The sequence below is a fragment of the Benincasa hispida genome, chromosome 9 (genome assembly GCF_009727055.1).
Source record: "Benincasa hispida cultivar B227 chromosome 9, ASM972705v1, whole genome shotgun sequence".
NCBI classification, from domain to species: Eukaryota; Viridiplantae; Streptophyta; class Magnoliopsida; order Cucurbitales; family Cucurbitaceae; genus Benincasa; species Benincasa hispida.
Window position 1 is genome coordinate 62025191 of NC_052357.1, and position 56819 is coordinate 62082009.

Consider the following 56819-nt stretch of genomic DNA (forward strand, 5'->3'; position numbering starts at 1 on the left):
TTTAAGCTGTTTAGGTTTGGTTTGAAGCAGTTCGAGCAGTCCGAAAGTGGTTTTGAAACTGTTACTGGCTGTTTTGTAATAATTAGGCTTTTGTTTGCTTGTTTATGCCAAAACTAAAACCATATCAGTTTGTGTTTAATTATTTATGCATTTGATGTATGTTATAATTAAATAAATCTTGTATGAGCATACAGTATGTCATGGAGATTTAAAATCCCACCATAGGAAGCATGCATATAAAGTATTTTATAAAATGTTATAATATATAGTATGCATGTTAGGGTTTCTTTTATTTAATATAATTGTTATATTAAATATTGAATCCCTTTGATGTATGTTTTGGATATTTAGCATGTCTAAAATTTTGTAAGCTGTTAATAAAATTGTGTTAGACGTTTAAAATCCATAACAAAGAACAGGTGCATGCTCACGTAGGTTAACCACTCGTTTTAATAGTTAAAATAGATTGTTAAACTTGTAGAACTTGAGTTATAAACTCAACCGATATATAATCTTGTCTAAGGCTAGGGGTATTTAAGTTGACGGACTACGGAACACCTCTTACTTGGGATTATGGCTGAATTATTGAGCGTTGTTACCGGTTTTATGAGCATACGTGAGCGATGTGAGGTAATAAAATGGTTTATCACATAGACATCGTGGGTTTAAATCCATTTATAAGTATTATACTTGGATAAACCACATAGACTTAGGGTAATTTTTTTAGCCGAAATCAACCTAAATTTACTCGATCAATAGAACACTTCAGTGGGAGTTTAATAACTTCTATATGATAAAGTTATTAGATCACTTCAGTGGGAGATTAATAACATATATGATACGTTATTTTTAGCTCTCACATCCCTAAGAGTTCACAATCTAGATTAAAGCAGTACTTCGTGTCACCCTGGGAGTGACCTCCATACGGAAAATATTTTTTAATATAAATCTAGATTTCGGTGAATAAAGGGAAGTGGTTCAAACATAAATCAATCATATGATATATAGATTTCAACTGCCACGTCTCCACATAGTTTACACTGTGAGATTCATATGACGCTTCATGTCACCCTGGGAGTGACCTCCATACCAAAAGTGTTTGTATGAGTCAATAACAAGGCAAACGGGGGAAGTTGTTTATAGTAAGTGGGTGAAGGATACATGTTAACATATCCTACGGTCTCTTCCGTTAGTTTAGACCGTGAGATTCCTAAGTTGCACCTGCTGGTTTGCTTTAAGCAGCCCTTTGCTAGTCGTTTAACAACGGCTATCCCCACGGAAGGTTGTGTAGGATTGTATCAATACTAGCCGAAGCACAAGGATCATCTAAACACTCAAATTCACTAATTTTGGCAAAATATAAAGCATGTTTTGCAGAAACAAGTGGGTTTCAAGACATACCTCTTGTAGAACTTCTTCAAAGCTTCTTCACCAGATGTATCTTCTCCAAATCTTGTTGTAGACCACCTCAAGATCTTCCCCATATTCTCTTGGTGCTCTAGATTGAGTTGTGGGAGTCAAAACAAGCTTGAATCAAGGGATGAAGGAGAAAAGCTCACTGCAGCAACCTTGTTGAAGAACCCTTTCTTCAACCCGAATTTTCTCTAAAATTCTCTATAGATAGCATGTCCGATTTTCACTTCAATTTTTTCATTATATTGCAGATCAACATGCAAAGAAAAGAGTGGCATGAGTTGCAGCTCATGCTTGGAGAAGACAAAGCTAAAGTAAATACTTCTTGTGTGAGCTACTTCAAAGATGGATAATGGAAAATCATCATTTTCCATTTAAGTGTTTTGTTTTCTTTTCCTTTTTCAATTTTATCTCAAAAATAAAAATTTGATTTTATTAAATCTATTTCGATTTTAAAAATGAAAAATGTAATTAATTTCATAAATTAATTATTAAATAAAACTTAATTATTTTAATATCAAATATTAAATTAATTTTAACACATATCCATCTTTATCTATTTAAATCATATTTAAATATACAAATTCTCCTATTCCATTTAAATCTCAAATTAAACAGGTAATTATATCTCATATAATTACTAATTTCCTTAATTCTAATTTGAACGATTCAAATTAACTTATCAAGCTATTCTAGGGCTAGTCCGTTACGAGCTAGTAGGGGGACCTCACAGACCTACAGATCATAGGCTCCAACGATCCGAGATTAATTGGCTAAACTCATTAGACCAAATTATCTCCATTCGTTAACTAATGGGTCACTCCACTAAAGCCCATAGTTGCACTCCCCTCATTGTAGATATATATGTCCACATGATTTAACCATAATTAGCAAGTCGACCCTTCAAAGGTTGTTCGTAATAACGACTGGGTCAAATATCTGTTTTACCCCGCGAGATTACGTCTTATTTCTCAAGTCTCTACTAATCCTCTAATGAAAAACTGGTTTGTGATCCAATCACTAAACCAAACTCTCTCAGCCAAGTGAGAGGGTGGGGCCCCTTGTTCAAGACCTGAATTCAGTACTTGAGAGAACAACATTTCTTCTATCCTTTAATCGGGTAGGCGACAACTCCATCTTGCACCCTATTTCCTCAGCTATCTATCTGGTCTTATCCCTGAAATGGGAATCTTATTGAGCCGGCACTGTTGAGCCAACCCTAACTATGTAAATCTAAGGGTAATCCCGAATAAACAGGAGTTCATAGTTAGCTCAAGATTAAGATCGAGTTACCTAGGTCATCTAGGACAAATAGTTAGTCTTAAATCGTAAAAAGCGTTATAAAGTAAGAGTGACTTATTTCTTGGTCCTGATCTTAGGCAAACTCATTGCATAGAACGCCCCCACTCCTCATGTCATAACATATACGAATTAGGATCACATCGTATGTAGCACTTTACAACTCTTTGTAACAACTACAGAGTAGGCCGCATTCAATGGTATTACTAGAATAAAGTACCCAACCTCATTCATGTACCATACATCATTTTGACTATTTACTCAAACCCGATTCACTCTTATGTATCCACATAAAGTTCAAGTACTCATACAATAGTCATGAGTCTTAGTTTATTGGATTTAGACTTTCATACAATTTATGAGATTAATAACAAGTATATTGATAATAGAAAATGTGTATTATTTTACAAACTGCAAGTTTTTAGGACATAAAATCCAACAACACTCCTACTTGGACTAAAACTCCTGTGGATCATTATATACAGATAGATACAATGTTAAGTTCACATGGAGAGAATCAAATGTACAAATACAATAAACTAGGGCATCATAATACCCATCAATTCTCTCATTTTCCCTAGTGATACAAAACTCATAGACCTAGTCCTACTAGGTGACCTTCGAACACTTTAGTTGAGAGGGTCTTCGTAAAACGATTAGCTAAATTGTCTTGGGAAGCAATCTAGGTGACGATAACATCTCCTCGGTGTACAATCTCCCTGATGAGATGGTACTTTTGTTCAATATGCTTTCCCCTTTTATGGCTTCGTGGTTCCTTTAAATTTGCAACTACTTTACTGTTGTCACAACAGATAGTGACAGGTAGGTGCATATTAGGAACAACTTCTAGATCTGTAAGAACTTTCTGAGCTATACTGCTTCTTTTGTTGCTTCACTTGCAGCAAGATACTCAGTTTCTATTGTGGAGTCCGCAATAAAATTCTGTTTGATGCTCCTCCACAAAATTGCTCCTCCATTCAGAGTAAATACTGACCTTGAAGTTGATTTCCTCAAATCAATATCGGTCTGAAAGTCAGAATCAGTATATCCAATAAGGATCAGATCCTTAGGACCATACACAAGCATATAATCTCTCGTCCTACGAAGATACTTGAGAATGTTTTTAACAGCAATCCAATGGTCATGACTAGGATTGGACCAAAATCTGCTGACAATTCCTACGGCATAGCATATATCGAGATGAGTACACAGCATTGCATACATCAAACTCTCAACTGTAGATGCATATGAAATCGATTCATCTCCTCAACTTCTTGAGGTGTCTTAGGACTCTGTTCCTTAGACAAGTGAATTCCATGAGTGAAAGGTAAAGATCCTTTCTTAGAATTTTGCATTTTATACCTAGACAACATCTTGTCTATATAAAATGCTTAAGATAATACCAATGTTCTGTTCTTGCGATTCTGAACTATTTAGATAGAACATACTGTGCTTCTCCCAAATCTTTCATTTGAAATTGTGAAGCCAACCATCTCTTAACATCAACTAGATATTCTACCTCATTCCCAAATATTTCATTTGTTGACGATTTTCTTGTATATACAGGGTTCGTCAACATTTTGTTCAAAGCCATAAGATTTGATCATAGCGTCAAATCTCATATTCCAGGATCTAGAAGCTTGTTTTAATCCATAAATGGATCGATTAAGCTTGGAAACTTTTTGCTCTTGACCCTGCCATATAAACTCTTCTAATTGATACATATAGATACTCTCTTTAAGATAACCATTCAGAAAAGTTGTCTTGACATCCATTTTTCATATTTCATAATCATAAAATGTGGCTATGGACAAGAGTATTCTAATAGACTTTATCATGGTAACTAGAGAGAAGGTTTCTTCAAAATCTAACCCTTCACTTTGGGTAAACCCTTTTTCCATAAGTCTAGCTTTGTAGGTTTGTACCTTACCAGCTTGGTCTCGTTTTCTCTTGTAGATCCACATGTAATCGATGGGTTTTACCCCTTCTGGTTGATCTACAAGATCCCAAACTGAATTAAAATACATAAATTCTATTTCAAGGTCCATGGTTTTAATCCATTGGTCTTTGTCCATATCGTTCATTGTTTGATGAAAAGACAATGGATCCTCTAAACCATCATCTGGTATGATGATTTGAGTTTCAGTTAAACCCATGTATCGGTCAGGCTAGTGCACAACCCTCCCACTATGTCAAGGCATTCTCAACTTTTGAGAAGGATGTGAAGTATCAGTTTCATCAACAACTCTTGTTGACGGACCTACTCTATCAACAACTTTTGTTGAAGGACCTGCTCGATCAACAACTCTTGTTCATACATTTGTCGGTTCTCTAGACATTTCTTCTATTACTAGCTTACAATGAGGTTGATGGTTCTTTATATAATCTTCCTCCAGGAAGGTTGCATTGGTCGATACAAACACTTTATCTTCTTGAGGATCATAAAAGAGACCACCTCTTGTTTCCTTTGGGTAGCCTATAAATAGACACACTTTTGAACAGTGTTCTAAATTTTTAGGATTTTTCACCAACACATGTGCTAGACAACCCTAAATCCTGAAGTAATATAGATTTCCTCTACGTCCTCTCTAGAGCTCGTAAGGTGTTTCAGAAACCCTTTTCGAGGGAACCATGTTCAAAACATACACCGCAGTCCTAATGCATGTCCCTTAAAAGAATTTGGTAACTGAGTGTAACTCATCATGGAACGAACCATATCCAATAAGGTCCTATTTCTTCTCTCTGCCACACCGTTCTGCTGAGGTGTGCTAGGGACTATGAGTTGAGACTGAATTCCATGTTCTATCAAATAGTTCTGGAATTCTATGTCTATATACTCACCACCTCGATCCGATCGAAGTGTTTTAATCTTTTTACCTAATTGGTTTTCAACCTCAGCCATATACTTTTTGAACTTTTCAAAAGTTTCAGACTTTTGGTGCATTAGGTAAACATGCCCATACCTGAAATAATCATCTATAAAACTGATGAAATATTTATACCCTCCTCTTGCTCTAACATTTGGAGGCCCACAAAGGTCTGAGTGAATCAGCTTTACGGTTTCTTTGGCTTTAAGACCTTTTCCAGAAAAGGATCTTTTTGTCATTTTACCCTCAAGACAAGATTCACTTGGTGGTAATGAACTATATTCCAACTTATTTAGATGACTGTTCCTAACCAAACTCTCACTTCTATTGAGTTTTATGTGACCCAGACTCAAGTGCCAAAGACAGGCATTTGGAGAAATCTTCCTCTTCTTATGAGTCCCAGTAGTTTTAAACATCTCTATGTTCAACACAGCTTTGATCTCAGTTGGTTTTAATATGTACAAGTTATTTTCTAATTTTGCAAAGCAAATTTGTTTATTTCCCATTTTGATGAACACTTCACCATTTTCGAAATAAATTTTATAATTTTGTTCTAGCAAACAGGAGACAGATATTAGATTCCTTTTCATAGAAGGAATATAATATACATTTTTTAAATAAATGTACTTATCTCCTATAAATAACTTTATATCTCCCACTGCTTTGGCTGAAACAATCTCCCTGGTCCCTACCTTAAACATTATTTCACCTTCTGTCAACTGTCTCCAAGAACTTGTTTCCTGTGAGATAGTACATACATGATTAGCAGCACTTGAATCAATTATCTAGATTTTATCATTTTCCACTAAACATGCTTCGATAACAAGTAAATCATATTTATCTTATTGTTCAAATTTCGCATTCTCATCTACATAATTCATAATTTTAGATGAGCTAGAAGATAGAGGACAATCCTCTGTTAAAACTCTGTTGGTGTAATCAACCGCTAGTAGTTTGTTTGTTGATTTGATTTTACTATTAATAATATCGAAAGTGAGTATTCTAGAATTCAACATGCTGATAAAATTCAAATAAATTCTAATTAGCAAATTGTAACTAAATCCAAAATCAAATTTTTAGCAAAAAGTAATAATGTACCTATAACCATTATTTATTTACAACGATATTTTACTGAGTCAGAAGATGTGCTACCGTGGGCCAGTCAGATACTCCTTCACTAAAACAAATAATTTTGACCAAACACTATCCCCAAAATAACTCTTATTCCTATAGTCGTTTAGTTATCGTTTTTGGTCAAGATCTTTACTAACAACTTAGTAATTCTTGTAAGTGTGACCCGCCATTTTCAGATCATATAGAACGGTATGAACTTTCCTCCAAAATAGAAGACAATATCCAAGACGAAACTATAAAACCCTATTCATTTTACTGAAGCCTGGGTTGTTCCACATCCTATGTTACAACCCTCCGTGGGGATAGCTGTCACTAACGACTAGCAAAGGGTCGCTTAAAGCTAACCAGCAGGCGCAACATAGGAATCTCACAGTTCAAACTATGGGAGGAGACCGTAGGATATATTGACACATATTCTTTACCCACTTACTATGAACTACTTCCTCCGTTTACCTTGATATTGACTCATACAAAACACTCTTCGTAGGGAAGCCACTTCCAGGGTGACACTAAGCGTCATATGAATCTCATGGTGTAAACTATATAGAGACGTGACAGTTGAAATCTATTTATCGTATAATAGACTTATGTTTGAACAACTTCCTCTTATTCACCGAAATCTAGATTTAGGCTAAAAATAGTTCCATAGGGAGGTCACTTCCAAGGTGACACGAAGTGCTTAAATCTGGATTGTGAACTCTTAGAGACGTGAGAGCTAAAAATAACATATCATATATCTTATTAATCTCCCACTGAAGTTTTCTAATAACTCTATCATATAGAAGTTATTAAACTGCCACTAAAGTGTTCTATTTTGGGTAGATTTATACTTAGGTTCTTTTCGGCTAATAAAACAACCCTAAGTCTATATGGTTTATCTAAGTATAACTCTTATAATTGGATTTTAACCTACGATGTCTAGGTGATAAACCATTTTATTACCTCACATTACTCACGTATGCTCATAAAATCGGTTAACAATGCTCAATAATTTGGCCATAATCCCCAGGTAGGAGGTGTTCCACCGTCAACTTAAGTACCCCCAGCCTTAGACAGGATTATATACCGGTTGAGTTTGTAACCTAGGTTTTATAAGTTTTAACAATTAAAATAGGTGGTCAACCTACGTGAGCATGCAGCTGTTGTTTATGGATTTTAAATGTCTAGCCCAAGATTTATTTAAATCTAAATGGTGGGATTTTAAATCTAAATGGCATACTATATGCACATACAAGATTTATTTAATTATAACATACATCAAATGTATAAATAATTAAACACAGACTGATATGGTTTTCAGTTTTGGCAGAAAACAAGCAAACAAAACCTAATTATTACAAAACAATTTCTGAACCGCTCTAAAACAAACTCAAGTAGCTTGAACCGGACCCGAACCGTCTGAACCGGGCCAGCCAAGAACCTGAACCAGACCAGACCACAAGAGAACCGATTGAATCGGTAGCCCTTGCACATGTTCAACATCTCACTGAGTCTCATCATTTAGCAATGACGACCATCGTCTTGTATTTTGTCTGATCGTTTAGTAAATGTTTGATCATTTAGAAAAGCTACACGATCGTATAGTATTTTCCTTCTATCGTATAGTGTCATCGTCTAGTGCCGAAGGAAGCTACACGATCATTTAGTGTCTCACACTATCGAGCAGGTCCATCATTTAACACAGACAATTAACTACACGATCTCTTAGCTCCATCATCTAACACATAAATTCAATTGTTTATCATAAATTCAATCGTCTAACATGGACAAGGAAAACGATCGTTTAATGCCATCGTATAGCATTCAACGCATCGCCCAGTTGCCGCACAAAGGTATGCGATCACATAATGCTATCACATAGCAACTTGACACATCGCTTAGCTGCTGCATAGAGGTAAACGATCACTAGTGCTATCGCATAGCAACTCAATGCATCGTTTAGCTCCCGATCAAAGATAAACGATCATAGTAAGTGATCGCTCAGGGCTATCGTATAGCTCTTCATCGCATCGCTTAGTTCTATCGTATAGAACCAAACGATCACTTAACACCATCGTCTAGCGCTTCATGTCATCGTTTAGTATCCACCGTAGCTAAACAATCGCCTAGCTCCATCGTATAAAACATCACCGCATCGTTCAGCATCGTAGGTAAGCAATTTGTTTAGTTTTATCACATAAGAACTTCAACGCATCGCTTAACACTTCTTCTACATGATCGCTTAGCTCCGCTTCTAAACGATTCTCAACGCTATCGCATAACACTTCATCGCATCACTTAGCGCACATCGTTGCTAAACGATCGCATAGTACCATCATATAGTAAATTCAATATATCGTTTAGTTCCCACACCAAAACTAAACGATCGCTTAATGCTATCATATGGCAAATTAAACGCATCGTTTAGCTTCTGCAGGTACACAATCATCTAGCGCAAGACCTCTACGATCAACGCTCAAAGCTACACGATCGCTTAGCTTTTCTTCACATCATCTAACGTATGAAGCTAAATGATCATTTAGCTACTGAAGCTCAACAACGATAAGAACAAAGGCTGATTTTCTGGAACTGCAACTCAGCCTCTTCACTTGTTTTTTTGATTTACAGCTTAATTTCAACTCTAATGACTCCAAATAAATTATAAACTCTTGTGAACACATTAAAGCTCATCAAGCAAGAGCCAATTACAAATTTAGATTATAAATTAAAGAGAATTAAACAGTCAAAACTCAGAAAACCATATCAGTGCACCAGTTTCATATTTCTCATATAAAACACCCACCAAACAAAAATTAAACCAAATTGAATGCTTATTTGATGCTCTGATACCAATCATGGGATCGTATCAACAGAGTGAAAGCACAAGGATTATCTAAGCACTCAAATTCACTAATTTTGGAAAAATATAAAGCATGCTTCTGCAAAAAAAAATAGGTTTCAAGACATACCTCTTGTAGAACTTCTTCAAAGCTCCTTCTCCAGCTGCTATCTTCTCCATATCTTGTTGCAGACCACCTCAAGATCTTCCCCACTATTCTCTTGGTGCTCTAGATTGAGTTGTATGACTCAAAACAAGCTTGAATTAAGGGATGAAGGAGAAAAGCTCACTGTAGCAACCTTGTTGAAGAACCCTTTCTTCAACCCGAATTTTCTCTAAAATTCTCTATGGATTGCATGCCTAATTTTCACTCCAATCTCTTCATTATATTGCAGATTACGTCTTATTCCTCAAGTCCCTACTGATCCTCTAAGAACAACTGGTTTGTGATCCAATCTTAAACCAAACTCTCTCAGCCCAGTGAGAGGGTAGAGCCCTTTGTTCAAGACCTAAATCCAGTACTTGATAGAATAACCTTTCTCCTATCCCTAAATCGGATAGGTGTGAACTCCGTCTTGCACCCTATGTCCCCAACTATCTATCCGGTCTTACCACTGAAATGGGAGTCTTATTGAGTCGTCGCTATTGAGCCAACCCTCAACTATGCAAATCTAAGGGCAATCTCGAATAAACAGGAGTTCATAGTTAGCTCAGGATTAAGATCGATTACCTAGGTCATCTAGGTGATCTAGTCAGTCTTAAACAGTAAACAGCGTTATAAAGTAAGAGTGACTTATTTCTTGGTCCTGATCTTATGCAAACTCATTGCATAGAACGCCCCCACTCCTCATGTCATAACATGTACGAATTAGGATCACATCGTATGTAGTATTTTACAACTCTTTTTAACAACTACAGAATAGGCCGAATCCAATGGTGTTACAAGAATAAGGTACCCAACCTAATTCATGTACCATAGATCATTTTGACTATTTACTCGAACCCGATCCACTCTTATGTCTCCACATAAAGTTCAAGTACTCATACAATAGCCATAGGTCTTAGTTTATTGGATTTAGTCTTTCATACAATTTTTAAGATCAATAACATGTATATTGATAATAGAAAATGTTTATTATTCAAACTACGAGTTTTTAGGACATAAAACCCAACAATACTCCCACTTGGACTAAAACTCCAGTGGATCAATATATACAAATATAAACAATGTTTAGTTTACATGGAGAGAATAAAATGTACAAATATAATAAATAGGGCATCAATATACCCATCAATTCTCCTGCTTACCCTAGTGATACAAAACTCGTAGACCTAGTCCTACTAGGTGACTCTCGAACACTTTAGCTGAGAGGCCTTCGTAAATGGATCAGCTATGTTTCTTTTGCTAATTCGCTTACAGTTATATACTCAGCTTCCATTGTGGAATCTGCAATACAACTCTGTTTGATGCTTCTCCACACAACTGCTCCTCCGTTCAAAGTGAATATGGACCCCGAAGTTGATTTCCTCGAATCAATATCGGTCTGAAAGTCAGAATCAGTGTATCCAATAAGGATCAGATCCTTAGGACCATACATGAGCATATAATCTCTCATTCTCCGAAGATACTTAAAGAATGTTTTTAACAGAAGTCCAATGGTCATGACCAGGATTGGGTTGAAATCTGCTGACAATTCCTATGGCATAGCATATATCAGGACGAGTTCCCGCTCCCGCTCCCACTTATTATGAACACTCTCTCCATCCACCTTGATATTGACCTACCCAAACACCATTTGTTAGGGGGACACACCAAAGGTGCCTCGAGGCCGAGGGTAGATCTCACGGTGTGGACTATTTAGGAGATATGTGAAAGGTTTAAGTAAAGCATCTGATGCCCCAGTAACCTCCCACTGAATGTTCTACCTTGGGGTTCATTAACCTAGACAATCGGCTACTAATTTTAGTCTAAGTCGTCTTTTTAAAACTCTGCCCATAAACAACATTTGTCTATGAAATATGAACAAGTTCAAGTAGTCACATTTAAACACTTTAATGGACTGTCCTTAACTTGCATGCATGCATCAAATCTATCTAATTCACCTTTCAAGGTAAGTTCCCAGGTAGGGGTGTTACGTTTCCCTCAACTTAAATACCTCAGCCTAGACAGAACCCACCTTAGACAAAAGGTCCCTTATAGATAGATTTGCTACACTTTAACCTTTTATTAGTCAATGTAATCTTATTAAACTGATGAAAAAGATTAAAGCCTTAGGGTTGCTAATCATATTAGAACTGTGATCTTAGGTCTATGTGATCCAAGTTTTAAACATTTTAAAACCATGAATTAAACATAAGTGAGCATGCATGTCTTTCTTATTTCTTTTAGATCTAATTTCTCTTTAACAGTTAAAAAGAAATAACTAAAAAACCATTGCGTACAACAAAGTGTTTATAATATTTATAAAGTAACCTATGTGTCATGCTTCATGCAATATCTGATCATTACTATACATAACTTTTATATAATGCATAATAACCAAGCAAACATGCCATCATTCACCCTTATACTACAACAATTATAATATAAAGATGATGCATGTTAATGCTTTTTCTGCATGCATAAATATAACTCTTATATTATATGATGCATGAGCATGCTCTTACAAAATTAAATCGTGCTTCTCTAAATTATAACAATTACAATAAAGAGATGATGCATGACCAACGCATAACCTAAGGTGGGATTTACTATATGTGCATACCATATGACATATAAAAACATACATCGCATGTAATAAATTAAGGATTAATGGAACGAGATGTGCCTTTACAAAAAATCGAAAGGAAATAACCCTATCTATTACATTTTTCATCGAGCAAACCGGTTCACAGGAGAACCGGGTCTTGAACCGCCAGGAGGACTCCATTGTGCAGTAAACACCGAAGGTAGATGATGGCCCAGCGCGCACTAAATGATAGACGCAAAAACTAAACGATCGCGTAGACGACGACGAGGCTACGAAGCCTGATCATCTAGACGATCGCATAATGCGGCAACAGGTAAACGATTTACCTTGCATTCCTAAGCAATCGTTTAGTCAGTTACTAAGAGATAAAGCTTGCTGAGCTAAACAATCGTCTAGTGTGCGCACGCGTTAAACGATATGTCAGCATCCTCTCGTCTACACGATCTGATACTTGGCGATCGCTTACCCATCGTCTACACGACACGATCAACCCTTAATCATCTCTTTCCTCGAAGAACTACAATCCTTGCTCCGATCTTCTTCACAAACGACTCAAGACTTAAATAGACTTTGAATTACAGACTTGATAACGATTATTAATGCTCAAAAAACGCAGGGGCCTTTACAAACAACCGAAAATGTAAAAGAATTAAATCAAACCGAGGCTAACATCCATGAAAACATCCATTAATCCTCACATCCACATCAATTTAACGATTAAACAGAGCCGACATGCACCCACCAAGAATGTATATGTAATTCGTTGCAACAATGAAATTAGAATATCAGAACCTAGCTCTAATATCAATTGAAGGAACTCTTAACAAAGAGCATCCATGAGCGCATTCGGATCTTTTCGATTTCATCGTGACCGAAATACAACACATACATTCTAACATATAGTTATGCAAATTCACACTAATTAAAGGCATGCTTTTAACAATAAAATATAAGGGAAAGAGTTCTCATACCAGTTGAAGACCCTCTTCAAGCTTTAAACTCAGATGCAGTGGAAGAACCTCCACCCGTACTCTATCACCCAGTAAACAAGTTGGCTATAGCAGCACGATCGCCTACACGAATGTAAGCAACACGAATAGTCATGAACGAGTGAACAGTAACGGGGACGACACCACCACATGGAGCCCTTGGTATTCACGGAGTGAAAATCCAAAATGTGGTCTTTGGTGAATTTGGTAGAGGTTGGAGAAAGAAAAATCGTGTAGACGATAAGCAAGTGGGAGAGAAAAGGAGCTATCTTATAGCTATGTGTTTATCATTTAGAAAAAGTTACACGATCATGTAGGTTTTACTAAGCGATCATTTAGTAAATGGAAGACGATCGTTTAGAAAACGTGGCACACTATGCGATCGTTTAGGAAAGCTAAGTGATTGTTTAGGGACGAACATACGATCAGTCTCTTATACACATCTAGATGTGTATAAGAGACAGGTCGTGTAGGTTTTACTAAGCGATCATTTAGTAAATGGAAGACGATCGTTTAGAAAACGTGGCACACTATGCGATCGTTTAGGAAAGCTAAGTGATTGTTTAGGGACGAACATACGATCATTTAGGCGCTGATGTGCGATCGTTTAAGCGATGAGCGACTATCGTATAGGCTCTCAAACTATGCAATCGTAACGTTTTCACATTGATTGCCAATTTTTTCGAACTACTGCAAAATGAAAAAAAATCATTTTATTCTTTAGTTACCATAATCGAATGCGGCTACTCCCACTAACGCACGACCGAGAGAAGTTTTAGGCCATTTATCATATAATTGACCAATTTAATAATTAATGAATATAATCATATTATATCCTTACCCTATAGTTTGATATCACATATCTACTATAGTGATTTTTTCTCCATTTGATATAAATCCTATTTATATCTAATTTCCTCCAAAATAATGTATCTCATACATTTAGTCAATTAGATCATATATAATCAACCAGATCATTATATCATATATAATCGAACTCCCTCTTGTCAATTTGAACATTTTAGACTGAACCAAACACTGATTCTCAACTTTATCCAAGCTACCCAGGGGACCTAATGGACCTGTGGCTCGAAGCTCCAATGGTCTGTGAATAGCTGACTAAACTCTTTAGCCATGAGATCCACCATCTGTTAACTGTCAAGCATTCCACTAAAGACCAACAGTTGAACTCTTCTTACCATAGATATATTTTTGTGTCCATCGGATATAACCAATCATGAGTACAATGACCCTTCACAGATGCTCGTAAGTACAGCTGGGTCAATTTACCATTTTGCCCCTGTAGTTACATCTCACTCTTTAAGTACCATTAATTCCTCTAATGAACAATACAACATAGTCCCACTATGTGTGAACAACTCTCGGACCAAGAGAAGGTGTGTGGTGCCACATCATTCAAGCCCTGAAATCAGCCCTTAAGGGAGTTATCTATCTAATTATACCTACTTCAGGAAAGGAGTGAATTCCATCTTGTGTAGATGAGTTCCCAACTCCCAAATAAGACGAATCCCCAAAATAGTAGGTTTGAATCGACGACCTGGCCACTCGCACCCATACAAATCAAAGGACTGCCCTTAATGGCAGGAGTTCCTAACTCACTCGGGATTGAGGTCATGTTACTTATGGTCATCTTAGTGAAGTAAAGTCTCTGTCATGAACGGTGTTATATAACGAGACATTAACACTTCGTGGTTAGGTCTTATACAAACTCTTTGTATAGGACACCCCCGTTCGCATGTCCCCTACATGAATGATTAGGATCAGACCATCTGGACAAGTCACAACACTTGTGACCATTCCACAAAGAGGGTCGCATCCGTAGCATTACCAGGATAAGGTTTCCCTCTTATATCCATATACTACAGACCATTTTTGGTTATCACTCAAGACATGATCCACTTGTATGTCACAACATACATGCTTAAGTTACATACAGATAACCAGGGATTTTATGTGTATTGGTTTGTGGTAAAGCAAATAAAACATGCAACTGAGCAAAAACAAGATGTGAAGTAAATATCATATATTATACAACACAAGCGTTCGAACAAACTATTTACAAACTACAGGATACAAGACTTTAGGGCATCAACTCCAACAGCCACAGCTTCTCTTGGAATAGAGGACTAAGTCATAGTAGGACTATGAATTATGTTCATTAGAGGGATCAGTGGTACTTAAGAAATTAGATGTAACTACAGGGCATAATGTTAAATTGGCTCAGCTGTACTTACGAGCGACTGTGAAGGGTTATCACACTATTGATTGGTTGATATGGACACAAAATATATCTATAATGAAAAGATGCAGTGGTCGATCTTTAGTGGAGTGATCGGTAGTTAACGGATGGTGATCTCGTGATAAAGAGTTTAGTCAGTTATTCACGTACCGTTGGAACTTCAAGTTACAGGTCCATAAGGTCCCCTTGGTAGCTCAATGCATACAATTGGAGAATCAGTTCTTAGGGTTGATTTGAAATATTCAAATTGACAAGAGGAAATTCGATTATATATGATATAATCGGTGTGATGTATGAGATACATCAAGTGGAGGATTAATGTAAATATGATTTACATTAAGTACCATAAGAAAAAAAAATAAGAAAGAACTATGGTTTATATGTTTCATGAGATGAAATATTAAAACTATAGATTATAAATATAATATGGTAAGTTGGTTATCATATTTATTTATAAAAAATATTGATTATTTGATAATTATCTCTTTTTCTCTAATAACCAATTAAGTGGGAGGTTATTGGTGGTTTTATGATAACCGTGAGATAGAAGGAAAAATGTTTTCCTAAAATTAGAAGTTACTTGATTCGGAAAGAAACTCACGGCAAGGCTATCAAGTGAAAGTGTTTCACTAAGCGATAGCATTAGAGAGATTAAACAATGGTGGAGTGTCACCATACATAGTTTACTCAGCTAGTTATAGTTGAACGATCGTATGGCATTGGCTATACGATAGGTTGCCCTCTTCTACACGATTGAGCACTTCATCTATATGGTAGACTGTGTCATCTCCCACTTGCTCAATCGTTAAAAAAAAAATGTTGTTCCTCCTTTCACTTCCTCTAACCAAGTCTTACAGAGCCTACAACTCCAGGATTCCCACACCAAGAATACCAAAGTAACCATTGTGGTGGTGTCCTCACTCAACTCAATTGATATCGAGGATTTAGAGGCTGTTCGTTGGGATCATATTCGTTGTTGATCGTGTTGTGTTGTGGTTGTTGTGTTCGAGCGTTCGTGTATTGCTATCTTGGAAGCTTAGAGATCGATCGAGGGAGTTTGAAGGATGAGTCTTCAAAGGTATATATATATTTTATCCCTTAATCTCATCTTAAAGAATGCTGTAATTTTGTATTGTGCATGACCTGTTAATTTCTGTTTCTTGTACTGTAATTATGTATGTTCAATATCTAATGGAATTTAGAACGATCATTCCACTGCTCATGGAAATCCTCATGTCTGATTTCCTTCAATTAGTATCAGAGCTAGGTTATTATGATATTCCAAATTTCACCTCGTTTTGAACTACTTTTAAAGTCGTGGTGGGTTTTCTCATTGCATTTAAGTGTTAAATGATTTTGTGGATGGATGTTGATGAATGTTTATGGGATTAATTACCTATGTTTAAAGCTTTCTTTTTTATTACAAAGTGTTAATTTGTAAGGGCCCCTGTGTATTTTAGCAGAATTAACAAGCAATCGAGTCACGATTGTGGGTACAAGTTGCCCCACATTCAGCAGTTTAAAGATCGACAGAGGCATCAAATTGATACTGGCTCCAAGGTCACACAAGGCTTGCCCGATGTACAGTCCTCCTATGGAGCAGGGTATAGTAAAGCTCCCAGGATCGCTTATCTTCGGTGGAATTATTGATTTTGAACTTTGTGTTAACACCACCGTGGCAAACTTACCAGCTCCCCTCTTCTTGGTTACCATATCCTTCAGAAACATTGCGTAGGCAGACATTTCCTCAATCGCTTCACTGAATGGAATATTAATGTGTAATTGCTTTAACATAGACAAGAAACGTTGGTACTGTACCTCTTCGTTCTTTTTCTTTCTTAGTCTCTGTAGGAAAGGTGGTAACTGCACTTTCACGGTCCCCGTCACAATTGGCTTTGAGGTTGACGCAACCTCTGGCTCTATTGCTTCTTTTCCTCCTTCTTCTTCTTGTGTTACCGCAGTTTCAGGTTCTGCCGCAATGGGAGCAGTCCGACTAAGCTCCTTCTTTTCTCCCTCCACATTTTTCCCACTTCGCAATGTCATAACCTGACATTGCTCCTTACCTAATCCCCCCGGGTTGCGTGGGAGTTCTGTGGAACTCGGCAGAGCCCCTTGTGGTCTGTTTTTCATCTCATTTGCAATCTGGCTCATCTGTAATTTTAGATTGCGGATGAACGTAGCCTAACTTTGAAGCACAGTTTGAGTTTTTCTCTATGTACTGCTTCAATAGGCTCTCCAAGAAGGATGATTGCGATGGTTGTGAGCTACTTGCTTGATTGCTTGTCTGACCGTTGTTGCGTGGGAAGAATCCTGGTGGCCCTTCTTTCTGCGCCACAGATTGGAAATTCTGTTGTTGATTCTTCCAAGAAAAATTTGGGTGGTTTCTCCACCCGGGGTTGTAGGTATTCGAAAAGGGATTATTTTTTACAAAGTAAACGGACTGTGGATTTTGCGGGCATTCTTCCATCACGTGCCCATCACCGCAAGTCGCACATTTTGCGGTGTTTTGACTAATTGCGTTGATTTGCCCATTTTGCAGTGTTGGGCTGCTGATCAAAATTCCCTGAAATAAGTTCATCATTGCGGTCATCTGACTTTGTCGTGAAGAAATAGCACCATTACTTGCATCATTGTCTTTGAGTCTCAATCTCTCGTCACTCTCTCTCCAATCCTCGTGGTTCTTAGAGATGCGATCCAAGACATTCTTCGCCTCGTCATACGTCTTATCAAGCAGACCACCAGCGGCTGCCGCATTGGCAATGGTCTGCGAAGTGGGATTCAAACCATGATAAAAGATTTACATCTGAAGGCAATCTAGCAAACCATTGTATGAAAAATCCCTGACCAACCTCTTAAACCTCGCCCAGGAATCGTTGAGCGATTCATCCATGCCTTGTTTAAAATTTGTGATGTGTTTCCTTTCTGGTGTTCTCAGTAGGTGGAAAATATTTCTTCGTAAACTTCTCCACGACATGTTCCCATGAAGTGATCTTTCCCGGCTCAAGGGAATACGCTCATTTCCTTGTCTGATCACAAAGAGAAAATAGGAATAAAGTTAGTCGAACTTCTTCGACAGAGATGTTCGGGAACACAAAAGTATTGTAGATTTCGATAAAGCTACAGAGGTGGGCATGCGGGTCTATACCACGTCGGCCTCCGAATTGTCCTGCAGTCTGGATCATCTGCAGCATCACTAGTTTTATTTCGAATCTACTTCCATCGAGGGCAGGCCTCATTATTCCTGGAAAGAAATCATAGAGGTGTGGCGATGCATATTCCCTAATGGTTCTATTGCGATCGTTAGCCAGAAGGATTGGATTCGCCATGACATTGTTTTCGTTTGGTGCTCCATTTCCAGGCCGCTCCGCCATCTTTTCTTATCTGATTGTAGTTGTTGTTGACGGTCTCTTAATCTCTGTCTAAACGTCTTCTCAATCTCTGGGTTGTAATTCGCTAGAGATTGAGAGTCTGCAAAGAAATCAGAAAAATTACCGTTAGCACACTATTTTACCGAAGTCCCCAGCAACGGTGCCAAAAACTTGGTGCGTTATGTTATGAAGTGAAATTATGAATGATATGCGATGGTGAAATTGCATTGAGCGCTCAAGTTTCCTCAGCGGAATCTAAGTGTAAACTCCACTGAGTTTCCTGGTAAGTCCAGGGTCGAACTCAGGGACTTGTGAAAACAGGTTGCGGTGATAATTTATAGAAAACTTTGCAGTGGCCGGTAACTCAATTAATTGTTGGTTTGTTGTTAATTGCGTTAATGAAAAATAAAAAAATGCGGCAGATTTGAGAAAAATCAGTTATGTGATAGATGCACTGAGTATGTGGATGAACGGGTTGAGAAGATCTTTAGCAAGCGTTACTTGGGAATGCGTCAAACTATGTAGTCATGCTACAACCATGCATAGCAAGTCATTTTCCAATGCAAATGCGATGCTCATAAGTCTAAGACGCATGTGTTGAATGCAAAAGTGTCTACAGAGCTTATTCCTAAGTCTCTACTCTTTTTCTATGTGATGATGCAAAATGCATAAAGGCAAGGTGACTGCATACAATCATATCCTTTCTCTAGGATGCATGCGACGCGTTAATAGCAAATAGCGCTTATTCCTAAGCTTCTATCTCTTGATTATGCATTCTAATCTGACTCTCCCAAGCCTAGATTCTGATCTGACCTTCCCAAGCCGAGATCCTGTCCATAGACTACCCTCCCAAGTATCTCTAATGGATGAATGAAGCATACATAATACAAGATAATCGCATAGAATGAAGATTCCCAGTTATGCTAGCTAAACCCATTCAACAGATTTAGCTACTCATGCGTAAATAACAAAGAGTGAACAGATATAGAGAAGTAAATTCCATTTTTATAAATGAGTTTGAGTACAAAATAACAATGGAAGTTAAAGGTAGAGAGCTTGGTAGCAATTCCTTGCTGATCGAGGCTTTTACACTGTCAATCTCTATTTGGTTCCAAAGATATTCGTGCTTCTGTAGGCATCGACCCTTTCTCTGTCCTTGAAGCTTTCGACGCTCTCCCAAGCTTACTGGATCTATCGACATAACCTTCTTCTCTCGCGTCTTCCTTAAAATGAAAGAAAAGAACAAGGCTAAACTATGAACAGAACGGTGAACTCGTAAAATAGCTTATGCGATGAACATATGCGACCGCAATATTCTGAATTTGATGCTTTTTGGACGCAATTTAACATGTTTCATCAACGCAAGGCAGCATTGTTTAAGAACTTAGCACTATAATAACGTGCATTTCTGTCCGTTATCACGCATGCATCATGAAATATAAGAGTTATATTTATGCATGCACTAAGCATATTCATGCATCAACTTTATATTATAAGCGTTATAGTATAAGGGTGAATGGAATCATGTTTGCTTGGTTATATAAGTGTTATATAAAAGTAGCAATGAATGAACAATGCATGGAGCATGACACTTAGGCTAATTTGTAAGCATTATGAATGTCTTATATGTGTCTATTTCGCGTTATGGATGGTTTTAGTTGTTTCTGTTATAAGCGTTATAATATAAATTAGAACTAAAATCGATAAGAAATAGTTGCATGCGGACTTAGGCGAACTCATGTTTTAAACGGGTCATAAAATTGGATTGAGATAGACCTAAGTTCAAGGTTCTAATGGGATTAGCAACCTAAGTTTAATCTTTTAAATCGGTTTAATAGTATTAAATTGATTGGCATAAAAGATTAAAATTGTACTAAATCTATCTATAAAGGAACTTTTGTCTAAGGTGGGTTCTGTCTAGGTTGGAGTACTTAAGCTGACGGAAACTGAATACCCCTACCTGGGAACCTACCTGGAAAGGTGAATTAGATAGGTTTTCTGCAAGAATGCGACGATTGGTCAAAGACACCGTTAAAGAGTTTAATGGATGATGATCAAAAGTTGTTTCAACTTTCCAAGGTAAATGTTACTCTTGGGAAAACCTAAAAAGTCACTTAGTTAAAATTCTTAACCGTGTTTTTTCTAAGTAAACTAACCCAATGTTATAAAATACTTAGTGAGAGGAAAAGATATATATGATATGTCAATGATTTCACTCATGTTTCTCCCTAAATGTTTACGCCGTGAGATTCATGTTTGGCCTGGTGGTGCCCTGAGAGCATCCCCCTTTGGATGGTGTTTGCATGAGTCAATATCAAGGTGGATAGAGAGATTATTTATAGTAAGTGGGTGAATGGTGTGTGTCACGTCCTGCGGTCTTCTTCATTGGTTTGCACTGTGAGATCATTCTTGCATTCCCTCGTGGCACCCTGGGAGCATCCCCCTTCGGATAGGTTTTGTGCAGTTGGCCAATATCAATGTGAACTCCAAAAATGGATAGGGTCGCTTTAGTTTTTGCCCCAATTGAATTTTTTCCCTTCAGATTGGCTGCCTGAGGCGAAACTCTAGGGCCTAAAATGACAGGTCACACTTACCGAAAATTGTTAAGTAAGTTAATGATTTCTTGACCAAATCAACGATGGCTAGTCATTATAAGAGCAAGAGTTGTTATGGTATTATAGCTGGTTGAGAATGTCTCAATTCAGAGGAGGGATAAATTGGCCACCCTTCGGCAGCTTTTGTCCTAAACCTTTGAAGTGTCGTTGCGAAACTAAATGTCACACGGGGTTCATGTTAGTTTTGCTAAATTGTATTGGATGTTGTATATTTTTCAACGAATATTTTCTTAAAATGCAAACCTCCATCTTGAATGAATCTGTTCTCAACCCTACCTACATATACGGTAAATAGTCAAGACGATTACTCATTATAACTGCTTATTTCCCTATGTGCATATAGATCCCCCTCTTATGGGCTCAGAAGTTAGGCCCTTCGTCCCTCTAACCATCCATGCAAGGTTCCTTCTACAGGCTCAGGAACTAGGCCTCTCAGTCCCCTGACCATCCCATGAGACTTCATCTCGGGCTCAAGAGTTAGGTCCATTAACCCCTAGACCATCCCCACCACATGTTCTCCTTGTGGTACTAACCATTCATTCATAACAATAGCATATAATTTAAAATATGCTAAAAGACTTAAATAAGAAATCACTCACTGTGATTTGTTGGAACTGTTCTCTCTCCAAAAGTTCACCTGGCTTCCTCTGGCTTCCTTCTAAACCCTATTTCAGATTCATTTTAAAGCTCTAATTTCTCATTATTTCACACTTATTTCGAGACACTTTCTTCTACAAATATGTTTAGAAATGTCTTAACTTACTCACCTTAAAATTTGATCTTCAAACTCCAACGCAAGAGTTCTGAGTCTCAAGATTTCTCCTCCTAGCTCGGCTGTCCCTTATTCTATGACCACCTCTCGATTTCCTTCAATTTTGACAGCCTTTCACTTACAATTTTCTAGCAGCCCTCATACAGAAACTACATTCAATTTAAGAGATTTTGGCTCAAAAATCACCTGATTTTCATGAGTAGTTTGAGAGAACTCCTCGTTTGAACTTGGTATTGCCCGTACAGCATGAACCACACTTGTGCCTTTTGCCTTGATCAACGCAAATCAGCACAACCTCCTTCCTGATTAATGCAAGGCTTCTTCTGACTTTCTCTCAAACTCTCTTTCTAATGTCTTTTGAAGTGAATGTGTGTTGTGAGCCGAAGGGAAAACCTTAGGTGTTATTTATAGGCATTCAAACTTTTCCTAGCTTTGACACCTCCTTCTTGTTTGCATGCCCAAGTGTCTTCTACTTATGCTGCCAATGCCAATCCTTACCACATCAAGTTTGAAGTGTCTGTACCACCTTCATCCAACGCAAATCCTTCAGCTTACATGTCTTCTCATGCACCCACCTCAATTTGCTTGAACTCTAAGACATCCCTTTGTAGCCACATGTCCGGATGAGTTTAGCAGCTCCACCTTGCTCTCCAAGTTTTCCTTATCATCGCATAATTCCTTTATGGTCGCATATATTCTTGAACATATATCTCGGCTAACACATTACCTCTCATGCGTCACACTAACCTCAATACCATCACATACCCTTGGCCACATATCCTCCCATACAGCTTACCTTTGGTGCATGCGTCCATCAAGATCAACGCATCTCCTTTATCGCATGCCACACATACCAACCTTGACCTATGCACCCATGATACTCTTCTTTGTTGAAGTTTCAGCAAGAAATGGAAGCAACAAGGATTAATAAGCACTCTAATTCATTAATTTTGGCAGTAACTAAAGCAAGCTTACACAGTAACAAGTGGGTTTCAAGTCATACCTTTGTAGAACTTCTTCAAATCTCGATTCTCAGCTACAAACTGCTCCAAATATTATCGTAGACCACCTTAACATCTTTCCCACTATTCTCTTGGAGCTTTAGATTAGGTTGTGGGACTCAAAATAAGCTTAAATGAAGGGAACTTGGAGAAGAACTCACAGCAGCAACCCACTTGAAGAACACCTTCTTCAACACGAATTTTTCAGCAAAAATTCTATAGATTGCATGTCTCAATTCCACTTCAATCTTTTCAATATATTGCAGACTATCATGTAAAGAAGATGGTTGCATAAGATGCAGCACACGCTTGAAGTTATTGAAGCCAAAGTGAAGTGGGTTTTGTGTGAGCTACTTTGAAGGTGTAATGGAAAAAAACCAAAATCCTATTTTTGTGTTTTTCAAAATTTTTCATTTTTCCAAAATGATTTCAAAAATCAATTTGATTTCTAAAATTGAAAATTTTATTAATTTTATAAAATTAATCAATAATTATTTAAACAGTTTAAATAATTCTAATTAATTTAATATCAAATATTAAATTAATTTTACACAAATCTACCTTCATATCATATTTAAATATTAATTCTCCAATTTTATTTAATTCTTAAAATTAAACGGGTAATTATATCTCATATAATTACTAATTCCTTTAATTCTAATTTGAACGTTTCAAATTAACTTATCACGCTACTCTAAAGTTAATCCATTTACAAGCTAGTAGAGGGATCTTGCAGACCTACAGATCATGGGCTCCAACGATCCGACATGAATTGGCTAAACTCATTACACCGAATTAACCCTCATTCGTTAACTAATGGGTCACTCCACTAAAGCTCATAATTGAACTCCCCTCACTGTAGATATATTATGTCCACTTGATATAACCATGATTAGTAAGTTAACCCTTTACAGGTTGTTCGTAATAATGGCTAGGTCAAATGTCTGTTTTACCCCCGAGATCACCTCTTGTTCCTTAAGTCTCACTGATCTTCTTATGAACAATTGATTTGTGATCCAATCAACAAACCAAGTCCCTCTCGGCCCAATGAAAGGGTGGGGCCTTTTGTTCAAGACCCGAAGTCAGCACTTAAGGGAACAACTTCTCTACTATCCCTAAAAGCGGGTAGAAGTGAATTTCTTCTTGCACCCTATGTCCCCAGTTATCTACCTAGTCTTACCCCTGAAATGGGAGTTTATTGAGTTGTCATTGTTGAGCCAACCCTCACCTATGAAAATCTAAGGATAATCTCAAATAAACAGGAGTTCACAGTTAGCTCAAGATTAAGGTCAGTTACCTAGGTCATCGCTTTGAAATAGTCAATCTTAAACAGTAAACAACATTATAAGTAAGAGTGATTGATTTCATGGTACGATCTTGTACAAACTCATTTTCACAGGATGTCCCCACTCCTCATGTCATAACATTTACAGATTAGGATCACTTCGTTTGTAGCACTTTACAACTTTTTGTAACAACTACAGAGTAGGCCGCATCCAATAGTGTTACCAGAATAAGGCACCCAACCTTATTTATTTACTATACATCATTTTGACTATTTATTCGAACTTGATCCACTTTTATGTCTCCACATAAAGTTCAAGTACTCATGTAATAGTCATGGGTTTTTTAGGTTTATTAGATTTCTAATAAGCAATACATATATTCAATAACAACTTATTGAATTTTCAGAATAAGTTTTATTCTTTACAAATCACGAGTTTTAGGACATAAAACCCAACAAACTCTTACTTGGACTAAAACTCCAGTGGTAACTTATATGTTAAAATATATAAGACTGAGTTTCTGAATTTTATAGAGAAATACAATAAACGAGGGCATCTTATACCCATGGTTTACCATTCGGTATCCCATACCTGATATTTTTTCCACTTGCCCTAGGTTATTAATTTGGTATTCCTAGTCTTACTAGGTGATTCTCAAATAGTTTAGCCAAGAGAATCATTGTAAACATGTTAATGTACAATAGACTTTTTATTAAATTATATGGGGAATGCATTTTATTTTCAATAATGACCAGGAAGTCATACTTTCCTCCCACTACATTAAGGTACTTTCAACTCCTTGAGTAAGATGCATATGACCTGTCTTAATACCTCTTGTAATAGATTTAGAAATCTTTAAACATTCTATACTTTGATCTAATTGATTTCTTGTCGTTTTAAATATCAGAATATTTGCAAATGACTTTTAACTAGTTTGATTCTTAACAGAAGTTATGAGATAAAACAAACATAATTTTCGAAAATGAACATTTCCTTTACAACAAAAATATATACATTTTCTTCTTCACAAGATAACAAAAGCAAGTAAGATTATCATCAAACAGCAACATCTTCCACTGATTAAGCTGAGCAAGCGGTCCTTAGGAACTAGTTTGCTTGTTTTGCTTTCTATGCTCCCTTTTCAGCAAGGTACTGAGGGCAATTTCTCTTCCAGTGCCCTTCTTCGTTGCAATAGAAACACTTTCCTTTGTCTGCAGTGTTGTTCTTGCCTTTCTTTCCAGTAGGTTTCTTCTTCTCTTTCCCTTGCTCTTCTTCGAATGAATACTCTTACTCTCTGAAGAGGAAAAAAAAGCAGGCTTTTTGGACGAAGTTCCTCTCTTCTCAGCTGTAGTAACGTTTACTTCTTATTCCAGACCTTTAGTCAACATAATCTGGGAAACCTGTAGCTCATTCAGCAAAGTAGTCAAATTGTATTCAATTTTTTTCATGAGTGCATTCGTGCAGAACTGCAGAAAAATCTTCGAAAGAGATTCTAGAATACCGACTTGACTTCTCTCATCAACAACAGCGCCATTTACTTCCGCTACATTAAAGTGGACCATCATATCCAGGACATGTTCATGAATAGAGGCCCCCTCTTTCATGCGGTAGTTGTAAACGTACTTGATAGCATCATGCCTTAGGGAGAAGGACAGTTGCCTAAACATCCCTCGTAGAGATTCCATAATCTCTAATACAGTATCTATATCCTCATGTTTCTTCGCCAAAACATCAGATATGTTGGCGAGGATATAAGCATGGGCTTTATCATTCGCCCTGATCCATCTATCATACGCATCCCAAACATTTCAGTTTGTGTTAGAGCTCGGAACAGGAGGACAATCTTCTGTTAAGACGAACCATATATCGTCTGTCACAAGTATAGTATTCAAATTTGATTTTCAGGTTGCATAATTATCACCGATCAATTTATCAAACGCCAACAATTGTACAAGTGAACTTGTCATTATGAAATTATAAACAAAATCTATAAGTGAATTGCTTTTAAATCCAATCAAGTTTTGGAAAAATAATAATATACCCAAGATTTATTCTTTTGCAATGATACTATAGCAAGACTTGACTAAATACTATCTCCAGAACAACTCATATTTCGATAGTCATTTAGCTACCACTTTTGGTCAGCAATTACTAACACTTTAATAATTCTGTAAGTGTAACCCTCCATTTTCAGACAATAGAGGTCGGCCCCAACTATGCTATCGAAATGGAGAGTAGATAACGGGCAGAAATGCACGTTATCATGGTGCTAAGTTTGTAAACAATGTTGGATTGTGTTGATGAAATATGTTAAATTGCGTCCATTAAGCATAAATTCTATAATATTGCAATCGCATGCGTTCAGCACATTAGAACAGTTGATCTTTGTATTTTTGTGCAAAATATGCGTTAACGCAATGAAAGATTGCGATCATAGGAAATCATCGATCGAGCGCAACTTCACCGTAAGGCTTTGCGTTGATCATGCTCGCAAACATTCGTCCAAGAAGGATCGTCGCAACTTGGTCAGTGCAACATGGTGGGCACATCTGGGTGAAAGATAAGTAAGAGCGATGGGACAGAAAGCTGATGACAGTCGAATCCAAATTAATTTGACAGTCGACAACGGTCATAAAGTACATTCAGCTTTATCGATGACAATTATGCGACGCATCAATCAAGAATTAAAGTTGTCTCATCTGTACAATCAGGAGAGAGAAGTCGCCTTTCACCATGGATGCTCTATAAATATCAAGTGCATTCTTCAGAAAAAAGGTTCATAAAGTACATTCAGTTCCACAAGTCGCACGTCTGTGTTCTTAGTTTTCTTTCATTTTAAGGCGAACGCGAGGGAAGAAGTTGTGCCAGTAGATTGTTCCGATAAGCTTGGGAGAGCGCCGGAAGCTCCAAGGACAGAGAGAGGGTCGACGCCTGCGAAAGCGGGAACATCTTTAGATCAGAATAGAGATTTCAATGTAAAAAGCCTCGGTCAGTAAGGAATTACTACCAGGCTCTCTACCTTTACTTTCCATTGCCATTTTGTACTCAACTCATTTATAAGAATGGAATTTCTTTCTCTATATTTGTTCACTCTCTGTTATTCACACATGAGTAGCTAAATCAGTTGAATGGGTTGATAAGTATTTAGCTAGCACAACTAAAGAATCTTCATTCTTTGCGATTATCTTGTTTATGTATGCTTCATTCGTTCATTAGAGATATCCGGGAGGGTAGTCTAAGGATAAGATCTAGACTTAGGAAGGTCAGGTTAGAATCTAGACTCAGAAGAGCCAGATTAGAACGCATAAATGAGAGATAGGCGCTTAGAAATGAGCACTATTTGTTATCAATGCATCGTATGCATCCTAGAGATAGGATATGATTGTAGGCGGTCACCTTGCTTTGATGAATTTTGCATCATTGCATGAGGGTAGTCTAAGGACAGGATCTAGAATTGGGAAGGTCAGGTTAGAATCTAGACTCGGAAGAGCCAGATTAGAATGCATAAATGAGAGATAGGCGCTTAGGAATGAGTATTATTTTTTATCAATGCATCGCATGCATCCTAGAGATAGGATATGATTGTATGCGGTCACCTTGCTTTCATGTATTTTGCATCATCGCATAGGACAAGAGTAAAGACTTAGGGATAAGCTCTATGGACCTTTTGAATTCAACACATGCGTCCTGGATTTAGGAGCATCGCATTTACATTGGAAAATGACTTCTGTGCATGGTTGTAGCATGACCGCATAGTCTGACGCATTCTCAAGTAACGCTAGCTAAAGATCTTCTCAACCCGTTCATCGCATACTCATTGCATCTATCAACTCAACTGTCTTTTCTCAAATTCGCCACCTTTATTTATTTCTTTTTCATCAATGCAAACAAAAAATCCAACACTTATTTATTTACTTAGTTATCGCAAAGTTTTCATCAAAATTACCAATGCAATCTATTTTCACAAGTCCCTGTGTTCAACCCTGGACTTATCAGGAAACTCAGAGGAATTTACACTTGAATTTCGCTAGGGAAACTTGAGTGCACAACGCAATTCCATCAACGTATATCATCCATATTTCCACTTCATAAATACGAGCATCATGTTTTTTGGCACCGTTGCTGGGGACTTCGACAAAATAGTTTGTTAACGGTAATTTTTTTATTTCTTTGCAGAACTTTCAATCTCTGGCGAATTATGCTCCAGAGATTGAGAGGACTTTTAGACGAAGATTGAGAGACCGCCCACAACAACCACAATCAGACAAAGAAGAGATGGTGGAGCAGTCTGGAAATGGAGCACCAAATGATAATAATGTCATGGCAAATCCGATTTTGTTGGTAAACGATCGCAATAGGCCCATCAGGGACTATGCATCGCCAAACCTCTATGATTTCTCTCCGGAAATCATAAGGCCTGCAGATGATCCAGACTGCAGGTCAATTCGAAGGAAGGCGTGGCAAAGACCCGCACGCTCACCTTCAAAGTTTTATTGAAATCTGCAATACTTTTGTGTTCCCGATCATCTCTACTAAAGAAGTTCGACTAATGTTGTTTCCATTTTCTCTCTGTGATCAGGCTAGGAAATGAGCATATTCTCTCGAACCGAGAGAGATCACTTCTTGGGAGCAAGTAGTGGAGAAATTTATGAAGAAGTATTATCCACCTACCGAGAACGCAAGACGAAGGAAACTGATTACAAATTTTGAACAAGATATGGATGAATCGCTCAGCGATGCTTGGGCGAGGTTTAAAAGGTTGGTTCAGGATTGTCCGCATAATGGGTTACCAGACTACCTTCAAATGGAGATTTTCTATCCATGTTTGAATCCCACTTCGCAGATCACTGCCAACGCGACAGCTGCTGGTCGTCTGCTCGAAAAAACTTATGATGAAGCGAAGAATATCCTGGATCGCATTTCCAAGAACCATGAAGACTGAAAAGAGAGTGACCAGAGATTGAGACTTAAAGACTCTGATGCAAACAACGGTGCAATTGTTTCATTACAAAACCACTTCCCCTTATTCACCGAAATCTAGATTTATGCTAAAAATACTTTCCGAATGGAGGTCACTTCCAGGGTGACACGAAGTACCGCTTAAATCTGGATTGTGAACTCTTAGGGACGTGAGAGCTAAAAATAATGTATCATATATGTTATTAATCTCCCACTAAAGTGTTTTAATAACTTTATCATATAGAAGTTAACTCCCACTGAAGTGTTCTATTAATTGGGTAAATTTATACTTGGGTTCTTTTCGGCTAATAAAAACAACCCTAAGTCTAAGTGGTTTATCCAATTATAACACTTATAAATGGATTTACACCTATAATGTCTAGGTGAAGAACTGTTTTATTACCTCACATCGCTCACGTATGCTCATAAAACCAATTAACAACACTCAATAATTCGGCCATAATCCCTAAGTAGGAGGTGTTCCATAGACCGTCAACTTAAGTACCCCCTGCCTTAGACAGGATTATATACCGATTGAGTTTGTAACCCAAGTTTTACTAGTTTAAAGATCTATTTTAACTATTAAAACGAGTGGTTAACCGACGTGAGCATGCAATTGTTCTTTGTTATGGATTTTAAATGTCTAACCCAATTTTATAACAGCTTACAAAATTTTAGACATGCTAAACATCCACAACATATATCAAAGGCATTCAATATTTAATATAACAATTATATTAAATACAAGAAACTGTAACATGCATACTATATATTATAACATTTTATAACATACTTCAATGCATGTAACATGCTTCCTATGATGGGATTTTAAATCTACATGGCATACTGTATGCACATACAAGATTTGTTTAATTATAACATACATCAAATGCATAAATAATTAAACACAAACTGGTATGATTTTAGTTTTGGCATAAACAAGCAAAAAAAAGCCTAATTATTACAAAACAACTTCAAAACCGCTTCCGAACCACTTAAACCACTTCAAACCAAACCCAAACTGCTTGAACCGGACCAGAAAAGTCTAAACCGAACCAGCCAAAAACCTTTTGAGGCTGAATCGGACAGGACCTCAAGGAAACCGGTCGAACTGGCTGCTCTCACTCCATACTCAAAATCTCGCTAAGGCTCATCGTGTAGCTGTCTCTTATACACATCTAGATGTGTATAAGAGACAGGCGTAGCGCAATCGTCTAGTGTTTGCCTGATCGTGTAGCACCATCGCATTGCATCTTCCAACAATCGTGTATCACCATTTTCTAGCACTGGACAAAGCTACACGATCATGTAATGCTATCGTATAACACTCCAATGCATCATTTAGCACCCGTGCAAAGCTACACAATCGTGTAGTGTTATCGTATAACACTTCAACGCATCGTTCAATGCCTGCACAAAGCTACATGATCGTGTAGTACTATCGTATAACACTTCAATGCATCGTTCAGCGCCTGCACAAAGCTACACGATCATGTAGTTCCATGTATAGCACTTCAACACATCGTTCAGCGCCTACACAAAGCTACATGATCGTGTAGTGCCATTGTATAGAATTTCTACACATCGTTTAGCTCCTGTAGCTCCACGATCGTCTAGCGCACAACACTTCAACACCCAGCGCCCATAGCTACATGATCGTCTAGTGTTTATACACATCGTTTAGCGCCCAAAGGTATACGATTGTGTAGCACGCAACAGTTCAACGCCCAGATTTGAGTAGAGGCTGAAGAATTAGAATCTGCAGCTCGGCCTTCCTCACTTGTTTCTTCAATTACATCTTAATTTCAACTCTAATGACTCCAAATAAATTATAGACTCTTAAGAACACATATAAGCTCATTAATCAAGAGCCAATTATAAATTTAATTAAGAAATGAAAGAAAAATAAAATGCCAAAACTCAAGAAAACCATATCAGTGCATCATGTTCATATAACTCATGAAATACACCCACCACACCAAAATTAAATCAAATTGAGTGCTTAAATGATGCTCTGATACCAATTATTGGAGTGTATCAGCAAGCAGTGGAAGCAACAAGGATCAATAAGCACTCTAATTCATTAATTTTGGCAGTAACTAAAACATGCTTACACAGTAACAAGTGGGTTTCAAGTCACACCTTTGTAGAATTTCTTCAAATCTCGATTCTCAGTTGCAAACTTCTCCAAATCTTGTTGAAAACCACCTCAGGTCTTTCCCACTATTCTCTTGGAGCTTTAGATTGAGTTGTGGGACTCAAAATAAGCTTGAATGCAAGGAACTTGGAGAAGAACTCACAGCAACAACCCACTTGAAGAACACCTTCTTCAACACGAATTTTTCAGCAAAAATTCTATAGATTGCATGTCACGGTTCCACTTCAATCTTTTCAATATATTGCAGACTATCATGCAAAGAAGATGGTTGCATGAGATGCAGCTCACGCTTGGAGTTATTGAAGCCAAAGTGAAGTGGATTTTGTGTGAGCTACTTTGAAGGTGTAATGGAAAAAAAAAAAAACCAAAATCCCATTTTATTTTTTTTTTTTGTTTTTCAAACTTTTCAATTTTCCAAAATGATTTCAAAACTCAATTTGATTTCTAAAATTGAAAATGTTATTAATTTTACATAAATTAATTTTTCTAATAAAATTAATAAATAATTATTTAAAAATTTTAAATAATTCTAATTAATTTAATATCAAATATTAAATTAAGTTTACACAAACCCACCTTCATATCATATTTAAATATTAATTCTCCAATTTCGTTTAATTCTTAAAATTAAACGTGTAATTATATCTCATATAATTACTAATTTCTTTCATTCTAATTTGAACGTTTCAAATTAACTTATCACGCTACTCTAAAGATAATCCATTTATGAGCTAGTAGTGGAACCTCGTAGACCTACAGATTATGGGCTCCAAGGATCCGAGATTAATTGACTAAACTCATTACACTGAATTAACCCCTATTTGTTAACTAATGGGTCACTCCACTAAAACCCATAGTTGAACTCCCCTCACTGTAGATATATTATGTTCATTCGATATAACCATGATTAGTAAGTTAACCCTTCACAGGTTGTTCGTAATAACAGTTGGGTCAAATGTCTGTTTTACCCCTCGAGATTACCTCTTGTTTTTTAAGTCTCACTGATCCTCTAATGAACAATTGATTTGTGATCTAATCAACAAATCAAGTCCCTCTCAGGCCAATGAGAGGGTGGGGCTTTTTGTTCAAGACCTGAAGTCAGCACTTAAAGGAACAACCTCTCTACTATCCCTAAAAGCGAGTAGGAGTGAATTCCTTCTTGCACCTTATGTCCTCAACTATCTACTCGGTCTTACACCTGAAATGGGAGTTTATTGAGTCAGTGCTGTTGAGCCAACCTTCACCTATGAAAATCTAAGGATAATCCCAAATAAACAGGAGTTCTTAGTTAGCTCAGGATTAAGGTCAAGTTACCTAGATCATCACTTTGAAATAGTTAGTCTTAAATAGTAAACAGCGTTATAAAATAAGAGTGACTGGTTTTGTGGTCCGATCTTATATAAACCCATTTGCACAGGACACCCCCACTCTTCATGTCATAACATGTACGGATTAAGATCACTTCGTTTGTAGCACCTTACAACTCTTTGTAACAACTACAGAGTAGGCCACATCCAATAGTGTTACTAGAATAAGGCACCCAACCTTATTCATATACTATAGATCATTTTGACTATTCACTCGAAACTGATCCACTTTTATATCTCCACACAAAGTTCAAGTACTCATGTAATAGTCATGGGTCTTTTAGGTTTATTGGATTTCTAATAAGAAATATATATATTCAATAACAACTTATAGAATTTTTAGAATAAGTTTTATTGTTTACAAACCACGAGTTTTAGGACATAAAACCCAACACTCTTATCCTTGAATGACCTTGGTGCATAATCAATCTTAATGCATAGTATATCATCACCGCATGGCCAAGCTTTATTAATGCATGACCAGGGCCCTTTAGCTCATAGCTAGTCTCGACCATTACACCTTTAGTCAACAACTCCATGTGCCCAACATGTTTCTCATGCCCTGCCTAGTCATATGCATCCAACTAGATTCTCAAGGCCAACGCTTAGTCCAAATGACTGCATTCTTCTTCCCATGCCTAGCCTTATGATTGGTGCATACTTCATAGACCATCGTATAGCACCTTCATCGCATGGTTCTTCAAGCCTTGGCATCGCATGAGCATCGCACTGGTTTGTCATGCTCATCGCATAGCTCCAGCGCGTATCGTCTTACTTCATCTGCAGCCCCAACACACACCGTATTCCCATCGTTGCATACCTCATCGCATGTTGCCTAGCTATATCGCATGCCCAACACCTTGCGTTCATCGTCTTATGCCCAGCCTTGTGCTCAACATGCAGCCCTGCATGTAGCTATGCTATTACCCTCGTGCAACACCCCAATGCCCAGCTCCCATGCTCACGTGCAACCGAGCACTTCTTCGTTCGCGTCTGGCCCATACTCGTTGCACGATGGCCCTTCCTTGCTGCATCATGACATGCAGTGTCATCTTAGGTCTTTTACTTAGAATTATGAAGGTTGTTAGGCAGAATATGCGTCGATCATGATAGGAATTCACAAGAATATGAGTCTGCGTCGATCAGCATGTCGAATCTCAACTAACCCGTTATTTTGCGTTAATTATGCGTTCAATGTTCTATTTTTGTAGCCAATGCAGGAAATGAACACAAATGCGAAAACCAGACCATCGCATAGACGACCGCATACGGAAAAACACTCCATCACAAGGCAAACGCATCAATCAACGCATAGATGTTGCAGTAATCAGCCGTATGCATCCATCGCATGGGAGTTGCGCTCGTCAAACGATTGCGGTCATCATGTAGTGTTGCGGTGTTAAGTAATATGGCTATTGAATAATTGCGGCTACGCGACAATGCATTCTAATGGGATCAACGCAAGGTAGGTGGAATGAATGAATCAACGTATCTACCTCGAGAAAATCCAAAGATGATGTTGACATTTCACCTACCACGCCATTAGTGGCAGAGGTTTAGAAAAGGACTAACGCACCGAATGTCAGACTTAAAGCAGTCCAATTAATGCTATCGGCGACCCAAGCTCTATAAATAGAGCCCGATGAGCTGAAATTCAATCATTCAGAGATTATTCCTCAATCGGGGATTTTCCCCGCGATCCAGACAAACGCGTGAGAAGATGGCTGAGCGATCTTCACCTCCTTCATCCATTCCGATTGACGACCAGAGCCTTCGATCAGAGCTAGATCTCAAAAGAGTCAGCTCCTCCGTCCATCCATGGCACCACCGGCAGCCTTGACGCGCATCCGCTGGAAGTAAAGTTTTGCTTCCAGCCAGTCATTTCTTTTTCCTTTCTTTTTCTATATTGTATTGTATGACATTTTGGAATTAAGAAATTAATACAATATATTTTTCAATGCATTTCTCTATTCCTTCGACTCCATCTTCATCTTCTTGCTTAGCATCTTTACTTTCATTGCAATACTTGGTGGGAATGCTTGGGTATTGCATACTTAGTCATGTGGATTAGGGATATGAAGCATGTAGCAACCCATCGAGAGGTGTGCATTGTGCGAGTATATGAGTAATCTTATTTGCTTAGTGTGAAGCTACTGTAATGCCTGTCTATGGGCTAACGCATCGCTTGTCTATGAGTGAAGTCAACAACAGTTAACTGCCCGAGAGGGTAAGTGGTTGGACGCATTAAGCAAGGTACCCATTGTTTACTAGGGATAGTAACAATCTTAGGTCAGCAAAGTTTATACGATTGTCTTGTATTATGTATGCTTCATTCGTCCATTAGGGATACTCGAGTGGGTAGTCTAAGGACAGGATCTAGGCTTGGGAAGGTCAAGTCAGAATCTAGGCTTGGGAGAGCCAGATTAAAACACATAATACAGGAGATAAGCGCTTAGGAATGAGCACTACTTGTTATTAATGCGCATGCATCCTAGAGAAAGGATACGATTGAATGCGGTCACCTTGCTTTCATGCATTCTGCATCATTGCATAGGACAAAAGTAGAGACTTAGGAACAAGCTCTATGGACACTTTGCGTTCAACACATGCGTCCTAGAATTAGGAGCACCGCATTTCCATTGGAAAATGACTTGTCGTGTATGGTTGTAGCATGATTGCATGGATTGCGTTGACTAGGGTTGCCCTTGCGATCATTCTTAAGTTTTGCAATGAAAACATCTCTGCATTTTATCTATTTCCCATACATTTATTTCATGTCAATATTTGTCGTATCTCTACCTTTCAGGCATATTCTCATTGCGTTGTCTGTTAGATAGGAGTAGAAGTAGGATTAACATAACAATATCCCCTCCATTCTTTTATTCAACCGCCACATGCACAATCATCGCAACTAGCTACAAGTCCCTATGTTCGACCTCGGATTACCTGAGAAACTTGCGTCCATGTTATACTTGGCGTGAACGCAAGAAAACTTGTGGCAGGATGCATGGTCATCGCATACATTTATTAACGCATATTCATTCCAATGCATGATCATCTACGCATGACTATCAATGCATATCTTAGGAACATGCATGGCATACCGCGTCCAAGGGAAGTTGGTTGTCGAGTAAAATTGACTTCCAATTTTCCATCATCAAGTTTTTGGCGCCGTTGTCGGGGACTTGGCAACTAAATGTTTGTTAAGTTTTGTGTCTCTGCGAGCAAACTTTTTATCTTGGGAGTATTGCAGCTTGTGCGACCAGGTTGCAAACAATATTGAAGTGTAAGCGATGCGCTGAAAGCCAATGTTGACCCCAAGGTAGAAGGACAATCAGTTGCAAAAGAGCTGAAGGCAGTTCTAAGCTCATGACGGCCGCATGCGCCCAACAATTTTTGGAAGTTCCAATGGTCAGGGAAACTTGACCCAAGCAGTCGAGAACCATCTCCTACATCTCAACTTTTCTCTTTCAAATTGTCACTTGTCTCCTTCTCCTCACCAGTGACCTTCACCCATCAATGGCTAAAGTGACGACACAAATCCTGTAGGGCGTTTCGATGGATCTCGTGTTCCAACAGGAAAGAAAATAATTGCAAATAGAATACCACGAAGGAGATGATTCGTTAACCATTATGGTAGCAAGGGTTGAAATCGATTCTGTCGACACAACAACAACTCACATTATCCAACTTTAGTGAGACTTTGCTCCTTATTCTGATGATATGTTGCACAATTTCTAACATAGCTATAGTACACGTCGGAGGCAAAAAAAAAAAAAAAAAAGGCAGAACATTAGGTGCACAACTCACAACGCATAAAAACCTGAGGTGAACTCCTCCAACCAGTCAATACCCTCTGGGCAACTGATAGACGACTCCAAAAGTGTGATGAGTACCTCATTTCGCCTGGTATATATAGAAAAGGGGAAAAAATTATACATGAAATCCCGAGATATTGTCTAATTTGATAGAATTTGATCTAATTTAATTGGAAAAATATCGATTAAATTCAAATAGTCGTGAAATCTTTGCCCAAATAGCATCTCATCCAAGTCAAAATTGGACTAAAACCCAAATTTCAATTTTATTCTAAATCTAAGTTTAAACAAATTCTACCCAATATCAAAATTGCGGTGGAATTTAAAAGTTGTTTTGCTAAACTTTTGCTCTCCAAAATTTTTTCCATCTTCAAATTCATATTCCATTCAAATCGGAATTAAATTGAAATTTTATTTCAGATTTCAGTTTAAAATTTGATGAGGATTCAAATTCATATTTTATTCTAAATTCAAGCTAGCCAAATTGAATGGTGTGATAAATGTCATATTTATTTTAAATTAAAATTTGACCTTATTCTAAATTTTATCTTAAATTTCAATGGTTACAACTGAGATTAAATTGTGAATAAAATCTCAAATTAAAATTTGATCATATTCTAAAGTTTATCCTAAATTCTAGTTAAATTTAGGTACTAAATTCATAGTTTAACTGACACATCAATTGGGATTAAATTCAAGAATAAATATATTTGAATTACGGTTCCAACTTTATATTTTTTTGAGATTCATCCACAGCATAAATCTCGAAAATGAGAATAAGAAATTTTGGATCAATTGCATATTGCCACGTCATTTACCGAATTAATGACGAAATTTCAAATAATTGAATTTGGCCCAATTTGATATTATAGTTTGGGCTAAAGTCCAGTTGAGCCTAAAAGTTTAATTTGGTCGAAATGCCAAAGTAAGTCCAAGTTCAACCAATTGGGCCTACTGGCCAGACCCATGGACCAACCAAACGCAAGCCCACGGAGTCTACCTCATAACACTACAAATAGAGTTCTCTTCATTTGTGAGGATTGGCAATTCCAAGACTTCGACTTCAAGAACATCACATGCTCTGCTTCTATAAGTCAAACGTACGCATTCAACTGAGAGAAAATCAAATAATCAAATACTAGAGATTGAATCACATCACCATCAAATCAATATCAACCAAGTTCAACTCCACAAAATATATTTCTCCGAAAACTTCGTGTGAACAGAATTGAAATATCATTTTAATTTATTTATGTGTCCATTCAGACATAAATATTAAACCTACTCTGAACACAAATCTTCAATCGAGGTTAAAAATCTTTCAAATCTACCCGTTGTTAACTAATAACAAGAATTATTCACACTCCTAAATGTCCAAATTTAAAATTAGTCATTAGTTTAGAATTAACTTTGTTTTTTTATCCAAAAAAAAAAAGTCTCTATAAGCTTTATTTTATAAACGTAATTAGTAAAAGTATGTTGTTCGGAACGAAGATTAATTTTAAGATTAACCTTAAATATTGTTAACCTAACAACCTGTCAGTAGTAGAAGAAAAGGCGGCTTCATTAGTTAAATAACTTAAAATAATATAATTCAGAAAAAACACGGAACGTCCATTGGAAGAAAAAAAAAAAAAAGCCAATTATTTCGGGCTATAAAAATAGGGTCTGATTTGTTGGGGGGAAAATCTCCCCTCCCTATGGCATCTGAAATTACCATCCTCCAAATGGAATCACCGGGTAACGAAAGCGCCGGTTACCAACAAGACGGCAGCGTTTCAAGCCCGGGGGATGGGATTTTTTCAGGTGCGGAGACGATGTTGATGAAATTCCATGCAGGGTATTTCCGTATCGGAATGTCGGTTGGTTGTCAAACGTTGTTATGGAAAATCCTGGCCGGAGAAAACCATGATTTGTTTCATCCGACGGTTCTGATTGTTCTGTGGTCAATGGCTTTCTTTCTTCTCTTTTGCCTCTCTGTTTTTTACCTGTTGAGATGTTTCTTTCACTTCCGGTTGGTTCAGTGCGAATTTTTGCATCATGTTGGGGTTAATTACCTCTTTGCCCCTTGGATTTCTTGGTTCCTTTTGCTTCAATCCGCACCGTTTTTGCCACCCCGAGCTACTCTTTACAAGGTGTTTTTCTTATTATAGCTTCTAGTAAATTTAGTATTCAATTATACATTTCCAACTTTTCCAACGGTTAATCTGTCTAATTTAGTACTATTTTTATTTTTAATACTAAATTTTTTTTTACAGAGTCAACCCTAAATATAGCTTAACAACTAACACTTTTTCGATAAGCATTGTGATTTTTATTTAAAAGAATTAAGTTTATAAACAATATTTTCACTAATAAGTTAAATTTATTTGTTTTATTACTCGCTTTTCACTAATGGTTTCAAAAAAATCAAGAAGAATTTTGAAAACTAAGGTCCCGTTTTGTGACAATTTGATTTTTTGTTTTTAAGTTTTTTAAAATTAAGTCTATAAACATTTTTTCGCTTTCTAAATTTTTGTTTCCTTTTACCAATATTTTTAAAAACCAAACCAAAATTTGAAAATTAAAAATAGTAGTTTTTAAAAATTTGTTTTTGTTTTTTAAATTTGACTAAAAGAATTCAACTCTTTTACTTAATAAATATGAAAAGGATGGTAAGAAATTGATAAGAACTCGGCTTAATTTTCAAAATCAAATAGTTACTTAAGATAGTTTTTAAAAACTAAATTTGAAAACTAAAAAAAGTAGTTTTTAAAAAATTAGTTTTGGTTTTTGAAACATGGCTTAGAATTCAACTTGTTTATTTAAGATAGATCAAAACTATTTGTAAAAAATTAAGAGAAAATATGCTTAATTTTCATAAACGAAAAACTAAAAGTTACCAAAAATGGCCTAAAAAAAATTAAAATAATTATTTTTGTTTTTATATTTAGACTAAAAATTGACATGTTTCTTCACAAATAGAAAATTAAAAACAAAATTGTTCCCAAATAACACATCTGTTTATTATTATTATTTTTTTAAAAAAAAAATAAGTTGATAAATTCTACTTTCATCTCTAAATTTCTTTGTTATATTATCCTTTAAAAAAAAATGAAATAGAGCCTAAACCATCTATACTATACTGGAACAAAAGAAAAAGAAAAGATTTTGCTAAATTAAAAACACACCCACAAAACACCCATAAACTCTCTTTCTTTTAAAAATAATTCCATACTTTCAAAAGTTAATCGTTTCTAGATGTTTCAAAACTGTCTTTACAATAAAAATTCAATAGAATGTTGGACAAAAATTAAGAGTTAATGTGATAATGATTCGAAATATATAGCAATTAAGGCTCAAACACTACTACACCATATTCTTGGTTAATGGTCTTGGTCACCACCACACCTAAATTGAAATAACCATATTCATAAAGAATTTAATTGAAAAATTAAAGTGATAAATATTGCAACTTTCCAAAGAATTTGGAAAGAATTTGGATATTTTTTAAACAAAATATATACATTTTGTTTTGTCGATTTAACCCCCCCCCCCCCCCCCCCCCCAAAAAAAAAAAAAACCTAATATAAATTTATAAAGTTTCAATATTATACCGATCTCTATCTATCTTTGTAAATATTCTAAAAAGAATAATTTTGTATTAATAAAATTGACAATTGAAATTGTAGCCAGGAGGTAGTGAGTGTATGATATTGTGATTTGTGAACAGGTATTGTGGTGGATATTTGCGATCCCAGTAGTGGTGCTGGACGTGAAAATATATGGGCAATGGTTCACAAAAGGAAGGAGGTTTTTATGCAGCGTTGCCAATCCCACCAGCCAACTCTCCGTCATCGGAAACTTGGTCGGGGCTCAGGCGGCGGGCCGGATGGGGTGGAAGGAGAGTGCATTGTGCTTCTTTTCTCTGGGGATCGTTCATTATTTGGTGCTGTTTGTGACGCTTTATCAGCGCTTCTCCGGGGTCGATCGCCTGCCGTCCATGCTCCGCCCTGTGTTCTTTCTTTACATAGCAGCCCCAAGTTTCGCGAGCTTGGCCTGGGAATCCATTTCTGGTGCCTTTGATACACCTTCCAAGATGCTCTTTTTTCTCTCCCTTTTTCTGTTCACTGCCCTGGTAAGCTAAATTACATTGTTTTTACACATCATTATGGATTAAAATTTAACCACATTAGAAAAAATATTTTAATATCCTTCTTAAAAAGGTTAAAATTGAAGTGAGCAGTAAAAACTGGGTGCAATCGCGAATGCATGCAAGTATTCTTTGCCTTCATAACTCAAACACAATTCTTGTGTTTTATAGTTTCATAATCTTTAAATATCTTTCCATTATCAAAATTTTCAAATGTTGTACTTTTTTTATGTTTTATCAAAATTTTCAAAAGTTGTACTCTTTTTATGTTTTCTTCCTAATTTCTTAACGTGAATTTGAATTTTTGTACAAATTTTAAACATGAAAAACATCATCTTACATAATTCAGCCAATGTTGATAATAATTAAGTCATGTTTGGTAATAATTTGATTTTGATTTTTTTATTTTAAAAAATTAATTCTATTTCTTCAAAATTTCATTGAATGATTTTCACTTGTAAAAACAGATGATTTTTTAACTAAATTTCAAAAAGAAAAAAAAAATCAAAACTGTTTTTTTTTTTTTTTGCAAATATTTTTGTTTGGTTTTTTAAATTATTAATAGGAAGTAAATTTAGAGGTGAAAACAATATTTATGGATTATGGGTTAATTTTCAAAAACTAAAAACTAAAAATTAAATAGTTATTATACAGGGCTTAGTTTTTTTTTATTTTTTAATTAAACATACTTTTTGAATTTAGCTGAGAATTAAAAATCATAACCAAACAAGCTTCCAAATAAAAAACCTTCATTCTTTTTAACGTCTCTTTTTGGGGTCAAATATGGTTTTGAAAGCTAAAGTTTCTTTTTTTTTTTTCAATGTTAAATTAGAAATGAACATAGGCATTCATTATATATCTAAATTAACAAATATGGTCATTAATTGTGGAGGGTGTGAAATATGAAATAGATTTGCAGGCCACTACTATTCAAGAGGTCAATGAAAAGATTCAATATAGCGTGGTGGGCATTCTCCTTCCCAATCTCTGCCCTTGCTCTTGCCTCCATTGAATATCACCACCAAGTTAAAGCTCTCCCAGCCAAAGTTCTAATGCTACTTCTTCTTACCATCTCGGTGTTTGTCGTCATCTCTCTCATTGCCGCTACAGTTCTCAACTCTGGCTTGCTCTTGCCCGACGACGACCCTCTTTTCAATCCTTCCACTCAACGTAACTCAACTCTAGATGAATCTCATCGTCAAGAATCCTTAACGTAATCATGGACCCATTGAAGAAATTAAAGGTGACGCTCCTATTATCCTCGTTTCTTGTTTAGATTCGAATATAACTTAGGTAGAACTTTTAGATTGTCTCAATGTCACCAAAACGTTACATTTACAAGAAGTAAGTTATGTTAAATTATAGTTTTCATTTTCCATTATTTGGACATAGGTTTCAATCGGTCAACATTGTTTATATACATATTTTCAAAAAGGAACATGAAAAAAAAAAAAAAAAAAAATCAGCCCTTTTTTGCTTGAACTTGAACCTTTAATGGTGTGTTCTTTGTAAAAAAGATAAGAGTCAATTGATCACATCTTTGTCCATCGCTCCTATTCATCTGCCATCTGGGAGATATTACAAGTTCATTCTATCATTTCATCTTCATTGAATGAATATATTGGTCTTTTATCTGTCGTTATGAGAAAGAAAAATGAAAAATCATGAGATCTTAGAACAAACATTATGGGATCAGCTATTTTGTGACTATCTGGCTGGAGCGTAATAGTAGAATTTTCAAAGAGGCAGCCAATGATCATTTGTTCTTTGGGAGGACATCACCACCGTCGACGCTAATTGGTGTACCAAATCTGAACTCTTCTGTAATTACAGTACATCCTCGATTACACTTAATTATAGAAGGCTTTCCTCTGGCTCTCCATTGTTGTCCTACATATCTTTTTTGTTTATTAAAGAAGCATTTTGTATGTTTCATTTTCAGGAAAAGAAAAGGTTAAACCTGAAAAAATCACACAAGGTGGTTTATCAGCTAATTTTAGTCTTGATGTAGTCATATTTGCCAACTTCTCTTAGAGAAAAATATAATATGTATTTTTTTAAAAGAAAAATGTTATTTGACAAACTATAATATTGTGAACTAACACATTAAATAAAATATACTTACCATGAGTATATAGTTCAACTATTATTAACCTAGAAATAAAATGTTCAATTCTCCCCTTTTACATATTGTAAAAAGATAGAAAATATGGATTTCTAGACGAAATTAAAACCGAAAATAAAATGTCAAAATGTGAAATTAAAAAATTTGTCTCATAAACTTTGAACTATCTATTTAATCTCTAAAATTTTAAGATTACAAATTTAGTTCCTGATTTTTTAATATTTTTAAAATTTATAAATCAACCAAACATAAAATTAAAAGCTTAAAGTTCTAGACATAAAATTTTAAAGTTCTAGACATAAAATTTTAAGTTATATACTTTTTTAACAAAAAACTAAAGGGAGAATTTCATTTTTCTTTTTTTCTAAAAAATCATTCATCTATTAGATGTAATTTTAAATCCTCAAATTTAAATTATATCTAATAGATTAATGATTTCTTTTTTAAAAAAACGAATTTGTTATTAATCAAAATTGTAAAGTTAAGAACCAAATAGACACAAATTTCGAAGTTATAAAAACTAATGTGAAGTTAGGCAAAAAGTTGAATAGTTCTAACCTCTGAGCTACCTATTAAAAAATATATATATAAAAAGATGGTCAAATAACAAATTCTGATTCAACTATTGAATTGATTGCATCTATCTGAAAGAAACGAACCCAAGTATTTTTCAATAAAAAATTATAAAATTTAAAATCATAGAAAAAAATATATAATTTAACCTCTAAAAATATGGGAAAGTGTAAATATTCAGACCCTGCCCTGAACTTAAGGGCCGCCACCCTGTTTCATAATGCATGCAAGACTTGAATATTGGAGAGAAACGATAATGTATTGGGCTGTTTGGATCGGATAAATGACAGCAGAAACAATGACCATCGTTCAAAGAACCACACACAGGAGTAGGTGCTTAACATTTGTTAGTTTCTTGTCTGTCAACCAGAATCCATGTTTTAAATTAGGATGAGGGTTTTGGCTAACTTTCTGTTCCTTGAATGTCACATCCGCGAGATTTGGACATTAGTTTGTCTTCTCATACAAGAAATTAAATGATAAAAATACACACACAAGCTTTTGTCTTATGGTTTTCTCTTGGGAAAGTCAAATAAAGGAAGATTAAGGAAAAAACAAAAGTATTGAAAAGTGAGATGGTTCAGGTTTGGGGTTGCTTGAGCCGCCATGGGACAGGTTTTATGAGTTCTTAATTTCTGGTGATGCGTGGAATTTAAGAAGGGATGTGCTACAATCTTGGGGATTCGATCGGGAGTCTTTTAGATTAGACGTGATTGACGTACGTTTTTTTTTCCTTATAAAAAATGAGGTCAAAATATCAATTTCTTCGATGTATTTTGAGATGGGTTTGGTTGGATTTCTTCCCTTTTAATTTATCTTAAATTTAGTCAATAAATATGGTTCATTTTTTTCAAAAAAAGATAAAATATTTAATATATAGTTAGTTATACTTATCTTAGTGTATTTCATTCTATTGCCGAATTATAATTTTGATATATAATAAACTTTTCTTATTTTTTTTAAAAAATATTTAGGTCCGATAAATAAAGAATTAAGTAGAAAACAAAAATGAATTATTTTCTTCACTATATTTCAAAACATGTTTTGTTTCAATATAGAAACTTAAATTTTGAATTTAATATTTGAAGTTTTTGTTTGATTGTGAATTTGAACATGCAAGAGAAGAGTATTTTGTGTTTGGTAAAATTCATTATTTTAGATTAAAAAAACTATTTTAATATAGCATTTTATTATTATAACAAATTCATGATTTTTTTTAAATAATGTTATTTTAATATATATTAACAAAAATAGGGTAGGATTGAAAGTATTGACGAAAATAGGTTTTTAAATCGTGTACCCGATACACGATCTGTCTCTTATACACATCTAGATGTGTATAAGAGACAGATATACGATTAACTCTTAATCGTGTACCCGGTACACGAGTGCCTATTGATCTGGCACGCGCAGTCTGTCGTGGCAGTCATGCAGCATTGACTAAGGTAATCATGTACCCAGTACCTGTCTCTTATACACATCTAGATGTGTATAAGAGACAGCTGTCGTGGCAGTCATGCAGCATTGACTAAGGTAATCGTGTACTCGGTAGATACACGATTATCTTAAGTCATGTACCGGGTACACGACTTCTTTCTCCATTAAACCGCCGCAACCCTTCTTCTTCCTCATCTGAAAGTCTTCTGCCTCTTTGCTTCCGTCTTCTCTGTCCACTCTTTGCTTCTGTCTTCTCCGTCCAAAATCGTCCGAAAACCTCATCTGTTTGCTTCCGTCTTGTGCGTCCAAACATATCATTTTGCCTTCATTTAACCGTCCGTCCAAAATTTTCCGAAAGCTTCTGCCTCTCTTTGACTGTGGTAAAAAAATTTCGCTATGTTGTTTTCCAATATATAATCTTTATATATATATCATTTTGTTTGCATTCGGATTGAACTTAATGTATAGTTTATAGATCCATGATTTATTTGGTGGGTTGAATCTACAAATATATGTATATGTTTGTCTATTTGTTGGGTTGATTTTGTCTAATGTAGTTCATGAACTTAGAAATTAGATTTTGTTGGGTTATTTTTCTGGATGATTATGTTTGTCTATTTGTTGAGCTATTTTTTTATGATTAATTTGTTGGATGATTATATATTTGTTGGGTTGAATATAGAAATATATGTATATGTTTATAAAAATGAAGATTGGTTCATATATATATTATTTTGTTTGCATTTGGGTTGAATTAAATGTATTATTCATGGATATATTATTTTGTTTTTATTTGGGCTGATTTAAATGTATAGTTTATGAATCTTTAACATTTTTTTTTTTTTTGTCAACTATAACAGTTGAAAAAATCATAATAAATATGTTGATGCGTCACCCAAATAGATTGGAAAATTACAAATTCGGAAAGGAATATAGGTGTAGATAATTGTAGTTTAATACAGAAAGGAATGTTGTTTAATATTAAAGAAGATATACAACTTGCTGTAAAAAAAATATTGTGTGACAGAACACTACGAAATTATTGTAGTGGAATCAAATCAAGATCTTTGGTATGTCAGATATAAATCATAGAGTGATGGTTGTGCTTGGAGGTTACGGGCATGTCGGCATAAAACTCATGGGATATTCGAAATCACCAAACTTCAAGGGAAACACTCGGGTTTGTTTTTAGAATTGACACAAAGATCATTTACAATTTGATTCAAATTTTATGAGTATCGAAATCCAAAATTTGGTTAAAGTTGATTTTGGGGTACATGTGGCCCTATTCCAAGAAACAATTAAAAAAATAATATGGATATAATATTAGTTATAAATGGGTGTGGCAAACCAAGAGAAAAGCGTTGATTGCTGTGTTTGGTGATTGGGAGAAATCATATTTAGAGCTTCCGTATTGGTTGAATGCTCTTGTTCATTATAATCTAGGAACACGGACAGATTGGTTTTTTCTTCCCTCTAATGTGCCCGATAGAACTATTTTTTATCGAGTTTTTTGGTCCTTTGGTCCTACAAGAGAAGGGTTCAAACATTGTAGGCCATTAATCCAGATTGATGGACTCATTTCTACAAAAAGTATAAGGGGAAATTATTGACCCCCTTACCTATTGATGCAAACAGGCATATATTTTCTTGTTATTGTTGAAGATGGAAATTCGTCCAATTGGTCATGATTTTGTAGGCATTGCGTGAATATGTTAACCAAAGAGATGGTATTTGCTTGATTTCTGATAGACATAAGGGCATTCTTGCTGCAATTAATAATGAGAAAATTGGTTGGAGTGAACCTAGAGCGTACCATCGATATTGTCTTCACCATGTTGCTAGTAATTTCAATACGAAATATAAATCAAAGCAACTAAAAAAAATTTGGTGTTTAAGGCAGGAAATCAACACCAAAGGCGTAAGTTCATTCGGTGCATGAAAGAATTGAAACAATTGCACCCTGAATGCCGAATATTTTTCAAATATTGACTTGGAAAAATAGACCCAATCACATGACAGTGGATACTGCTATGGGTGGATGACAAGCAATGCAGCTGAATGCATGAATGGTGTTTTCAAAGGTGCTAGAATGTTACTAATTACTTCTTTAGTTAGGCTAACATTTTATTGCACAATATTGTATTTTGAACGTCAAAGACAAGAAATCAGTGAAACACTCAATCGTGGGGACATGTATACAGAATATGCCCTAAGCTAAGAAAACTTAAGATGTGGAAAAAATGAGCATCTGCGCATACGATGACATCTATTGAGAGGAAAAGTCAAACTTTTGAAGTACAAACTGGCATAAGTATGGTTTCTCTCTATAAAGGACAACACACCCAAGTTTTGAGCTTGAAAGAAGGAACATATTCTTGTAATAAGGGGCAGTCATTCAAGATTCCATGCTCTCATGTAATTACAGTTTGTAATTACATACGTATGACATATATACCACTTATTGATGAATGCTATAAATTTTCCAATTTCAAGTGATGTTATGAAGGTCGCTTCCATCCAATAGAACACCCAAATTATTGGCCAGAATTATCATTTACAGAAATTTGTCCAAATGCAGACTTACTAAGAGAACAGGGTCGGCCAAAAAGTACGCGCATTCATAATGAAATGAATTGGAGAGAGGCAAGCCAAAAAGTTGATGTATAATTTGCAAGAGAGAAGAACATAATAGACGTACTTGTCCACAACGTACATTAGGTGCTTCGTCTTCGGGTCATTAGGTATATCTTTTTTTTACTTGTATTTTTTATTAATTGTATATTTTATGTACTTATATTTTTCATGTAATTGTATCTTTTATGTACTTATATTTTTTATGTACTTATACTTTTTATGTAGTGAATTTATTTTTCATGTAATTGTATCTTTTTATGTATCTTTTATGTGATGGATTTTATTATGTAATGTAATTTGAACTTCTTAGGTAATGGAGTCTGGTCCTTCTAATCCTGTATAATTATATCAACAAAATACGCATCGTTCACGATCAGTATGAGATAGTTCTTCCACAGTAGTTTTGAGTTGTCAGAGAAAGGAGGCGTCTGCACAACATACTATCCCATTTGATCACCGCATTATTCCCTACGTTGAACAGGCAGTTTTTCTTAGGGTTACACAAATCGATTTTATCCAGCTTGATTGGCACCTTATTATTGCTCTAGTTGAGTGTTGGAGACCAAAAACCCACACATTTCACCTGTCCTATGGGGATTGTACAATCACACTGCAGGATGTTGCCATACAGGTTGGATTACGAGTGGACGGGCAACGATTGACAGGTTTACTACAATATGATTAGAAGAATGTTTGTGAAAAGCTCTTAGGCATTCTACTAGATAATCTGAAAGGATCAAGATTGAGTATCCACTAGTTGGCGTCCCAGTTTCCAGAATTACCTCCCAATGTCGATGACATCAGCGTACGTAGGTATGTACGAGTATACATCATGCAGCTTATTGGAGGATTTTTGTTCGCTGATAAGTCAAATACTCTAGTGCATCTCATGTTCCTCCTGCTACTGTCTGATTTTGAGTATGTTGGTACGTACTCGTGGGGTGGTGCATGTCTTACATGGTTGTATAGAGAACTTTTTCGGGCTACCAATGCACAAACGTTGGAAATAGCGGGGCCACTGGTACTACTACAGGTGTGGGCTTATGATAGATTTCCAATTATAGCACCACAAGTCCAGTTACAGGCCCCAGATCATCGTCCACTTAGTGTCAGATATTATTCATTTATATATTTATTTTGTTATTATTTTATATAAGAATATAAATTAATTGTATTTTTTATAATTTTAGATGGAGTGGTGTATTAGCTGCCTCTGAATAGTCAGCAAATTCCTCGTGTATCGAAAAATATTTGACAAACTGATGCACAATCAGGTAACAAATGTATATATAAATGAATATTTAAAACATTTTGGATGTATATTTATCTTTTTTTTTTTTTTTTTGTCAAGAATTAATTTGGACACCATACACACAACAGATTTGGTCGTCCCTACCTAATTACTGTCGTGATGGTGAAGACATCTGGTTGACGTTAGCCCTCTTATATGCTTCCATATAGTAGAGTGGCATCATCCATATCGTGTTGAACAGTTTGATATGCGACAAACGATACCTTCGTTGTCCTATACACTCCCAGCACTACACCAGATTTATTTGAGAGGTAAGCACGACCAAGACTGGCGTCGAATCCACGCGGAATATATATCCTACTGGCATGGACGACATGATCGTTGTGCACAAGGAAAATTAACAAATGGGCTAGCTGTATCAGATGACTACTTTTCCTGGTATAATTCAATCACGAGGCGATTTATCACATCTGACGGCGATTACTATTACTGTATGGTAAGAGATTTAAAATCAGATATTTTCCATATATATGATATGAATATTGTTTAATATTTATTTTTTTTCATTATACAGAATAATTTTATCGAAGATGTACAACAATATTCAGTGCAACGCAACTTACCAGACTTGAAACAAGACGACCAATGTTGCTGACACCGATTGAAGACTTATTCGTTGTAGATGACAACGACAGCAGGGTGAACCTAATTTAGAGGGACACGAAGACAACCCCATGAGGGGTAAGGGCTAGGGGGTCGTTTTTAAGTTTCATGTAAACTTTCATTTTCAAATTGTAAATTATAATTGTAAATCTTCTTTAATATCATGACATTTTTTTTAATATGAGTGCAAAATAATTATGTCTTCATTGTAGATTAAATATATAATTAAGTTTAATAATGAAGGAATTTGTGGACCCGTTCCTAAAGTCTTAATATTGTTGTACATAAAGAAAAAAGAAAAACGAATCGTGACCAGGTCTACGATTATGGCAATCGTGGACCCGATCCATGAGTTTCCATGCGACCAGTCAACCAGTCAGTCGACGTGGTGCTGACTTGATAAAACGGTAAATCGTGTACCCCGTACACGATTTCACTACTTTTGTCAATAGTTTCAATACCCACCTATTTTAAAAAATATTTTCTCATATACCCTATTTTTGTCGATATATATTAAAATAACATTATTTTTAAGAAAAAAAATCCAAATTCACTTGTTATGGTTTACAAAAAAAGTGGAGATAGTGGAGTGTGATTAAACGATGGAGATTTTTTTTTTTTGTTGAAATACAAGTGATAAAAATGTAAAACAAATAATTTTCAACAAGATAAAGGAAAGGAAATCCTTTATCAAAAAGGAAGATATGAAAAATTTGTAGGATTAATGTTTATATATAATATTGCATGACCACTATATTTATCTTCAAATATATTGGGTTACTTTGGTTCTTTGATCTTCATTTTTTTTAGAATAAAAAATTATTCATTAAAAATTGATAAGAAATACAACTTGCAGGTAGAAGTATGCTTCTCGACTTTAAGAAAAAAGCATTAACAATCAATTTGGGATTTGTTATTAGGTAGATTTATGTTTTTCAAAGAGTATCTCGTGGTCATTTTCATAATTTCTAAACACAGAATTTAAAACCAAAGAAAATGACCATTTATTGTTTTTAATAGTCATTTTTTAAAATAATATATTAGACATATTTTAATAGTTTTTGTTGTATGTTTTGTTTTTGAAAACAGAAAAATGAAAACCAATCATGAATCTAATAGGGCTTTAATCTTTTGAGTATGTGATTTGGATGGAAAGCACACAGATTGGTGTATCTTGAGATACACTCAAATATTAGTATTTTCAAAAAAAATTATTATTTATGAGAATTTTCATTATAAATTTTGAAAATATATTTATATTTTCTATTTTCGTATATAAAAGTTATTTCTGTTATTATTTATTTTACACTAAAATTAATTTTGCATAACTAATATCTAGATCATTAAAATTATTTGAAAAAAAAAACTTTGAATAAAGAGAATAAAATTATATTTTTAGCCTTGATTTTGTTTTTACTTTTTAATTATGTTTATATGTTATGGTGAGCTGTGAAGTGACATTACTTCGGAGTTCAACAACGTTAAAGGCTTGCATTGGTCTACAAGACTTCCTTGGGGAAAGGACCAGCTGAGCTAGCTTGGGTTTAGCTACCTGAGGCTACTTTGGTAAGGTTGTGATTTGTTCACGGACTTTAATGAAACATGGTTCATTTAATGCCGTTTGGATTAGACGGAAATTATTTATGATGCTAATTAATGGGGATGTAAATAATTGAAGTCCAATTTTCTCTACGCATTATTACAGATATATATATATATATATATACAAAAGAACGGCAAGATAAGAGTTCAAAAAATGTTGAAAATAAATGTTTTTGATGCATAATGATTGGACATTGATCACGTATCTATCGTACACTAAAACACTTAGTTGATTTCTATCAAGTATCTCTGAAGGGAAAAAAGAAAAATGTGGAAGTAAATTTTGCATGATAAATGATATATTTGACCCATCCAATATGACAAATTTGGATGTGGCAGATTTTTTTGAATCTCCTAAATAGAAGATTGACATAGTTGATGGAACATCAAAAGTTTCTTTTGACTTTGAAAATATCTAGACTTAGTGTTGGTTTTTTTCCATCTTTATGTTTTTTTCTCTTAGTAAATGTTAACTTTTGTATATTCCAAATGTTGTTTTTCTTATTGTAATTATTTTCTTTTAATGAAGAAAATTAGATTATTTTCATATGTTGGGTGACTAAAAAATGATTAAAGAAGACATATGTCTAGCAGACAATGCAACTACACCTACAATACTTACAAGTAGAAAATATTTTTCCAAACTAACAATGTTGGAAGCAAAAGCCAGTATAATATCAGGTTCTGCAAACCTAATTAAAGAGTTTGGAAAAGCAAATATTATTTTGCCTAGAGAAAAAAATTCAACTGACAATGCACTATTTTCTAGTCCATCAAAGAGAAATCTACTAAACTTTGAATATATATGTTGCAATGGTTATCATATTGAGACTGATAGAATGAATAATATGAAGTATTTTTATATCATATCTACTCTCTCATATGAAAAACGTATACTGAAAGAGTTGTCTACTTTATCTTTTGGATTATATTATAATCATATACGAGTAATTAAAACATATGCAACAATGAACCCGAAGTTTATGAATCTAGACATATTTACAATTTGGCATGATAGATTAGGTCATCCATGGTCTATAATGATGAGAATAATTATTGAGAATTCAAATGGACACCAATTAAAGAGCCAGAAGATTCTTCAGTCTAATGAATTATCATGTGATGCTTGCTCTCAAGAAAAATTGATAATTAGACCATCACTAGCTAAAGTGGGGATTGAATTACCTGCATTTTTAGAATGAATTCATTATGATATATGTGGACCTATTAACCCACCAAGTGGACCATTTAGATATTTTATGGTATTAATAGACGCATCCAACAAATGGTCACATGTGTGCTTATTATCAAGATGCAAGATTAATTATTATACAATTAAGACCATTCGTTTTGATAATGCTGGTGAATTTACATCCCAAGCAATTAATAATTATTGCATGTTGTTCGAGCCTCTTATGATGTTGTTTAATTCCCAAAAAGAACTATGAATCAAAAGGAAATTTATATAATACCAAACTACTCCTATTACTACTAAAACTTAGCAACAATGGTAAGGCCGAGTCGATCCGCAGGGAAGCGCGATTTGTTTCGTTCAGTTAATTTCCTAACTAGAGCAGTGAATGGGGGATTTTGGTGTGGAAGAGATAAAACGTGCAAAATTAAAATAAAAGGGTAAATGTAATTTAGAATAGGAGTCTATCTAATTTCTAGAATAAGAGAGAGAATCTTATGTAATTTCTTTCATTAGACATCAATTAATTATACTGAACCTGTCAACCCCTCAACCTATTAGAAAATCTAACAGCCCAATTAGCCAAATTCAATATTAAACCAAATCAGCCCTAATTCAATTTACAACTCTTCCTTCTTAGCGACATACAAGTTAAAATTGAATTACATTACGAAAGGGTGACATACTACAAGCTGGAAAAGCCATATCATATAGCATGATTTATTTAGAAATATTAAATCAGGGCATACATGAGTTTGGTCAGAAAAAGTCTAGACTTTACATATGCGATCCTAATTTGTGCAACGAAATCAATTAATTTATGCATAGGCTATGACAATTTTACAAACAAGAATTTTAATAAACCGATTTGTCAGGTCAATTCATAAAAATTCCATTAAGATTCAATCAAATCCACCCAAAGAGTTCACAACAATTCAGAGAATTAACTAGAAATCCTTCAAGAAATTAAATCTGAGATACACATCCGATCCATTGATTACAACCCAAAATAAAAAGAAAAACTAATCTAAATCACTAAATTTTGAAGGGAAAAGAAGAAGAATGAAGATAAACCTCGATCTCCATCAATTCAGCCCCCAAAAGTTAGCATGTTTTGACCTAAAGACGAAGGAAGGTATTTATAAAAATCATTGCAGCGTCGCAATGCTAGGAAAAATGTTGCAACACTGCAGAAAGCGTTGCAACGCTACACATTCTACCTTGTAACGTCAGGCTAGTGTTGCAACCCTGCAAAGCGTTAGGCTAGCGTTGCAACTCTGTAACCATGACATTTTCGTAATTTTAACTCCTTTGAAACCTATATGCTCAAATCACCTCCAAAATGCTTCAAATTAACCCCGTTCTTTACCAAATCATTAATTCTACCTCTGGGTTGCTCGGTACCTACAAAATAAGACGATAAACACATAAAATCTAACAACGAGCTAAAATTAAGCTAAAAAAAAAATAGCTCTTTCTAAGAGCTATCATATGTCAATTGGGATAAGTGTTGAACATCCGGTAGCTCATGTTCATACACAAAATGGTTTAGTAGAATCATTCATAAAATGTTTGCAGTTAATTGCTAGACCATTGCTTGTGAGAGCTAAGCTTCCCACATCTATATGAGGACATGCTATTTTGCATGCAATGTCACTTGTACGCATTAGACCAGTAGCTTATCATAAATACTCGCCATTACAATTAGCTTATTGTCATGAGCCATATAATGCCCATATGAGAAATTTTGGATATGCATTATATATTCTAATTGCTCCACCACAACACACTAAGATAGGTCGTCAAAGGAGGTTATTAATATATGTTGGATATGATACCTCATCCATTATTAAATATCTTGAACCCCTAATAGGGTGATGTATTTACTACACAATTTGTTGATTGTCATTTTAATGAGACAAATTTTTCAATATTAGGGAGATGAATTAAGAAATTGGAAAAAAAGGTTGCATGGAATACATCGTTATTGTTTCATTTAGATCCCCATACAGATTAATGTGAACTTGAAGTTCATAAGACAATTCATTTGCAAAATATAGCAAATCGGTTACCAGATGCATTCATAAATGCAAAAAGAAAGTCACTAACTCACATATATCAACTCCAAATGTTCCATCGAAAATTAATATCCAACACAAACAAGTTGTCACTAATGAGTTTGGAATACGTCAGAAGTATGGTAAATCAGTGAGTTCCAAAGATAAAAATCCTCGAAAACGAAAACTAATTAATAATCAAGAAGACTTGGTTGAGGATGTAAATACCTATGAAGAAATTCATGACATGACTAATGAGGAAGGTGGAATACATAAAGATAATGATATTTCAATAAACTATGTCATGACAGGAAAAAAATGGAATCGAACTCATGTAGTTATTGACAACATTTTTGCATATAATGTTGTTTTTTATATTATATCTGAAAATGAGAATTCTGAACCAAAATTTGTTAAAAAATGTCGACATAGAAAAGATTGGCTTAAGTGGAAAAAAAAAAACAATCGAGGCAAAATTAAACTCACTTTCAAAACGTTAGATTTTTGGACCAGTATCCGAACACCAAAAAGTGTCAAACTTGTAGGATACGAATGGATATTTGTGAGTAAAAGAAGTGAAAATAATGAAGTAACAAGATATAAAGCAAGACTAGTTGTACAATTTTTTTCACAAATACTTGGTATTGATTATGAAGAGACGTATTCTCCAATGGTGGATGCAATTACACTAAGATATTTAATTGGCCTAATTGTATGAAAGTCTGGGCATGCATCTTACGTATGTAGTGACGACATACTTATATGGATATCTTTATGATAATATTTATATGAGAATCCCAAAAGGATTTAAGGTACTTGAAATATATAAATCAAATTTTTGGGAATTGTATTCAATAAAGTTACAGAGATCGTTATATTGATTGAAACGATCAGGATGGATGTGGTACAGTCACCTGAGTGGATATTTGTTGAAAGAAGGATATCAAAATGATATCAAAATAATCCAATATGCCCTTGTGTTTTCATAAAGAAATCACAGTCAGTATTTACTATTATTACTGTATATGTTGATGACTTAAATATAATTGGGAATCCTGAAAAGTTTTCAAAGTTAATAGAATATCTTAAGAAAGAATTTGAGATGAAAGATCTCGAAAAAAAACATAATTTTGCCTTGGCTTACAAATTGAGCATTTAGCAGATGAGATATTTATTCATCAGTCAATTTATGCAGGAAAAATTTTGAAAAAAATTTATATGAATAAAGAACATCTATTGAATATTTCAATGGAAGTTCATTCATTAGATGTAAAGAAAGATATATTTTAACATTGAGACGATAATGAAGAACTTCTTGGTCATGAAGTACCATATTTTAGTGCAATTGGTGCACTTATGTATAATTTATTAGCAAAATATAGTTCTTCTCCAACAAAAGAACATTGGAATGGAGTTAAGCATATATTCTGTTATCTCTAAGGAACAACTGATATAAGTTTGTATTATTCAAATAAATCAAATTTTGATCTAGTTAGTTATGCAAATTCTGGATATTTATCTGATTCACACAAAACTATATCTCAATCAAGTTATCTACTCACATGTGGAGAAATTGTTGTATCGTGACGGTCAGTGAAACAGACCATAACAACTATTTCCTCAAATTATATTGAAATTCTTGCAATTCACGAGGCTTGCCGAGAATGTGTATGGCTAAGATTAATGACTCAGCACATTCATGAAACATGTGACTTGTCTTCTAATAAAAATCTTCCAACACTATTATACGAAAACAATAAAACATGCATATCCAAATCAAAGAATGATAGATTGAAGGAGATAAAATAAAGCATATTTCACTAAAGTTTTTTACACTCATGATCTTGAAGAAAATGGAGACATCATATTGTACAACAAATTTGTTTGAAGGATAACCTGAAAAACTTATTTACAAGAATTGGAGTTTTACAATATTGTGGGTATATAAAATTAAAAAAAAAAAAAAAACAATTACAGATTTACACCACAAGTATGAATTGGAGTTTTACAATAATGTGGGTGGAGATTCCATGATAGAATGCATTTGTATTAATAACTCAAAGGCAGCTCATTTTTTTGGAATATTGAGTTGAATGAAATATGAAAAAAGAAATAGAAAAGTACAAGGGCGATGGGCAGGATTAATAAGAATAAAAAATATCTCACTGTATATCTCATTCAATTATCCAACCATACTAATCTTCAATTTTTTTTAAATATTTAAAATAAAACTCTAATGTCTAAAAAGAAATTTTAAAAATCCAAAACTAGAATA

General features: G+C 35.3%; 1 protein-coding gene and 1 non-coding gene across 2 annotated transcripts; one reads left to right on the forward strand and one right to left on the reverse strand.

Moving 5' to 3' along the window:
- Nucleotides 1-29253: 29253 nt before the first annotated feature.
- Nucleotides 29254-29360, reverse strand: LOC120087390. Its single transcript, XR_005484526.1, has one exon. It is a non-coding gene; the product is annotated as a small nucleolar RNA R71 (small nucleolar RNA).
- Nucleotides 29361-38574: 9214 nt separating this feature from the next.
- On the forward strand, nt 38575-42223 carry LOC120084838 (S-type anion channel SLAH4-like). Its single transcript, XM_039040654.1, has 3 exons — nt 38575-39009; nt 40587-40991; nt 41918-42223. The coding sequence occupies exons 1-3, from the start codon at nt 38575-38577 to the stop codon at nt 42221-42223; spliced, it is 1146 nt and encodes a 381-aa protein (XP_038896582.1).
- The last annotated feature ends 14596 nt before the right edge of the window (nt 42224-56819 follow it).

What these genes read in the sequence shown, in the direction of transcription:
- LOC120084838 (XM_039040654.1), top strand. Translation starts at nt 38,575, where the DNA reads ATGGCATCTGAAATTACCATCCTCCAAATGGAATCACCGGGTAACGAA. An exon ending in CCCGAGCTACTCTTTACAAG is followed by an intron (nt 39,010 to 40,586) that starts GTGTTTTTCTTA and finishes ATTTGTGAACAG; the next exon opens with GTATTGTGGTGGATATTTGC. An exon ending in TTTTTCTGTTCACTGCCCTG is followed by an intron (nt 40,992 to 41,917) that starts GTAAGCTAAATT and finishes AATATGAAATAG; the next exon opens with ATTTGCAGGCCACTACTATT.